Source organism: Phalangium opilio, unplaced genomic scaffold (assembly GCF_054372755.1).
Source record: "Phalangium opilio isolate 3A_F unplaced genomic scaffold, DU_Popi_V2 ptg000094l_1, whole genome shotgun sequence".
NCBI lineage: Eukaryota > Metazoa > Arthropoda > Arachnida > Opiliones > Phalangiidae > Phalangium > Phalangium opilio.
In genome coordinates, this window is record NW_028324199.1 from 2,969,886 (window position 1) to 3,041,974 (window position 72,089).

General features: G+C 35.9%; 2 long non-coding RNA genes across 2 annotated transcripts; one reads left to right on the forward strand and one right to left on the reverse strand.

Annotated features, from left to right (window-relative positions):
• Positions 1-21,735: 21,735 nt before the first annotated feature.
• On the reverse strand, positions 21,736-22,484 carry LOC149638274 (uncharacterized). Its single transcript, XR_016372320.1, has 3 exons — positions 22,140-22,484; positions 21,873-22,064; positions 21,736-21,803 (listed from the first exon to the last, which is right to left on the reverse strand). It is a non-coding gene; the product is annotated as an uncharacterized LOC149638274 (long non-coding RNA).
• Positions 22,485-47,811: 25,327 nt separating this feature from the next.
• LOC149638275 (uncharacterized) lies at positions 47,812-48,892 on the forward strand. The gene is made up of 3 exons (XR_016372302.1): positions 47,812-47,987; positions 48,543-48,640; positions 48,743-48,892. It is a non-coding gene; the product is annotated as an uncharacterized LOC149638275 (long non-coding RNA).
• The last annotated feature ends 23,197 nt before the right edge of the window (positions 48,893-72,089 follow it).

Here is a 72,089-nt window from a genome sequence, read left to right on the forward strand (position 1 = left end):
TGAGAATGGACAAAAATCAGGCCGTTTCATCCCCAATAATTTTATTAAACGACAAGTTGGAAAAACCAAAATTTTACCTCTTCGAGTCAAGAGGACTACTTACAAACTTATTTTTTAACTAGAAATGGAATTATTTCTCTTTTTTTTTAAATAAAAATTTACGAATTATTAAAGCAGTATTCCAAGCATAGAGAATATATAGGAAAGCAGATGACATTTTACATCCAATAAGAATGTGCCTTGGACACATGAAATCAGCCAATGGGGAAAAACAGGAAATGAAGTGTATAACTATGGGAGAAATATAACCTTTTCCTGTTTGAAAAGACCCAATTGTCTACGCTTCTACTGTTAACCCTATATTCTCATAGCTACATTCACAACTAGTTCTGCAGTATAAACACAGTTGTTTCGTTTCAAATCATATATATTCTTAGTTTGCTAACACGAGTGTTAACGTTAAACATCACCAAAGCTAATTTGTGGTTAGACGCAATGAAAGTCAATGTGCACCATAACAAGAATGAAAACTCCGAATCTACAATTAGCCCTTTCACTGATCTAATTGACACCATGGTGCTCACTTCTATTATAAAACCTAGACCACCTTATTTAAAAGTGTACTTAACTCACTCTGAACCGTTAATGTCTCTTCATTAACATTCCCGAAATAAAAACTAAGCAGACGAACAGAAAAGGCTCTTAACCAATCATAAGCCCCTAACCGTAGTTAACCTCTTTAATACCAGACCAATCGGCGACGGCTACAGTATTATTTTCTTGCATTGGACCTCGACTCGATCTCGCCGTTGACCTAACCGGAAAGCTCGGAAGGCAAATTTGCGGTATTGTACGGTAGTCTTTATAATATAGTCAACGTTTTAAAGCTCAAATTCCGAAAATTCAACTAAATATTATAAGAATGTTTTTTAATTTCAAGAGGAAAATAGCTCTGCGAATAATAGTAGACTCGAAAATTAAATTAAGCCTTGGCTAGGATCGGCGGTATCCCGATTCTGAGCCGCCGGCCGCAAGAACAGAAAACATTCCTCTTAAAAAAAAAAAGATACACGGCGCCTTAAATATTCCAAGCAAAAGCTAACCAGATTGATAAGATCTTCGTTCCTCACTGCCAAATAATCTTTAGTATTGTGAATAGTTTTAACTAAAGTATATTTTAGACACCCTACTCAGTCTTTATAGTAGTTTCCGAATTTATGTACCTGGTAAATCGGTTCTTGAGGAGGAAGGATGGCAAGGATCAGAAGGAGCCGCGCTACTAAACTATTTTCCTCCGCTTAAGGGGAGGTTCTTTCCTATGAGCTTAGAGAATATCGTGTAGCTCCCTCAGGCACATGTTACGTACTTCATGTGTGAAGCCTAATTGGCCTCTTGTAGTATAGCTTAAGTAATATATAAACAGCCATTTCAAATATAATATTAAAAAATATCCTTGAAATATCAAAGTGAAATAGAGCTTTAAAGAAACAAACCTACTAAAGGCATCGTAATAACGAAAAAAATTCACATATTCACTTTATATTATGAAAAAAAAGGAATTTTATGGTTCTGTAGGATTTCTTTACACATAAACGCAAGGCGAACTGCTAACGCGGCGCACTAGTGCAAAAAACGGACGGACACTCACAGCCAATCACATAGACTGCTTTTTAACCCTCTTCACGTTAATTTTGATTTGTGAAACAATATTATCTTATATACTAAACTAAATATAATTAATAGTATACATTTTCTTCGTTAGTTATTCGTCTTATTGAGCGTTAGATAGTTTTAAAAAAGAACAATTAAACATTATTAAAAGACTATACTAATATTGACGTTTGAAATGAAGCATACGCCTGCTGCTTCGCCTTACTCAAATAGGTAGTATATAAAGGTTTCGAATCGCAGCCATGGGTAAGAACAGCGCAATTGCGTGAACTTCTGGAGGACGACCCCGCCATTAGAAGGCTAGACGTTTCTCGTAACCTTAGCCGATCGTCGCGTATGTCTTAACTTTAACGATGATGATGGAGATAGAAGCCAGTATGTACAGACTGGTGTCCATGTGGGATGGACAAAAGACATTTTGGTGGTGTTTAGAAGCCAGTAAGAACAGACTGGTGTCCATGTGGGATGGACAAAAGACCAGAGGATGGTGGTGTTAGACAGACAATGGAGTAATAGCCATTATAAGTGGAATACAATTTTCCAAATTTCCATTTCGGAAATTGAGAACACATTTGCCCCGATTTGCCAACTGCGAACGCGGTCCTCTGGGGTGTAACAACAGACAGAGAGACAGATGCTTCGAAATTAGAACCTCTCCGTGACATACGTCACTCGGAGAGGTAAAAATGTGTATTAAACTTTCGACATACTCTGAACCGTTAAGACCTTTAGGACACAAAACAAGGCTCATTTGTTGGTATAGTCCCATTGGACCGAATCCCATTAGACCGGAACCGCTTTTTGGTTTTTTATGGAGAATATATTTAAATTTCCAGCCCAATGGCGGGTTTCTGCTGAATGGGAATCTATTTGAAAGAATTAGTTAATTAAATCTCTGTGAGGATTTTGAATTACCGCAGCAGCATGGTACAATATCAGGCTTTTAATTCAGAGGCTCGGGTTCAAACACAGAGAAGGAAATTGTAAGATTGGTTAGGTTAGGTTCGGTTAGGTTATTATCCTATTAATTAGCTGCCACCATTTCCAAAACATTCTTCTACTAATAAGCTGCCACCTTTTCCAAAATATTCTCCTAATAGTTAGCTGCCACCTTTTCCTAAACATTCTCCTACTAATTAGCTGCCACCTTTTCCAAAATATTCTCCAAATAGTTAGCTGCCACCTTTTTTTAAACATTCTCCTACTAATTAGCTGCTACCTTTTCCAAAATATTCTCCTAATAGTTAGCTGCCACCTTTTCCAAAACAATGGTTCCAATAATTCGTTGCCACCTTTTCCTAAATATTCTATTAATTAGCTGCCACCTGTTCCAAAATATTCTCCTATTAATTAGCTGCCACCTTTTCCAAAACATTCTCCTACTAATTAGTTGCCACCTTTTCCTAAATATTCTCCTATTAATTAGCTGCCACCTGTTCCAAAATATTCTCCTAATAATTAGTTGTCACCTTTTCCTAAATATTCTCCTATTAATTAGCTGCCACCTGTTCCAAAATATTCTCCTATTAATTAGCTGCCACCTTTTCCAAAACATTCTCCTAAATTAGTCAACTTGTTTTCCGAGATTTCGCTTTGGAATGTTTCTTTTAGTTTGTCGCATGAGTAAATATTGTACCCCGTTAAAACCCAGAAAGTCCTTAAGTTGTGTGCCTTATTAAAAATAAATTAGAGGAGGGATAATAGACCCGCTCGGGATCGATGACATGCGACTGTTGTGGGAACTCGTGTCTTTAGTTGCTAAGCAACCATTTTTATCTGCATTCGTTTTTGACACGTACTAATATACATTTTTAGACTAGTTTTGAGATTGCACTGATAAGAAGACCATTCAAATTGTCACGCTGTTCTTTTCAGAACGTAACACTAGATACTCGATCGAATTTTTCTACAAAATATAGGGGAAGTATAGTTCCTAATGCCTCTGTTGTCAAATAAATACCATTTGTATATTAGTTAATTTTTTTTTCATTCTTTTCAGTGAATGTAAGAATGAGTCCATTAGTTGAAAAACTTATGAAGTATTATATCAAAAACTGAGTTATTTGAGTTCGTTCTCAAGTTAGCGCGCACTAGTAATTATTAATGTTAAACTGCAGTATTTTAATGATTGTCAGTCAAAAATAACTTTAAGGGATCGATTAAAGAATTGAAAAACGTGTTTCATCTTATTTTCTGAGCACTCGAGAGTTACTTTTAGTTTGAGGAATGATTCTAACACCTTCCTTTGTGGACAACCCTCACTACTGCCAACGGATCAAGTGAGTATAATAAATTATACAGGTGTTGATAAATGTTTGGAATTCATTTTTTATTGTTTGCAAGTGACAACGAGTGTCACGTTACACAAAGAATACCGGAGAATTTACTTAAATGCTTCAAATTGTTTATAAGCGCAGTCCCACGATTAGTTTTTAAACTTGGGCTTCAAATTACCTCTAATCTGTTTGGTAAACACCTCAAAGTAAATATTCGATGTGTCTACCATTGAAGTGGACGGACTCTTCAAGACTACTGTCCATGTTTTCCTTTACATTAGCAAGCACTAAACTCATGACGCAGGAAGTCCAAGTAAATGTCTCCAGTGATGTTCTCATCGAAAATGAATGGTAGATAATTCAGTTTCCAAGATGTCCACTCAAACATTTACCTTCCATCACGTTTGTTGGTAATGATGTCGTAGCTAAGGATGCATTTTTGTAGTCCCGTATAAAACGTTATGTCACTTTACTGTGCCATCTCTGTAAAATTTAGGGATTCGCTACACCATAAGATCCTCTAAATGAAATTTCCGCCTCTAGAAGTTACGTCTGTTTTCGCGACAAGGGTGCACTCTTAAAACCAAAGGTGTGATTTAGCACCTTTTCTCCTAATTTTTATGGGTCCAAAAACAGCACCATTAATGTGGTTAAATAACACCTCTGAAAGCGTTAAATGGCCCATTTTCAACACTTTGCATCTTAACAATATTTTCTACCGACACATTTATTACACCTTATTGAGCTTTATCTTACACCTTTTAAGAACCATATTTTTAAAAGGTGTTCTTAAAGTGTCTGTATGTTATTCTAATATTCTTTAAATGGTGTGAATTTGGGCTATTGAAGTGTGAAATAGTGCAGAAAAGGAGTTTTATATTGTGACATTGTTGCAGTTCGACACCTTTAACACACCGTGCTACTCTCAAAAACGGTGTTATTTACACTTTTAATTGTATACAGTTAAAGCAAAAAGTGTGATTTAGCACCTTTTGTCCTAATTTTGACTGGTTTAAAACAACACCATTAATATGGTTAAATAACACCCCTGATAGTGTTAAAAGGCCCACTTTTAACACTTAAGTGTTAAGACCAAAGGTATTATTTAGCACCTTTAGTCTTAATTGAGACGGGTCCAAAAACAGCACCATTAATATGGTTAAAGAACACTTCTGAAAGCGTTAAATGGCCCTTTTTCTCAACACCTTGCATCTGAAATTATTTTCCACCAACACATTTATTAAACCTTATTGAGCCTTTTTACACCTTTTAATCACCATATTTATAAAAGGTGTTCTTAAACTCTCTGTATGTTCTTCTAATATTCTTCAAATGGCGTGAATTTGAGCTATTGAAGTATGAAATAGTGCAGAGAAGGTGTACTATATAGTGTGATTTTGTTACAGTTCAACACCTTTAACACACCATGCTACTCTCAAAAAAGGTGTAATTTACACTTTTAACTGTAGAATTAAAACATTCTGAGAGTTTATGAAAAATATCTTGTTTATTAATCATTGAATTTATCTAATGTTTTTTCACTGGATTACAAGGCTTTGTATCATTTAAATTTAAAAACAATTGTTCTATGAAGGTCAGGGTCTCGAACAAAGTTTTAATGTACGCCACATTAAAAATCCAATTGCTACACATGTAGCTAACAATGGCGGCAACTATGTCGTTGCACAAGTTTACAGCAAGACCATCAACGAACACGGTAAATTCTGATGACTCTAGAATTTTAACACCAATATAAACAATTATGGGCTCCACTTGAATATTTTTGACGTCCTATTGTTTGAAATTGATAATTAATGAATTCCCAAACATATCAGTAAATTCAAAGTCGGAAAAATCGTATTGGCTCTAATTTGGAGCAGGTTGGTATTAGATCGAAACTAACTTTCAATAAGGTTAGTAAGTTTATTTATTTGAATAAAACGAGTGCAATTATAATATATTAATTAATGAACCTGTTTCGTCCGTTTTTATCTATTTGGAGTATCAATTTGAAACTCTTTTTATGTTTGCGGCTTAATATATTTGGTTGACGCTTAACCCGATAGAGACCAAAATAAGGGGAAGAGTTACAAACGTACTTTTATCTGTTCCCAGACTACTCTCTTTGCTACCACTGTTTGTCACGAAAATCTATATCTTCATTACAAGTTTGGTCTACTACTTTGGCGATGGTAATGATTGCGTTAATTAACACTTTGGATGAGTTAAATACAAATAACGAAAAGGCCAATCGGTGTATTTGACACCGTTCCGAATTAGACGTCACCACCCTACGGTTTAAACTTGTTATTAACTTACTTTAAACGAGCAAAAGAAGTTTTGATAATTTTCTTTAAAAAGGGCTGGAATCATCAACAACGAAGCGCTATATTTAAGCCGTTTTTAGTTAGATAATATTAGAAAAACTCTTAAATTTTCGTTTTTTCTCGCGCTTGGAGTCTTCTAAGATTATTTTTCCCGAAATTTCAGCCTTTAGATCTTTAGTACTTTTTTTGAGTACTTTTTCCCAAACTGTATTGCTATGCGTTTTCAGTGATTTAATGATTTCCTCATCCGCATTTACATCCGTAATTCTTTGAAACTCCAAAGTTAGCCGTAATAAGAAAACCATTTGTGTAAAATAACCCGAAGTTGAAAACACTGAGGAAAATGCCTGTGAATAACATAATTTCAAATTCATTTCCTTAGAGAGATAGTGATAGCATAAGTGAATTTATGGCGGTAGTAATGTCATAATCTAGGACTAAATTGAATCTAATTACAGAAATATTCACTCTAACTCATTAGTTTCCTGTCTGACAAGTTATTATGGCTGAATGTCGTGTCATTTTAACGTTTTTTAGTTGCTTGTAATAAGATAGTAGTTTACTAATAATGCACAGCTTAACCGTTTCTAAACAATTCAGAGTGGATTTAAACCGCCGACCACAATCACCCCTTCTCTTTTCCCTTAGAACTGCTGTAATGGTTAGGCCTAATACGAATTTGAAAATAAAAAAATACTTGTCTATAGTCCTTAAAAGATGGATACTCTTCCATGATCTCCAATACGATTTTTTTTCTCGAATAGCTAATAACCTGGCCGAAAATATTCTTTCCATTCGGGAGTCCACCGCGGCTTTATCTACTGTCTTCTTTTTAAGTTCAGCTTCCATGAACTTAATATGGTTTCTAATACTAATTTCGTCCTCCATGCTTTCTTCTATGCAAATGGCATAATTGTAAAAAATGTTAATATAGGGGTAAATTTAGATTGCTAATTAAGTGAAATATATACTTCAAATCTGATCTTTTTTCCATCGTTTTGGAGTGGACTCATTTGTTTTTGATTTCAAAATTTTAGATGAATCCATTTCTTTTAAGGAATTTCCCTCATGATTCGTTTTGGACGTGGAATCGGTTTTTTCAGAACGAGCCCTTTCAAAAGAATCCATTTCATCTGAATAGTGCTCTGTTAGCGGCTCGTCCACTTCTAAGTGTGGAATTTCATCCCTGTTCATTTCTTGTGTTGCGTCACACTTTTTACGCGATGCCTTTCTTTTGGCATAAATTTGTCGTTTCTTTTCTACCGTCTTTGTATTTATGTTTCTTCTTAAATTCTTGAATTTATGGACTAACCTTTTGCTCCATTTTTCCTGAATCATGAAACGAATAAATTTAAACGTTTTCTCAAATTCGACAAATAGTATATAATAAAATAGTAGCTAATGAATAATAATCATTACATTTAATAACATTAAAAAAATTAAGCAACTTGCATATCCACATCCTGGCTCATCATCAAAATGAGGATAATTCCTAACTAGTAATTTTGATATCCACACTTCAGAAGGTGGATATCTATACAATGATTCTCAAATCGGTTAAGTATTTATAAAAAAAACTTAAATTTAACTATAGCTTATATGCCGTATTTTGACATCTGATCATTGAAAATTATTGAAGTAACTTCTTTACAAACTAGATTTTTGATTTTCGATTTTGGCGGAGAGTTCGTTATATATTTGGGTCTGAAATATGATTTGGAAATACAGGAAGGACGTATTCTTGCATAAAAGTAGATCTCGATGCATATTCTTTAACAGTTTTCCTTTGCATTCCAATGGACCTTAAAACAATAACAAATTTTTAAATTTTTCCTCTATATTAACTGATTTGATATTTCACTCCTCCTTTAAGTATGTTTCATTTAGAATGAAACTTCCTACCACGATTGTTCCGGATCCTCTTAAAAAAGCTAGGTGGTGATAATTCAGGAGAAATGAAGCTTAGGGATAATGAACCAGAATTAATCAATCCCGTTGTTGATGAACCAGATGAAATCAAGCAGGGTTGTGGTACAGCTTTATGAATGAATTCAGACGAAGACTGATGATTACTATGATATCGTTCATTTTCAGACAAACTCTTAAGCTAGTGTATATATATTTTTGAATATACCTCGTGAAATGATACCGTGCATGTAAAGAAATAAGGATACTAAACATGTTTTGTAGAAAAATAGTGTCACTAAAGAGGCTAGAAATAGTTCATTCCTATATCAGCTTTCATTCGGAGCAGTGTTGCCAGGCCCTTTGTGACCTAAGTACGTTAGTGAAGTCAAAGAGGTGAAGGGGGTGTTCACGCTTTGAACGTTTTCCTCTAAGTTTGCGCTGTGCGCGCACTTTTCTGTGCCCTCTTATCGCTTATACGAGCTCACTGACGTAAGTGTTTACCCGGGAGGGGACGATTTTTACTTTTTAGCGCCATCTATTGATGGGCTAAAAAGTTTTGCATTTATACGGAAAATTTACTACCCCCTGTAATTTAACAAAGATTAAAATAAATATACATATATTCACGAGTGAGATTAATGATAATTATAAATAATGATGTTTCAAGTGAGTTAATTGAGGAATTTTCTGTAGATTAATTAATATTATACTTTAATTTAAATAATATTATACTATGGTTTATGATAACTTTACAAATAATGATGTAGTTTAGTTAAGTTTAAAACTAAGCGATTGAGGAAGTTACTATAGGGTTGGTACTGGTAATTGTGAACACTTTTTGCAAATCTTTGAATAACTTCCGTGGACCTAACGTTAGACACCAGAAACTTTCAGGATATAAAATATGATTCTTTTTACACAATTCACTATGTTTTCAGCTTTTTAACTCTCTTAAATTTTGCACAATATCCTATTTCCCAATCCCCTCAGAGGACCCCAAATGTGAACAATCGCTGGTAAATGTAAACACCCTGACCCTAAATACTGAAGGAGGTAGTGACTGAACACTGGACCCAAATGTGAACAACAATGGTAATCAAATCGAAGGAATAAAAAAGGCCCTAGGAAAGGACAGGGTTGCCACAGTACCTGGAAATCATGGAAAATCTGGAAAAGTCAGGGAATTTAAAAATGGGCCGAAAAGTCAGGAAATTTTAAAAATTTCAGCAAAGTCAGGGAATTTGATTTTAGTGGGTAAAACTTCTGGGAATAAGTCTTTATTGAAGGGGTAATGAAAGTTTCTCCTCATGCTCACTCAACACAGGAAACTCTGGATTAATCCATGAAAATGTCTAGAATTGTTTTTGTAAAGTAAATGCTCTCTTAGACTGTTATTTATAGTTAAAATGTTTTTTATTTGTTTTGCTGCAACAAATACATGGGAAAACTTTATGTAGAGAGTTTATTTAATTATAAGCACTTAAAACGTGCTGTAAACATTCACACTTTCGGCCTAAAAGGCCAATGAAAATCTGAGAAAAAGTCAGGGAGCTACCATTACGTAGAGACTAAATTCATGCACCTAGATTAAAGTTTACGCAGATGTGATAAGTGATAATAGGATAATATATATTTAAAACAATAGCCGAGTCAAAATGTTCAATAATTTGTTGAGAAGTCCTATTTATTTCGATACCTCGCATAACAGCTGTCTCGTTTTCTCGCCTTCCCGCCCAATAAATAGGGGTAGCTACCGCCCTCTTACCGCTAAATTGGTAAACTTACTAATGGCGCAAAATTTGAGTCTTTTTTGGGTCAATGATGTATTTTAAAGTTAATATTATTCGATCGTAGATTCCTTACACCACTGTTACTTTTTATTTTTTAGTAAAATAGCTTAAAAAGGATTCTAATTAACCTTGAAACTTTTGCAATTTTTACTCGGTTTTTTCCAACTCTATTTATAAAATCGAATTCCGAATCGAAACCACAGATATTAATATCAATTTTATAGTGAAAAACGTGATCTATCTAACGATTAAAGGTTTGTTATCGTGGGATTATTTTAACTCTTGCTAAAGCTTATTCCCCGATAGTATTGTATTAAGCAACACCTAAAATTGGCATCAACTTAAGTTGATTAAAACGAGTTGGTGTGTATATAGGTTCGTATCTTTCATCCACGAATTCCTACAATATTTGGACCATTTCTATCGTAATTCTCGATATTCAATCTACAAATAGAGCCCTTTTAAAAGGAATTTAAGCCGCCCAAAAATTAGCTACAAAATGTTAAAGAAAAAATAGAATCGTTCACATTTACCAGTACCGACCCTAGTTTAATAAATATTATTCTGTAATTTAATTAAGATAAAGTTCTGTAGGCTAAGTTTAAAATGAACCTAATGAGTAAGTTACTGTAGTTTATTACTAGATTGATTTTATTCATAATAGGAATGCTATTTTATAAACAATGAAAAAAAACCCGAAATGCTAAATTAGCCGGGGTCATCTTATAATGTATATAGTAATACTAATTCTTGTCACTAGAAGCCGGTAAAAACTGTATGACTGGGTCATCTTGTCTATTTTACCAGACGCGTACACGACACGGAGAGAGAGAAGCTCGGAGAGAAACGAATTGAAAGCGCGACGTAGAAAGAGAACTGCCTGCCTGCCTGCCGTGCCTGGTATATAGTGAGAGGGGGAGGAGGGAGACGGGCGTCTCGCCCGGAGAGAAGAGAGATGTAGTTTAAATTTCGCGGGCTTTTTGAATGCAGAGCAGAGGCATAGTGAATTGATAGAACCTACTTTCCCTTTCCTCTCTCCCGAGCGAAGGGTCTTTGGGGAGGGAGGGAGGTTGGTAGGGGAAAAACATATTTATTGGGAGAGAGAGCTTTCAGCAAGGAGGATATAGAATAAGCCTTTTTAAAAAGTTCCCTGTACAAACGATGTAATGGGGGAGGAAAGGGGAGATGGATGGCATTTTTTCCCTCCCGCGTTTCTGCGCGCGCCCCATGTGAAACGTCATTTTTTAAATCGCCTATTATACAGGCTCCTTGGTCTCCGGCCTTCTATCACGGTCAGGGCCGGAAATAAGAAAAATTTCTTATAGGACATGTGTCCAGTGATCCCCTGTTTGACCGGAAAATTATAGGACATTGACCACTGATCCCCAGTTTGACTGGAAAATTTATAGGACATTGTCCACTGATCCCCTGTTTGACTGGAAAATTTATAGGACATTGTCCACTGATCCCCTGTTTGACTGGAAAATTTATAGGACATTGTCCACTGGAGTGTTCAAAAATAGTACCCATCTTCATAGTCAAGCTATCAAAACTTAGGAAAAATTTATTGGTCAAACAGTCCAGTGACCCCCTTAGTTTTAAACAAAATTATGGGACATTTTAAAATTTTATTGGACAATGTCCAGTGTCCTGTGTTTATTTCTGGCCCTGATTATTGACGGTAGTAATGGCATGCGCGTGAGGAAATTTGTTTTCACGCTATAGGATAGGCAACACCCTATCTCGGACGGCAGCTTATTCTGTATATACTTATACTCTGTTACAACATCGGTTGTCAGCACGCGCAAACCTAGGTCTCTATCAACCTTGGTTTATGCGTCCTGACAATAGACAAAAAACTTGAGGATCTTCAGGATTTAAAATAACCGCGAGTTTTTTTAGCTCGGGTGCACGGACCTCTAGGCCTTAGTTTCAAATATGTGTAATAGGCTGTAGGCAATTTCAGCACGTACAAAGCTACGTCACATACAGACGTGGGTTTGCGCGTGCTGAGAACCGATGTTGTAACAGAGTATACAGAATAAGCTGTCATCAGAGATAGGGAGTTGCCTATCCTGTAGAGTGAAAAGAATTTTCCTCACGCGCATAATTTAGCCATGGTAATAGTTTCAAAAACAGGGCTAAAAAAATTGGGAATTTAATTTTTGTTAAAAGGAGTCTTTTCATGAACTCCTTCAGCGGAAGGGTAAGAACACCCTTTATCTGTACCCCACCGCAAAATATTCTCTTCGCGGGAGGGACGATCACCCTTCGGCCACGCTTTCCTCCCCAGCAACATAGGGATTTTATGTAGAGGCCAATTTCAAAAAGTACCTGCAGACTAAGGCCCCCCCATCATTTTTTGACGGCCACGCTTTTGATGGAATCTGATGGGGTAGAACTACAATATTTTTGGTCTCAGGCCCTAAACGCAGTAACACACTGAGACATATCGCGAATTTCAAGGTCGTCCGCCAAACACCAATGTATCACTTGTGTCTAAAATGCATATGCTTTTTGGCTTGAAAAGGCCAAATTTTCAGTCTGCAAGTGGCTTTACGAATTTATAGCGTATATTTATTTAGAATATATATAATGTAGAAAAACACTATGTTCAAGATGCCTTCGCCTTTTACAAATGTAAAAGTGAAAAATAATTTTGAGATAACTTTAACATTATTGAAATTAATAATACTTTTATTTTAAATCGCTATATATGAAACATTTTTTTTTCAATATATTAAATTTTTTTATCAAAATATCAAACTTTTTTTCAGAATATCAAACTTCTTTTTAAAAATATCAAATTTTTTAAAAATATCAAACGTTTTTTCAAAATATCAATTTCTTTTCAAAATATGAAACCATTTTTTAAAATATGAAACATTTTTATCAAAATATGAAACCCTTTTTTTCAAAATATGAAACCCTTTTTTTCTTCAAAATATGAAACCCTTTTTTTTCAAAATATGAAACCCTTTTTTTTAAACTATGGAACGAGGGGCTTCTAACTCGTGAATTCGGTGTACATCACTGGCTGAATTCCATGTGAATTCCAAAAACAAACTTCTGAATTCCACGAAATATTCCATGTATTCAAGTGAATTCAAACGAATCAAGAACTGCCCTTTGAATTCAAATGAATTCCCAAAAAATTTCATGAATTCATGCGAAATTCCTGATCAAACTTTATGAATTCAAAAAAATGTTTCGCAAATTTACTGAATTCTCCGAAATAATTTTGTGAATTCTTATGAATTCCAGCGTATTCCCAACAGTGTCAATGAATTCAATTGTATTCGCGACAATTAGCATGAATTCATTTGAATTCAGAAAAATGAGCTCGAATTCTTTAAGAATGCGCACGAATTCACTCAATTCCGCAATGAATTCTTTGGTATTCATTATTTTTTTCGTGTTCATCTTTTCGATAATATATTTTTTCAAACGATAAAGTATAAATACCGCTGGGCCCAGTTTAAATCATTAAAAGTATTGTTCAGTGTTTTTGATTTGACAATAGCTCACTCGATCATGCACTCGACGACGCAAGCTGCTCACGCTATAGATGCCCGTTCAAAGATTCGATTTACAAGTATAAGCCCGACTTTTGAAAAAAATCAAGGAACCGAAAATTAAAGCAAATTTCTAAGGGAGGAGGTAGATTTTTGGTCAGATCCTTGGTCCTATTGATCCAAATGACCTGATATTTTAACGAGACGCGTGTTTCAGCGTGTTTTATTTAGTGCTGTGCGAGTACTCGATAAGACTCGAGTACTCCATAAGATATTTTCTGAGGCTCGAAGAAGTTTCGAGTATCAGATTTAGGCTCGATAAATACTGGAACCTACTTTTGGAAGACCTAATTTTCTAATATTTGTAAACGTGCAGATGTCTCGAAAACCCTTGGGGTGATGCCCAGCCATTCGCGATTTCTTAGCCACATCGTATGATATACATCTACGATGAGGCTCTTAGTTTGGCCTGCCCAGGCGGCATAGTAGTGTCCCACGGTAATTCCTTTGGTAGTATAAAATCTTTCGTTCGTCATTGAAGGGGGAGTGAATGGGAGAAAATTGTGGTGAGGTGATATTTTTCGTTAGTGTATTTTAAAAGGTAGGGAATTATAACAGCAAGTTTAAGAATTAGATTTATTTGTACTAGTAAAGTTAAACATTGAGAATTGTGTTTTACTCGAATTGTGTTTTTTTGCTCGATATATTTAAAGCGAGAGAGAGCTTTATGGTATTTCCTTAATTTAAATTGGAGGTTTAATACTCCCTTTAAAATTCCTGTCACCCGTCGACAAAAAGGGTTTCACGCTTTTTATCCCGCTCCTCTATTTCAAAATTCAAAGAAATCAAGGGAATATTTAAAAATCAAAAGGAAGCATATACCTACGTTATATTTAGAACGGTTTTAAGGTGGTGTTTACTATTAGAAGTTACGTGTATTTTCTATAAATCGAGAAGAGTTTTAAAAGAAGGTACTAGCTTAGGGCCCCAGATATTACAAGTATAACATGAGTAAATTTATTGAAGTAAGGATTAAGGGTTATGATTTTTTGTTCGGGAATCGAGGGGCTATTCACTCTGATCTTCAGTACTTCAGCCTTTTTTTGGGAAAATCGCTTTACCATTACTGTTAATGGATGCACATCGTGGGGGTACTCACTCAAGTTTTCCGTTCGTATCACACTATATTTATAACTGAAGTGAAAAAAAAATCAGTAATAATTTTCAAACAGTAGCTCATCGAGGGGCGAGTTACTCAAATTTTCTGTACGCCTGTTAAGTACGGTACGATGTGGCTACTATTTCGAGCCCTTGGGACTTGGGTCGTCTTGTTAGATGTTGTTCTTACTTGTTGTTCGCGACTTTTAATTTTTTTCGGTCTTCATTAACCAAACAGGTTAGTATTAAGGGATAGAACTAATTTTAAAAGCACTTTCTTTCAATTTAGTATTATGCCTATACCTTCTTGCTGTGTGTCTTATTGGTCATATGACACTTTCATCCAACCTTTTTCAGTTTGTTTCTTAATCATGATTTTTCTACGGGTTTTTTTTGAAATATGTGATAAATACAGTTTTGAACTAAAATTGCCTTAACACAATAAAGTTTACTTGGTGGAAACACCGCTCCTGGCCCATTGGGCCGAATCCCATTGGACCGAATACTGTTGAACAGAATATAGCCAAAATGTGGTGTTTTTATGATCTTTAAATTTTTATTGCTATTTAACGATATATTTTTAATGCCGTTTTTACAAGCGGAATTAAAGATTTTGTCTTTTGGTTTTTTAAACACCCTTGTTCTAATGCTTAAGTTTATCAATACACTTTCCAATATAAACATTGACACTGCGATTGTCAAATTACAAGTTTACTAGCAAGTCTCTATTCTAATCGAACCGAACAGAAGCTAAGCTAACCTAACCTGACCTGTAATAAAATCAATATATTAGAAAAGGACCTTGTTCCAGGGTCTTAATAAATATAACATATATTGTTCAAGGGTCTTAAAAATATAGCATTTATTGGTAAGCTTATAAATAAAACAGGTAGCAAAAACAAAAAAAAATAATCCTTGCTGTTAACATGGTTACCACTCCAGATTAAAATTTTTCAAACGGTCGCAATGTAGAAAGCTCACAAATAAGTACTATCAGGAGCCCTTCCTCATAAAAATATGTTTGTAATATTAACCAGACCTTACAGTAAAAGTATTCTTAAATAACTTATCGAGGGACTAGTCCCTGTACAGCGATGACTAGTAAAGTCATCATTTAATTAACCACTGCCATGAATTAATAATATGTTAGCTCAATAACATAATTTAGGGAGCTAACATATTATTAACTCATATCACTGCAAAGGGCAGGGATTTCACTTTTACGTTTTTTGCTTTTAGTACAGTCAAAGGCACAGCCGTGTACACACATTTCATTTCTAAAGGTTTTACCCGTAATTGGTATACAGGGACTCGTAACGTGACAAGTCCATCGCTTAATCATTTACCGAAAATTCTCTTAACCAATTTGAATACTGGAATGTCACAGAGAAATTCGTTGAATTCCGTGAACTCACTTCAAAATTAACTAATTTACTGATGAATTCCATGAATTCGCTTCAAAATCAACAAATTCACTGATGAATTCCGTGAATTCGCTTCAAAATCAACAAATTCACTGATGAATTCCGTGAATTCGCTTCAAAATTTACGAAATCGCAGATGAATTCAGTGAGATCTCTTTTTAATTAAGTGAATTCATCTAAAGCATTGATGAATTCAGTAAATTCCCGGAAATCACTTAAACATTTACGAATTCATACTCGAATTCCGTGAATTCACTGAAAAAATCTATAAGTTCGGATGTGAATTCATTTTTACTTGCGTGAAGTCATCTAAAACATTGAAAAATTTCTTGAATTCTTTCTAAGAATTCTGTATTCAGTAGAGAATCATGAATTCACAGGGTTGAAAATGAAGGAATTCATGAATCTGAAATCAGGTGTACATCTTCTAGAGAGAGATAGCAGCCCCTCGCTATGGAACCCCTTTTTTTCAAAATATGAAATTTTTTTTCATAATATGAAACATTTTTTCAAGAAAATTTTTTTCTAAATATGACGCACTTTTTAAATTTATTTTCTTATTAAAATTTATATTTTAATAAGAAAATAAATGCAAAGTGTTTCTAAATATGTTTTTTTCCAATATGAAACTGGTTTTTAATTTCCTTTCTCATTAAATGTAACCATGTTTTTGAATATGAAACATTTTTTAAATATGAAAAGAGTTAAATTTCACTTCTTACTCATTACGAAATGCAAAACGTCCTAAAAATAGTGTTTAGACAGGGATAAAGGAGATGAGATGGAATGGAAATGATGAAGGACGACATGAGGCACCGTATCTCTCCCAGTGTACCTCGCGCACGCCCCTACCCTTCGGTAGGGGATTGCCAAGTGCTGCCGCGTAGCGCCATTTTATATGTACGAGAACTAGCTTCTAATTTTTAGATAGAGGGAGCGTCCTTTACATTTTCGTCCGGTACGACCCTAACCGCTTAGGATGCTGGGAAGACAACGGTGCCGTAGGTGGGGCTACAGAGGCAACGCTATAGGTATGGGGGTTTCCACTCCCTTCCTCTCTCCTTCAAGGTTTAGAGACCTCTTTTACATCACCGTAATTAATACGTAATACTTGGCTTTAAATATTGCCTTTCAATTCCTCATTCTCATTGACATGTTTGAAAAACTTTTATAAATCACTTTCAATATTATAGAAAATCTGCGAGCCCTCGCTCTCAGATTTAGAAAAAAAAACACCAAAATTGTTAAATACGTTTTTGGGATCGAGTTTGCGATCTACGTTGTAAGTCATATCCAGTAGGTTTTTACTAAAGTTTGATTGGGAATCGCGCAACCTTTCGATAGCTTTATTTTTAACCAATCCCGAGATTATTATTTTGTAGATAACTTCGTCCACGAGAATTTAAACTTGAAGCTTTTCTTTCAAAAGGCGTAAATTTTTCTCATACTTTCCACAGACAAAGTAAAATGATTTGTTCGCGAGACTGTTTTTTTCCATAATTTGATCGGGTTCAATAGATTGTAGTTCTAGTTGTCTGGTAGGTTTACGCCTTCGGCCACCTTTTTAAAAAAATGTCGTAATTAGATTTGAAGACACGGAGCTAAGACTAAAGCTCTAATTGTTAATAATAATAATAATAATTAAAGCTTTTTCTAAAAAGGGATGTGCACACTAAGCCTAAGGCTTATTTACAGGTGGGTCCGTTTACAATGTATAGAGGGGTGCTGGCTACCCCTATGCCACAGCTAACTGACATCGCCCTACACTATTTATTAACATTAACATTGTCTTAAGTAAATATTCGAATTAATTCCCTCGAGGATGAGGTTGAGATCTGAGGAAATAAATTCGATTTTAAAACGTAGAAACTCACCTTTGTTCGATCGGTCAAAATTGTTGGAAAAGTTAAGGGTTTCAGCCTTAACAACTAAATTTAGTTGGGACTCGATAAACGTTTTAGCGACTTCAAACTCTTCGCCACCGCCAGTTAGCGTCACACCGTTCTTTTAAAGTAAATTTTACATTGTCGACATTGGAATTAAGGTCGTCTAGTGAGAGATAATTTTGCAAGGACTCTTCGATTTCGATAAACGCCTCTTGAAAGGTGGAGACCTAAAATAAAGCGTTTATTTAAGTGTTAAATTATAAATAAATGTTAAGGAAAAGCTTCAATACCAAGACGGAGAATTGTTTTGTGATTAAGTAAGCGTTGTATTTTAAAGCAACGAGGGTAGTAGAGAACAGTCGCTCTTTCTCTATCTCAACATAAACACCGTATTTCTTCCTTTTTGAAAGACAAAGTTCAGGGTTCCGGATGGAGCCATGATTTGAAGGATTTTCTCGCTAAGTGAATATGGAATAGTCGCTAAATGGCCAGGCTGAAAAAACATGATTCGAGGTTATGAGAAAGTTGCGAAAAAAAAGAAAAAATCAAACTTACGAAACCACAAAGCTGATTCCTTTCGTTACCATATCACTTTCTTCCTTAGGAACAACGTTGAATCGCGTGTAATAGCCTGAAATAATTTATCCAGCCGCGACCCTTGTGTATATTAATATATTAATTAAATTGACATAATGAAATTTTGCGCAATTTAACACTCATTTTTTTTTAAACTTAAACGCAATATATTCTACCTTTTCAATAATGGATTCCACGAAAGACTTTTCAGGGGACGCACTTTGGTATTGTTTAGTGTTATGTTCTTCGAGAAAAAGGTTGTATTCTAATAAATGGAAACGTTTCGAAGTTATAAACAAATTCATAGAGCTATAAAAGTTATACTTGCCCTAATTTGATCTATCCAAGTTTTCCGCAAACTTAAGGGTTTCATCCTTAACAATAATAACTTGAGATTCGATATACTTGGACGCGAAGTCGACTTATTCCGCGGGACCTTCCAGAACGACTCCGGTAGAATACTTGCAAATTTGATCTTTGACATTTTGAGTTTCAATTCATCCAAGCACAGATATTTTTGTAAAGATTCTTCGATTTCAACAAAGGACTCTTGGTACGTTGAAATCTAAATTAGAGAGAAAAAAAGGAAACAAAGTTGAGAATGAGTAAATTACAATCTGGAAAAGTTAAATAATAAGCCAGTTTACGAAAGTGGAAAGTTCAATTGATTGGAACTGGTTGTACTTTGATGCAAAAAGCTGCGTATTTTTCAACATTGATTCGTCAATTTTGACGTAAACGCCGTACTTTTTCCACATCTCCAAAACAAGGTCTAATGTAGATTTTTCAGTCAATACCTTAAGTGATTTTTCGTTTAGCGGAAATGGACGTTTTGCAAGATTACCATCCTGGAAAGATTAATCGAAATAGTGAAATTATAGGCAATACGTGACGGGGAAAAATTATTTACCACGGCCAGTTTTGTTTCACAATGACTAATTCGATCTCTCGTGCCACAAATGCGATTAATGGGACTGGTAATAACGACTACATTAGAATCATTAACGTAACTCCAAGATACAGACTCAGATGATGCCTTCCTCTTGAACTTCTCTTTCGACGAATGGTTGAATATGTTTGTCCATTCTTACCGTCATAGAATCGACACAATTAATGTGCGGTGTCTCAACCTCGGATACTTCTTTTTCTTTTATCAAGCGCCTCGTTTCTGTGAAGACTAAAATGAACATTTAAAAAATAGTTAACTTAAATTATTTGGGAGTTAATACCAAACAATTGAGAACCACTTTTCATGGCTATCGATAAAGGATATATTTGGGATGTATCGTAGCTAGGTTTTTCCAAAGTCTTGTCTGTATGAATGGATTTTATCAAATCTGAGCATTTTTGACGCATTTCGCGTAAATTTGAATAGGGCGGCATGTTCAAAGTAAGGTGTGGATCTTCGGTTCCGGTATATATAATTAAACGTTTAATCTCATGTTGTCTGATTGGTGTTAATGATTAAAAAGTACGTTAAAGTAAGGGTTTCCACTTGGACGCGAAGCAAATAAATGAATAATAGTATTTACATTAGTTTTGGCTTCGTCTCTGTCTCGACGTGCCCCTTTGAAGTAGATGGTTTACTAAACTTTCATTTTTTGTCCGTCTTTGTCCCTTCGTGCTCCTTTGAAGTAGATGGTTTAGAGACGTAATCTTCAATGTTGGTGTGTTTAGAAGTTGGAGCCTCACTTTCTGAAAATTAAATTTAATTGAAATCACTAATTCTCCAAAGAAACATAATTCCAAATAATAACAACCGTCTAAATTTATCAGAGTTAAATATAATAATTAAAGAACACTAGAGTACGTTCCTTTCCTGGATTTTTCTTTAAGACCCGCTAGTCCCTTTTCTTCTTGGCTCATTTTCCCTTCGGGTATTGCAGCGCTTTCTGCACCTTAAAAATTGAAATTAATGTGCGCAAAAGAAGCTTTCTTTTGAAACGTGAAAATAATATAAACACATACTATGGGGCATTCCTTTCGTGGATGTTCCTTCTTTGTCGTCTTTTGGTGCGCCTTCCGCTTCTTGTAAAGATAAAAAAAGAAATTTCTTAAATTATGGTAATAAAAAGACACACCCCTACCTTTCTGAAAAGAAACTGCTAAATCAAACTTAACGTAACGATACCAAAAACAACAACTAACGAAAAGCAATATAAATAAACCGTAACTGGCGCTAACGTAAAACGCGTTAATACAGTTGGGGGTCTTTCCCTGGTCTCAACCGAAAAAAATCAAAGGTAAATTCTAATTCATAAAAATGATAAGATAAAGAGACATACCTGCGGGGATTTGTTTTTCCAATTTTTCTATTGCTGCCAATATTTTTGGTTTAAACTGTTATGTTCCCCTCGTCCAAAGTGATAATTTCGTCCTATTACGAAAACACTTCTTAATACTGTCGTATACAGTTTGACCTAATAAAAAAAATTAAAATCCACAAATGTTTAAAACTATTACATTCTTTAGTAATTTTTCAATACACTTACCAAAAACGTAATCATTACCTTCCTGGTATTTTTCAACAAGCAATTTTATTAATAGATCATCTTCGTCTTTAGAGTAAGCTTTTTTCGTTTTCGTTCGGAAAAATCTTCATCGGAAGGAAACGTTTTTCGTTTTCGTTCGGGCAAATCTTCATCGGAAGGAAAAACGTTATTTCTACTTTTAGCAGAAATATATAACCTTACACGAAGTTCACTTCAATAATGGTTAGTACCGTGGACATCATCTATGAAGAGAAAACCCGAAAAAAAAACTTTGCAAGAGTGTAGAGGCGTGAATTTCTCACCGACGCGCGCTAGTCGCGAAGAGAAAACTTTTTCCTCTCGAGAAAGAACTATGATAAATGGCCACTGCCAAGATAATCTGACGTTTCCTAGAAACGGCGGGATTCAACTGTATTTCGCGCAAGTGAGAAGCCGCTGCATAAGATACAACCATGATACGATTGTAAGAAAAGCACATTTTTCTCACTACGCGACGCTAGTGTTTTTATTTTCACCTCTCTGCCTCGCTGTTCGGGAGGAACGGTACCGTTTCTAGCCTGTAAAAATACTTCATAGATGATGGCCGGCGCGAGGTAGGGAGAAGTGAACTTCGTGTAAAGTAATATATTTCTGCTTTTAGCAGATTCATCTTCGTCATTGGCGCCTGATTTTATCAGTTTCTCAAAATCTTCGATTGTCAATTTCATATGTTGCGCCGCTTTTCGTTTATCACCATCAAAAATTTCTAAGCGTTTGGCCTCTTCTTTATCCATATCGATCCTATTTCATAAAAACATTTAACTGAGTTCAGAACAATTAAAAAAGTTAAAATAAAAAATAAACACATACCCTTAAATAAATGAAGCCAAACACCTTTTTTCACAAACGTAACGTAACAAAAAATCTACCATCAAAATGCGTATGAAGGCTACAAATTCCAAGGAAGATCAAAGGGCTGACCACGTGACCACGCGCGCTGACTGTCTGGTGTCGCGTAGAAGCCCGTAATAATATTCGTGACGTCATATCCCGTGCGCCGTACTGATTGGTTGAAATAAAAAGGCGCGAAATATGAAATAACTTTTCAAAGACTTTTGCCACAAAAAGCTTACTTACGAAACTTCAAGCTATGTATATTTTGACGGGCCCACGGATTCTTTTGATATCGCAATTGGCCTTTGATTAGCAAAAGAGGAGTTTCGAATCCCTAAAGATTAGTATTATTTGAATTTTCTTAATAAAGTTACATATTCTATCAGTTTAAATTTGAATCAAAAGGTCCATTTAACAAATTAAAGTATATATATTATTTTGGACGTAAGTGGTAGTGTGATAAACTGCCGAAATGGGTGTATTTGCTTAATTCCGCCTAACTTTGATAAGCAATCAATTAATCGAATGCAAAATAGACGTCTATTTGCAAAGTCCAGTTAATGCAATGAGAAAATCTTTATCACTCGCGTTTCCTTCCACTTTTTTTGGTAATTTTTTTCTTATTTTCATTCAAACGAAATTATATAAATTCCGCAAAGGCTTACAAGGGGACGCAGTTTCTGATCGATATTTTTCCTTTTATGTTCACTTAGAAACGCAAATGAATTAAATAAAACCTTTAGTTTGATAGTGTTAAGCGTATTGCGTACGGCGATAGAAAATAGCGACCAAAAACCACTCGGAGTCTCTTGTTCCCTTTCCATAGCTTCATTATCGGTTAACTCAAGAACTTGCAGGACATTTTTTAAATGTCCATCAATCAATAAGTAAATGGGAAATAAATTGTCTCTGATGTGACTTTTAAAGGACAGACGTGGCGTTTGGAACAAAGCATAGTGGACCACTTGCACCTCTAAAAACAATTTAGTCGCGAAACTGTACGATTCAGCTAAGTTTAATTTTCTGTTTGAAGAAACTACCAATTCCAAACGCGGCACATTGGAGTAACTTTCACTCAAAGAAAGCAGGACGTTCCATATTAAACGGTTGGCGGCCAATAACTGATTCGTTTTAACTTTATTTTGGCATAGTTTCCTGGGGTTCCGGAAGCAATTAATTGCGTTGCGAAATTAATCAAATGAAAACTAATGTCAGGGTGTTTAAAAGTGGGGGATTTACTCGAATGTACGAATTTAGCAAAGTTCATGTACATTCTCGCCATAGTTAAGGAAACTGGTTGCTCCTCCTCACAGTCACCAAAAACGTAATAATAATTGCCAAAACCTTTGATAGCCCCAGTCCGGCCAGTCGAGTAACACGAGGTCGGATAATTTCCCATCGATTTTCTTAAGCTCTTGAAACTCCAAAGTAATTTTTGACCATCGGTGATGAAATCATACGCGTAATGGAGTAAACTTTCAATCACCAAATCTTCGTTAATTGGTAAATAGTTTTTTAAAGAGTACTGCACATCTCGCGACTGTCCCGCGCACATTGAAACGAAACAGAACTTTTTACTTCGCGAAATCAAACCACCTCGCCTGATTCGAGCACTTACGTTTTCATGAAATAAATCTCCAAAGTTGTGAAAGTCAGACAACGAAATAATTAAACGACTTTTTCTGGAATAGTCAGACCTATTGGAGCTGTGATTCTTACGGCAAAAGGTGGCCGTCGAGCGCAATGCTTGTACCGTAGAGCGAGTGACCTCGGAGATTAATGTTCGAAGGCTGTCAAAACTTCTTCTTGGCCATAAAAACAAAAGTAACAGTTAAAGTCCGCTGCTTCGAAAAGCCTCACGCTCCAAACAAGTTCGTGTTTATTTGTTTTGACATTAGTGACATTAGTCAGAGTTTAATTTTTACATACATTTAATACTCCTGTTATCGTTGAGTTGTTGATTTAATTTTGTAATTATCGTTGAGCAACTTGGAGCCTTAAATTTTTCATATTAAATTTACGTAAGGAGACCCAGCTTTAGACTCACCCAGTGAGTCAGACCTCCTTGTGTAAGAATTGAAGCCCAGGAATCACTGTGTAAATGCAATGAATCCTCTTAGTCTGTAAACTAGGTATTATCCCTAATTATCTTAATGTTCATTTTATGGAAAAGCTTAAGTTGTAGATTTTTTCTTTGATTTATTCATAGTAACGTTATTTTAACCTTCAATACCTTTTCAGTTATAGTTGAGTAGCATAGTTTTTAAAATGATAACTAAATTTAAGGATGATGTGAGTTTGTAAATCTCGTTAATTGAGTTCCTCATTAGAGAAGGTCTGAAATTTAAATCACTTGGTAGAGACTGGAGGTAGCAACGTTGATTGACGGACTCTCTATCGGTATTTAAGAAACTGGGATACATTTAAATTGAAATTCCAAATTAAAATTAAATTTTTTTTCTTTGATACCTTGATATTAATCAACCCAGGTAGCAAAAACCCGTGATTTACACGTCTAAAAGCGGTGTACGGTAAACCTAATTATGAACGTGTAAAAAACCCATATCATGTCACCTCTAAACACCGTCTTATTCACGTTAACAAATAGTGAAGATCACGTTTTTTTATTAAATATGTAAACAATATTTGCATTCAAAATTAACGTGAAAATAATGTAAGGTAATTTAGTGTTCGTAACGTGGATAGCAAGCGTACCCAACGATTCTCAGGTACCCAAAACCCGTGATTTACACGTCTAAAAGCGGTGTACGGTATTACCTTGTCCCCTCTAAGCACCGTCTTATTCACGTTTACCAACAGTGAAGATCACGTTGTTGTTACTAATAAATATCATAATATTATCTTTAAACGCGTGAAAATGAATGGCACATGATCATTTAACTTGATGTTATATGTTGAAATCCATAACACGTCCAGGTTAAATTAATAAAAACTGTCTTTGTACACAAAGACGCGAAAAAGTAAGAGATAAGTGTAGAAAATTAATTGTTTGAAGTAACAGATATTCAAATTTTCATTTTTGAAGACGTGATTATAAAACATCAATTATTTGAAAAAATTTCTTATCTTAGTTTTTTTCACCAAAATTCCTTAAGTAAAATATTTTATCCTTAAACATGTGCATCATTTTAAAAATAGAAAACGTATGCTTAACGTGTTCGTTTATTTTAAAGTTTTCAAGGTTTCAAAAATTGACTTCTTGTATATTTCTCAAAAGATCACGATCAAGCTACAGATCCTTAGATACAGTCAAAGGGCGAATGTAATTTTCGGTTCGCAATATTTTCAATTTTAAAATATAGAAATAAATACTTGTAGCTCTATTTTTCAGATATCCGAGTATTTGAACTTCCTCGAAGCAAATGTTTCTCGAAAATAAACAGAAGTATCAAAGTAGTTTCTCTGAAATTTTTGTGAAAAAAAACTAAGATAAGAAATTTTTTCAAATAATTGATGTTTTATAATCACGTCTTCAAAAATGAAAATTTGAATATCTGTTACTTCAAACAATAGGGGATTGTAAAAAAGAAAGAGGTCACGTGAAAGTGTTTTCAGTACTGCCAGATAACTTTAAAAACAAGGCTGGACATATTCAAAACGTCCTACTACACCCCGTCCCCCGCCCATAATCTTTTTTTTTTTTTTTTTTGGTGGGACAAGGCCTAACTTTTGTGTATTTGGATTTGGGCGCTGCAGATAATTAAACCTTTTAATTTAAAACTGAAGTTGAGTTTTTCTTTTCAATATGAAGTACGTTGCATTGCATTGATGTTCATTTTTTATAAATAAAGGCAAAAACGGATTTATGGGATAAGAACGTCAGATCGTAGCTTTAGCCTCTAGTACCATCCTCGCATACTTTATTGAGAAACTTCGTCTGCTTATATTTTGACTCGACCCACAAATTCGATCTCTAGAAGTAGCTATATACAGAATTTGTGGGTAGAGTCAAAATATAAGCAGACGAAGTTTCTCAATAAAGTATGCGAGGATGGGGAGTGAATTCGCTAACTCCGACGTTCTTATCCCATAAATCCGTTTTTGATAAAGGTCCAACTATAAGAATCCATAACGATATTTTTAATCCAGCCTTGGTTCTTAAAGTTGACCTAAAGGAGCGTCTGCTCAAAGGTTCAAAGCAGCTGCACCACGTGACGAAACACTTTTTAGTGCCTTCCCCCCTATTTGTTTCCCCTCCTAATCTTTTTTACAATCCCCTATTAATTTTCTACACTTATCTCTTACTTTTTCGCGTCTTTGTGTACAAAGACAGTTTTTATTAATATCTGTCACTTCAGTCTTAATATGAATTCAAACTGTTTAGAAACTAGTATTTTAAAACTTATACTGAAAAGCAGGCGCTTCATTTAAGTCTTGTGGTGTTTCGCGTTTATTAGTTACCGCGTTTGAACAAACAAGACCCTAACCATCCATTATAGAAGTATAAATCTTGATTGTTTCAACGCCCAGTCCAACTCAAATTGCCTTCCCGTCGTTTTCACGTGCAAAGCACAGTGGATGCAATAATACAAATAGATTTCGAAGATTTAGGCTAAAAAATTATGGTATGTTATCGATTGGGCGTGTTATCAAAACAGCATTGTCCAAAACGGCTTTTTCATAAACGCGTTTGCCATTATAGCCATTTCTCGTTTTAGCGCATTTTGATTACAGCGTTTATATCTTGAGCGTACGAAAGTACGCCTTTTCCAAAATATTGTTGTTTATCTTCATTAACTTCCCAAAATAATATGCCTTTTCCAAAAAATTATATTTTATATTTACTTCCGATATAACATTACTATTTTTTGCATAATATTGTTCTTTGTCCTATATACTTAATATAATAGATATTTCCCTCCCTATCAATCACAGTTTGGGCGGAAACAGCAACCGCTGTTTTGGGAAATAGCGCTGTATTGAGAAACGCGGAAACAGCAACCGCGGTTTTGCTTGTACGCGGTTTTGCAAACCGCTATTTTAGGAACCGCTTTATTCCAAAACGCTCTTTTGAAAACCGCTCAACTACCCGTGAACCAAAAATTATTACGTAGACCTGTGTATAAAAACAATCTATACACCTGTGCACAAACATATTCCATAGACCTGTGCTGGGTGACCATATTTCCTAAATTTTATAATTTTTCCTATTTTCGGATGTCTTCCAATTAGTTCCTATAATTTCGATAATTTTCCTATATTTTCCTATTTTTTGAAATTCTAGATATTTTGTTCGCTCTCACTTTTGGTTTTATTATATATCACCAATGCTATGGAAGCCTCTAAAAATTTGTCACGGAAGTCTGTGATGTTTTAAAGTTATAGCATATGTTTCTAAGATTACGTTCCATAAGTATGACACTTCCTATATTTCGAAATGCTAGAGACTTAATGAGAGCTAGTTCGAGAACGACGCGAGAATTGACTACACGCGATTTTCTACTCCATCTTCCTATTTAGTCTGTACTAAGCCTTTGACAGGGCCTCATCAGGCGTCGCTTTACGAGAATCTATGACGTTTCATTTACGTCACTTAGAGACAAGCTCTCAGTTTCCAGTGACAAATTTATGTAACATATCTTACGAACTTATTGTTATAATTAAACCAAAGCCCCTTTGTAAATCTTGTTTTATTACTTTCAAAGCATTTGCAACCTATATTTTGCTATTTTTTCAAGAGTAGTTCTCTTGTCTTTTCCTGTTTTTTTAATTATACATCTATATCTATATAAATCAAAGTCCTGACTGACTGACAGATTGACTGATAATCATCGCCCAGCCCAAACCGCTGGCCCCAGAAGGCTGACAATTTGGAGGAACGTTACTCGTAAGTAGTAGGCGCGTACTAGGAAAGATTTTTCCAATCCGCCGCCATCTTAATAAATGGCGCCCAGATGTGTAAAAAATCTTCTCTTTTGTAAGAAAGTCCGCGAGTTTCAACCGATTTCACAAATATTTAGTACACTGGTTTCCTTTAACCTATAGACGGGCTGAATGGTCTTTCGGGATCGATTTGTTGCCATCATTTTAAATGGCGGCCAAAAACTTAAAAACCCTTCTTTATGGAATAATGTCCGCGTGTAAAGTAATAAAAAATGTCCCGACGAGCTGATGGGCGACGCCGAGTGCCTTCGCTCCTAGGATGCTACAAAAATATTAGTCGAATCAGTAAAATGTACCCATACTTGATGGAAGTTCTTACTACACTCAAGCGATGCCGCGGGTAACAGCTTGTCTCCTATGATTTCTTGTAAATCAATTGTAAATTTCCTATTTTCCTATAACTATTACAAGGTTATTTGTGGTCACCCTGAGTGCACTATCATATTTCGTAGATAACATAGACTTGTGAAAACACATGTCATATAATTGTCTACAAACAGGTCCCGTAGACTTGCGCACAAACAGATCCCTTAGAATTGGGCACAAACAGATCCCTTAGAATTGAGCATAAACTGATGCCACAGACTTGCGCACAAAATGATGTCATAGACTTGCGCACACACTGATGTCATAGACTTACGCACAAACAGATGTCATAAACTTGTGCAAAAAGAGATGTTATATACCTGTACACAAAAAGATTCCATGAACCTGCACACAAAAAGATTCCATGGACCTCTGCACAAAAACATTCCATACCCCTATGCTCAAAAATATGCTCAAGAATATCTCGTACACCAGTGCATAAAAATACTGCATATCCATTTTCACAAAAATATCCCGAATCCATTTGCACAAAAATGTTCTTTAGACCTGTGCACAAACAGATGCAGTGGCCTTTGCAAAGACAGATTCCTTAGGCCTCTGCACAAACCGATTCAGTACGCCTGTGCACAAAAATATTCCGTAGACCTGTGCACAAAAATATTCCATAGACCTGTGCACAAACAGATACCGTAGACATGTGCTCAAACAGATTTCGGATACTTGGACACAAACGGAAGTCACAGGGTTGTGCACAAACAGATGTCATAGACTTGCTCAAAAGTACATCATAGACTTGCGCAATAAGAGATGTCATGGATATGTGCACATCAGATTCCATGGACTAGTGCACAAACAGAAGTCTTAGACTTGTTTACAAACAGCAGTCTTAGACCTGTTTCCATAAAGATTCCATACCCATTTGCACGAAACGATTCCATACCCATTTGCACAAAACGATTCTATAGACCTGTGAACAAAAATATTCCATAGACGTGTGCCCAAAGAGATTCCATAAAACTGTGCACAAAAGATTCCCTAGACCTGTGCTCAAAAAATATGCCGTAGGCCTATGCACAAACAGATGCCGTGAACCTGTAAAGAAACAGATTCCGTTAACCTGTGCACAAACAGATGCCGTAGGCCTGTGTACAAACAGATTCCGGAGATCTGGGCACAGATTCCGTAGCCATGTGCACAAACAAATTGCGTATATTTGTACACAAGTGGAAGTCACAGGCTTGTGCACAACAGATGTCATAGACATGTTCAAACCAGATTCCATAGTTTTGTGCACAAACAGAAGTCATAGACATGTGCACAAAAAACATTCTATAGACATGTGCACAAAAAACATTCTATAGACATGTGCACATCAAGTTTCCATAGACCTGTGCACAAAAGATTTCATGGAGATGTGCACAAAAGATTTCATGGAACTGTGCACAAAACATTATATATGCTTGTGCACATAAAGATTCCTTAGACCTGCGCGCTAAAGATTCCATAGACCTGTGTACATAAATATTTCATACCCATAGCACAAAACTATTCCAAAACCATTTGCACAGAAATATTCCCTAGACCTGCGCACAAAATATTTCATAAAACTGTGCTGTGCACAAAAAGATTCCATTGAGCTATGCACAAAATATTCTATTGGCTTTTGTATAAACATGTGACATAGAACTTTGTACAAAAATATTCCATGTACCTGTGCACAAAAACATGCCTTGGACCTGTTCAGAAACATTCCATACCCCTATATGCTCAAAAATATTCCACACCCATTTGCACAAACATTTTCCGTAGACGCGTGCACAAACAGATGCCGTATACTAGCGCATAAACAGATTCCATAGATTTGTGCACAAATATATTACGTAGACTCGTGCACAAATAGATTTCACAGACTTGTACACAAACAGAAGTCACACGGTTTTACACAATCCGATGTTATAGACTTGTGCACAAACATGTGTTTTAGACTTGTGTACAAACAGATGTTTTAGACTTGTGCATAAACAAATATTATTGACTGGCGCAAAAAGAGATGTCATAGAAATGAGCAAATCAGATTCCATAGACCTGTGCACAAACAGAAGTCGTAGACCTGTGATCAAACAGAAGTCGTAGACCTGTGCACAAACAGAAGTTGTAGACCTGTGCAAATAAAGATTTTTCACTTGGGCACATAAAGATTCTTCAGACTTGTGTGCACATAAAGATTCTTCAGACTTGTGTGCACATAAAGATTCTTCAGACTTGTGTGCACATAAAGATTCTTCAAACTTGTGCAAATAAAGATTCTTCAAACTTGTGCACATAAATATACCATAGACCCATGAACAAAAAATTCCATAGACCTGTGCACAGAAGATTCCATACTCCTATACTCAAAAGGATTCCATGCAGATTTGCACAAAAACATTCCGTAGACCTGTGTAAAACAATATTTCATAGTACTGTGCACGAAAAGATTGCATAGGCCTCTGCTCAAAGAGATTTTATACTCCTTTGCACAAAAATGTTCATATTCCGTAGACTTGTACACAAACAGATGTTAAGTTTAGACTCGTGTAAAAATTTAATTACCTATAATTGGTAATTATCTTTAATTGCTTATTTTGTTTAATTATCTTTAATTGCTTATTTTGTTTAATTATCTTTAATTGCTTATTTTGTTTAATTATCTTTAATTGCTTATTTTGTTTAATTATCTTTAATTGCTTATTTTGTTTAATTATCTTTAATTGCTTATTTTGTTTAATTATCTTTAATTGCTTATTTTGTTTAATTATCTTTAATTGCTTATTTTGTTTAATTATCTTTAATTGCTTATTTTGTTTAATTATCTTTAATTGCTTATTTTGTTTAATTATCTTTAATTGCTTATTTTGTTTAATTATCTTTAATTGCTTATTTTGTTTAATTATCTTTAATTGCTTATTTTGTTTAATTATCTTTAATTGCTTATTTTGTTTAATTATCTTTAATTGCTTATTTTGTTTAATTATCTTTAATTGCTTATTTTGTTTAATTATCTTTAATTGCTTATTTTGTTTAATTATCTTTAATTGCTTATTTTGTTTAATTATCTTTAATTGCTTATTTTGTTTAATTATCTTTAATTGCTTATTTTGTTTAATTAAGTTTAATCTGTACTTCGCAACTAAATTAGTTGGACGCGCAATAGTTATAATTACAATTAAGCTAGCTAATTGCCCTAACAATTTGATTATCCGCAGTAAAACGACGTAAGTCCTAGAATGACTTTCTTTATTACTTAATCCAAGCAAAAATGTCTTAAGTTCCACAGTTTAAAGGTAAACCACGTAATTCGGGGCAGGTACTTAAAACTATTAAAAACAATACTAAAACCTTGTTTTTCTTAATGAAACAAAAATTGGCGCCCACTTTAAAAATGGGGCTTTCATTTAAGACCGTTTTCAAATCTATCAAACGTATAGTTATTTTTGTAAGGGTAGTTACAAAATGGGTAAGTTTGGAAAATTTCCCATGTTATTTCTATGGAGATTATCTAGTTTTTCGCCAAAATCTGTGATTAATTTTATGTAAATGAAACCACCCTTAGCAACTTTATGCTTTATAAAATAAACTATTAGGTGGATCATCTTGAAATTTTTTACCACATATTAAGGGCCCGGATTTTAGTTCAGTAGAAAAATTTCGAAACAATAAACTTAATACGAAAAAAGTTAAAACCAATCCAAAAACCTTCCTTATACATTAGAGCCTTCATCAGGCCTTATCTAAGGGAGCTACCGCTCCCTTAGAATTTTAAACGCAAAGCTGGAAACTAACCTCCGACCGAAAAACAAAATGGTTAAAACATTGCGATAGATAAGGAGGTCTAATATTATTTAGACCTCGATTTAAAATGAAAGGTTTAAAAAAGCGAACGACCGAACACCCTACCTATTTTTAGGAGCACTATACTGAAGGAGACGTTGCTGTATTTTAAAGCACTTATAAGGCAACGTTAATTTTTAATCCTATAATATTACTCCAGAGAAAATGTCAATAGAAAACGGTACTAGATGGTAGGTGTCATTGCCATATTGGAGAAAGAAAATGTTGGCTTCAACAATTTTCTCTGAATGGCGGTCGATTTTAACAACAATGAATTCTATACATAATCACTTATTTATTTGTACCATACATATCACCTTTGCTTGCCTTTCTAAAAATTATAGGGCTGTAAATTTTCCGGAAAAATAAAACGCATAAATTTTTTTTTTCTAAACAAGACTTAATTTTGTCCCTCTCTTTACTTAAGAAGTGGGAAAGTAAGTCATCATCTTCAATCGAAAATACTTAAAAGTTGGAATTACGTAGGCTAGGCTTTTAATGGCATTGGCCAACGGTTCCAAGATCTTGTGGATTGCTTGAAATTTTGGCCAAAAGGTATCCTCATCCAAAATATGTCGTCGTAGATTGTTGTCAATAATTTGGGAAACTTGACGATCTACAGTGGCTGCTTGATGAAATTCTTTGTTTTTCAGCCAGTGTCTACCCTCTACTAGCGATGGCTAAGAACGACCCTCGTTCCTTCTCTACGGCGAGCTTTTATACTCTCCGGGTATGGCAGAGACACTAGCGCCTTCTAAAATGGCGAGGCTAGTGCCATCTAGACTACCCGGCCGTGACAATATCCAATTCTGCTTGATGTGTTAGGCTTAGGCAATCAAAATATTTGGCAGTGTACTTTCGGTTCTTTCTAACAACTGATGATGATGTTGATTGTTAGTTTTGTAACATAGTAATATCCGTGGCCACTGAAGTCGTTGACATATCGGATGAACAACGTGAATTTGAAGATATTTCGGTAGCTTATTCAGTTTTGTTGTCCTGAGTTCGAAATTAATTTAATAGATACATTTTGAAATAGAAACTGCAGCCTTTTCATATAATTGAATTAAGAATTTAACTAATTACACCTCGCTGACTTACCAAATTTAGTTGCATATCATGAGACGACTCATTTTTCGTGCAGTTAATTTTAAAACTTTTCAAAACAGATAGGGGACACCTTTTGCACATACCAGATGAAAAGTGGCGTTTCATCCGCGTTGCGTTATTTGCATAACATTGCTTACAATAGATATATTCTCCAGTTATTTTGCCATCTTTAGTTGAATTTCCCATCATTTGTGACATTAAACAGGGTTAACAAACTTAATAACATTAACAACATAACACCTCGTTTCCCTTACAATGACGCAGACGATCACTATCCTTTATGCCTGATAACTTTTAGTTTTACTTGGGTCTCTTAACGGTTAGGTCTCTGACTCTCTAACGCCTTCTGCTAGGACTGTTCACGAGCCGAGCTGAGCGAGCTTTTTTAAAGCTCGGCTCGGCTCGAGTGAAAAAAACGGTGGCTCGGCTCGGTTCGAAAATGATCGAGCCGAGCCGAGCTAGCTCGATAAATATATACATGTTTAAAAAAATTGCTACTGCCAACGTCAAACTTGAGAACGACTATAAATGCCATCCCTTGTTTAGGAGTGTAGTGGTTCAGTAAAACCCGCTCAGTAAAATATGTTCAAGGTTAGAAACGAGAGATTTTTCCCACGCTTTATTTCATGTAAAATATAACGGAACACTATTGGTGAAGAAAATGAAGACTAAACGGAAAGCACTATATCAGTGACTAAGCTCGCGACCGGCTCGCGAGTCGTAGTAGCTCGATACCTGTCGGCTCGAACATAAATAAGCTCGCTCGTTCGGCTCGCTCCTCACGAGCCCTAGCTGGCTCGAGCTCGTGAACAGTCCTACTTCTACCGTCATAAGAGCAAACAGTAACTCTATGCATGCCAGCGATAGCCAATGAATGAGCTTTTGCTTTAGAGAATATGGGTCACTAGACTCTGTGCTCTTTCCATCAAAATTTGCAGGGGTTAACGGTAATAGTTAGTAGAGGGCGCTGTAGGCTAGCTGTGGCATAGAGGCTAGCCAACACCCCTCTATGCAATGTTAAGGGATCCACCTGTATGCAAGCCACAGTGTGGAAATCCATTCATAGACAAAGCCTAGATTAGATAAGATTAATTTCGCAGAGCTTGGTTTCGATCCAAGGGCCTCTGGCTTATGGGTTTCTTCCCATTGCGCAGAATTTCATTAGACCGAATTCCCATTAGACCGGATCCCGCCAATGTTTTTAATAAATTTAGCCCAAAGGCGGGTTTGATATTTACAATTCAAACGACTCTATTTGTCGAAAACAGCGACCCCAAAAAATGCTATGTAGATTAATTTCTATTAATGTCGTTTTTTATGAAAGCGTTTTAAATACATTTTTACTGAAACGCCACTATTTGGTTAAGCTAGGTTAGTAATATTTTATAAATCACTTGACAATGTTACGCCTTTTCCAAAATATTGATATTTATCTTCATTGACTTCCCAAATAATATGCCTTTTCCAAAAAACTACTGTTAAGTTTGGTTTGGTTAGGAGGAGGTTATACACTTCAAGTATGTTAAAACGGCTGGCTTAAAGTATTTTCATGATGAATATAACATTAAAAAATAACTATATATTAGCAATTGGTTTTATTATGCCATATTTTGCTGATTTATTACTATTAGGTTCTTACAATCCTTAGTTTTAAAGTAATTATTTAGAAACTTTTTGGATCTAGTGTTCATTTTACGTAAGCCTTAAATTGTTTTCATTTAATTTAATTTTTCCCAGCAAAGATAAAATCTTTGAGTTCTCGGGATTTTATTTATTTAAATTCTATCGGGAAAAACCCGAAGTGCGGGTTTTTCGGTGCAATGGGGTTGTCCCATTGAGCAGAATCATAAATCCGCCAAAGTGCGGATTTTTCGGTCGAATGGGATTGAGTTCGGTTGATTGGGATTGGGCGCAAAGGAACTGAAGCTTAATAATGTCCGTTTTATGATCCGAAGAGAAATATCTACATAAGCGCCGTATATTAAGAATAAGGTATATTTGAAGAAATTTTATACCTTCCTAATGTCCAACGTTTCTTATCTAAACTATTTGATTAGTTAAGTTTCATTTCGTATTTACTGATGCATTTAAATATTATGAAAAAATTCGATTGACCTCTTCAGTATCTATTTGGAAGGGAATTTACATCTCGAGTAGATCAACACAAAATTAAGTGGACAAACAACAATGGTCAGATCAATTCGTTTCGCAGGCCTAAAGACCACAAAACAAAAACCAAAAAGAGCCAACCGAACCAATTGTTCATGTTTTTGACGTCCCACCAAACCTGAGCCTTTCCGCAGTTTGCGAGCCTATTTATCTCAGATTTCGCATCCTCCTCCCCTCATCATCCTTGCTAGCGCGAAAGTGGCTCTAGTATATATAAGGCTTGGGTTTGGCCTCAAGAAAGCATCTCTTTGATCTCGACTTTAAATAGTACAAATAATAGTTTCTTGATAATCTGACGTATACAGTTGTAGTGAAATACTTTATTCAAAATGTAAGTATTATTTCTTTTGATATAATAATATTCGTATGTATTTTGTTGCAAAATTTTGCGGTAAATAACTTAGGGCCTGTATCGTGAGTTTTCCGTCGAGCCTGAAGCAGCTCCATTGCCCTCACTGTGACGGTCCGCAAAAAGACGTACCTGCCCTTGGACAACTAAACTATTTATGTACTACTCGCAGCTGCGACCGTTTAAGGAGGTGCGTTTCAGTACAATCTAAAAACATTGTCGGATTGTCCACCCATAGGGAACGTCGGTATTTGCTTCCTTGTGTCCCATTCGACCGAACGCGTTTCCCATTCAACCGAAAACAGCCCAAATGTGCGGTTTTGGGAAAATATATATCAAAATTTAAAAAGAAAACGTTTTCACTTGTTTTAAGGAATTTTTTTTACCCTACAGTTTTCGTTCTATATATATTGATGTTTGAAATGCAAAATTTCATTTTAAGAGTAATAGGCTTTCCGAAAAAAACGAAAGGAATCCTGGGTAAAAGGTCCGACAGCAGTTCAATCGAGTCAGTTCAGTTCAAGTAGCAGCCGATCAAAACAAATTTTCTTGCGCAGTCGTTCTGAATCTCGTACTTATAATGGCCGCTTTCTGTTTAAGATTTAACGTCATAATAGTATTTTTGTTTGTAGTAACTAGTTCGATAGTTTCCAGTTTTTTTAGTTGTTATTTAGACTTAATTTCGTAAAATATAAATTAACATTATATACAGGTACTTTTCTTATAACTATTATAATCTATACCTTGCATACATTGTATTTTTAAAGTCGGTTTTAGCTAAGCCTTGGCTAGATGCGGAAAACTTGGACTTAGTCACTTAGGTTTAATAGTAGTACTATTAACATTGTGTTTAGTTGAAGAAGAATTGACAATATGACAGGGTTGGCAACTACCTATCCAGTCCAATTTAAACCACCTGGTTTAATCCGGATTAATCCACCTAAAATATCCGGCTTAATTATGAATGGGGAAAAATCAATTTTGTGCCATAAAAATTATTAAAATACAACCAGAAACAAGGCGAAAATATATGAAGCGATAACTAATGATTACTTATTATAAATGATAAAACTAATAGTTGTTAGCAGTTACTGTCCAGTTACAGCTTACAATATATTACCAATATTACCCGAACTTAAAGCATAGCGTGGTTCCAGTGGAGCCCCTACAAGTCGACTTTCCTTACGAACTCCAGTTTTGGCTTGGGAAAGCTAGAGGCATTTGTGGGCAGGATTTATACGTGCATGTATAAATCCCGCCCACTAGTCTTTGCCAAGCCAAACCCGGAGTTTAGAAGGAAAGTCCCTTTGTAAGGGATCCACTGGAGCCGCGCTAGTGTTAGGCTCGTGAACTCAGGAAAGAAATAGATTTCATGAAAACATTTTAGCAGTTAAACGATTTTATATTGGAACCGAGGCTAGGGGTCGGGTCGCGGAGTGCCCCAAAACTTAAATAAGAGCTAAACAGAAGTACTTTGCCTTCGAAAAAACCTAAAATGACTCATTTTTTAAAAAAATCCGGATAAATCCAATAAAATCCGGTTTAATCCAATAAAAACCACTGGTCTAGATTTTATTCAAATTATCCGGATTTTTGCCAACCCTGCCTCCACCTCTACCTGCTTCGCGCTCACGCCCCAACACTGTGCGGGTCACTACCAACATTTTTCAACGCTAGCTTCTCTCTAGTCAGAGTTCCGCAAGACTGGCATCTAGCCCGCGTTACTCCAATTTTTAAGAAGGGTGGTCGCTCCATGGCCACCAATTACCGTGAAATTAGCCTAACTATCGTGGCATGTAAGTTCTGTGAGCGTATTGCCAAAAACATTATAAATGCCCACCTTTCCGCAAAGGACTTCGTGCACCCCTTCCAACACAGTTTTCGTGCCCGTCGCTCTTGCTTAAGGCCTCTCACTTGTGGATCACATGGCTAGACTATGGTGGGCCATTAGATGTCATCTACCCAGATTTGTCCAAAAAGGTTTGATACCATCTCCACTCTGAGCATTTCCGAGGGTCTCGTAAGTGCTGGTATCTCCAGTTTGGCACTCGCTTGCCCGTCGTTTGTGACTGGCCGCTTGCAAAGTCTTGTCTTTAAGGGTCATATCTCCCCGCCTTCGCTCCTTCACATTGGGGTTCCCCAAGGCCTGTCTTGCGGCCGCTCCTCTTCGGAGTGTACCTTAACTCGCTTCCGGCTTTAGTCAAAGATTAGGGTTGACATGTATGCCAAAAGGGGGTTTGAGGCGAAGTTCTTTGGACCTAAGCCTGCAGTTCCCATCCCCCATGGCATCATTCATGAAAGGATTCACTGTCGGATGTCTGCACTCCAACTGCAGCTCTGGCTCGACATGGATGGCAGGGACAAACCAAGGAGTTTGCCCCAGGTTCATCCAACACTTGGGCAAGAGAATTGCTTGCCCTCACCAAAAACCAAATCAGATGGGCTACCACTTCCTTCACTGGACACCGTCGGCTTTATAAAAACCTGCATTTAATGGACATCGTTGATGACCCGTTCTGCAGGTTCTGCAGGGAGGCAGAGGAAACCTCCTCGCATATCCTCTGTACCTGTGACTACCTCGCAGCCTTGAGGTTTGAGCACTTTGATAGGCATTCCATGGAACCTGACAACTTCTCCTCTGTCTCGGCTAATCGGGTATTAAGACAGTGTGTAGGTTGCCGATGAACTAATACATCCTCTGGCGGTAGTGGCAAAACGATTTGGAGAGTGACGTATCGCTCTCTTGTTTTGCAGAAAAGCGCCTTAAGACCCTCAATAGTATTAGTTTTACCAATTTACTTTAAAAATTTGGTTTTGGGTTTAACCAAAGGGATTTTAGAAATTATAAATTTTGCTTCAGGCTTATAAAATATATAAAAATATATTTTGTATAACCATTCCTTTAATGAGAGATTGCACGTTGAGAAAGTATAAGCTCAGCCTCATTTTACGAAGCATGATATTTCGACTATTACTTTTAAATTTATAATATTTGATTTTTAAATCACGACGTTTATATTGATTACAGAATTTTGTGATATGTTGAAACAAGTCAACGCACAAGGAAGACAATCAAATCTAGATATCATATGAATAAGGTATTGATGAAGAGAAAGAACCAAGCAGTGTTTTCTACAATGCTTTTGGAAACACTTAAACCTATTTTCAAAATATACCTTTATGGCCATTTATTGGCAATTGGTGCACTGGTCATTGAACTTTCTTTCGGATTTTACTTTAGACTGTTCTAGTAAGTTTTAAAGTATAAACCTCCATTAACGCCATCGTGATTAGTTTGAAGGCTGGCTTTTATCATGTTCTCCTTATTTTTATGAACTTCGATTCCTTGGTAGAAAATATAAAATGATTATTGTCAAAAACGGATTTATGTCACAACAAGCATCTGTCCATACTTCATTGAGAAACTTCATCTTCTTATATTTTGGCTCCACCCACAAAATTTGTATATAGCGTTTTCTAGTGGTCCAAAGTTTTATTCTTATCCCTATTATCCAGGTTAAATAACTAGTTAGGAAATTGTGCCAGTTGTAAAAGATCAAAGCGGACAACAATGCGATATAACTACTGATTTAGTGGAATTAAGTGTGAAAGTTACGAATATATTTAATTGATGTTTACGATTGACATAACAGTATCTTTAAATTATTATAAAAATGGCACTTAGCTGAATGGGTTGTTTGGTATGTTAAAAATAACAATATAAGTAATTGAAGGCAAATTATTTATTTTCGTTACTATTTTTCCGTAGTACTACTTATTTAGAAGGATTTTTAATAATGGTTCTTCTTTACCTTAAGTATGTGCTTTTTCTTGCTTTGTACTAAATTAAAAAATAAGTAATAATTGTACTAAAATTATTATTGCACGACCTAATAAATTACTTTTTCTCCTTCAGATGATTTATTTAATATAACTCGTCTAACGATTAAAAGATTCAATGCCAAAAAAGAAATGGACCGCATATCTAATTTTCCGTGAAAAACAAAATCAAAATAGCAGTCATATCAAGAAGGAATTTACTTTAAGAAGACCTATGTAGGGAGATTTTACGCTTCTAGTCTTACGTTGGTGTTAGTGGACAAGCCCCACCCCTTCCATGTCCGTCATTGCTCTGCGCTTTCCTATTGGATCCCGTGGGGATAGGTCATACAGACGCGGATGACGTATTCCGACTAGAGAAAAAAACTCGAGCAAAGAAAACAGAAAATGGAGGCTGAAAGAGGTGTTGAAACTGTTCGCGAATGGTTTTTAATTGCCATTAACAAGTTAGTTAAAGGTTTTGAACCTAACTTGATGGATTTTGAATACGTGTCTCTACGTGAAAATCGTTCGTTCTATAATTGTTTCTAAATCGAATCAAGTGTACTACACATATGATTTTGTGATTTCCAAAAACCAAACCAAGGCTTAACGAAAAGGTAAAAGAGATAAATGGTGGAAAACATAGAGTAAGATAAAATATTAAGTCCCGCCTTGGTTTCCAGCCTCCCCCCACCCATGAGGGGGGATTTATCGTCTATCACGCGCTCACCGGACGCCTTTTTAGGTCTTCTTATAGTAAATTCCTTCTTGGTAATACAAGATATGACAGGGTATACATTATACTACTTCATATTACTTAAATACTAGAAATACTAGAAATACTATTTCGTACTACAATCTAAAGCGTACACCTAATACACGCAGTGGTTTCCCCCTCTCTTTTTTGAGCGAGTTATCGCAAGTGATATTTATCATCTAAAGGGTTGATAACTTGTTATTAACCTCGTGCGTTCTATGAGAGCGAGATGTCTAAATAGGTTATTAGTCTTAGGTGTCATCAAACCTTGAATGAAAATCGGCGAATGTCTCGCGAATTCCCCTCGTGCTAATAAAAAACAAGGTGGGAAAATTAAATTTTACCGTTTTTAATTTTAGCAAGAGCTATTACTTATCGAAAGGGTTAAGGTGTTTGATAAATTATTGCAGGCTTTATAATTAAAGACGGTAAAATTTTAACCGTGCCAATGAAGGGATATCCACACTAAGCCTGTGACTTGGTTCCAATTGGTTCCCTTTAAAATGCATATAGGGGTGTGGCTAGCCCCTATGCCTCAGCGAACCGACAGCGCCCTAGACTAACTATTACCGTTAACCTCTGCAAGTTTTGATGGAAAGGAGAAACCGGGTTAGACCGCGGAGGAAAACTCCTTTTAACAAGTGGGGAGAGAACTTTCAAACTCTACGCAGAAGGATTTGTTCCTAGATTTTCAACCGGTTCCCCAGCCCGGCATCAAACTCGGAATCCTCTTGCTGCGAGGCGAAAGCGCTAACCGCTACGCCTCCCCACTTACGTTTGTGCCCCTTAAATATGACTTTTATACTACACAGTGGCTAAGCTTGATATTGGCTAGTTTAGCCAAAGTCAGGAACCAATCAAACTTAACGCACTAGGTCTAATTGGTTCCTGCCTTTGGCAAATTAAAATTCGTGCGTAGAAAGTTAGCTAGAATGATGGGGGTAATAATGGATCCGCCTGTTGCATTAATACTGCTCAAATTACGCTAAGATGTAATAGCAAAAGTATATAAACTGCGATTCTGATAGGTATGTAATACACTAAATGGTGCGCTCTTCTGGTCTGACTGAGTGAAAAGTGTCAATAAACACGGGTCTAAATCACTTAGTCTTAGAGGTACGGGGAACTAAATCAAGGAAATTGGCACACGTGTGGTGAAAGACATACTATCTTATTTAGTCCAATCTTAGAACGTTAAAGAGCCTTTATCTTACAAAAAATGTACGTTTAAAGTGTGCTAAGGCTGGTTATGTGAAAATTATTCAAAGTGAATTACACGAAGGTAATTTACTGGTAATTTAGGCAGTATTGGTAAATTGCCGGCAATTTACGGACCTTAAATTATAGACACATCTCTAGGTCAATCTATCGAAATAACAACTAGGAGTGTTTTAATTAACGATTTTTTGAACACATCAATCTCAAAACTATGGTTGTCTTAATTCTAAAACAATATTAATTATACGATATTAGAATTTATATAATTTAAGTAACCAACATCAGTAGGGGTGTTTTGCCATTTCTGCGGCAGTGGAATCTATGGAATCAATGGAATCAATGAAGTCAACTTCATTCGCCATTTCTGCGGCAGTGGAATCGATGGAATCAATGAAGTCGACGGTATCACTCCTCCTTATCTATATCAGTGGAATCAATAGAGTCGACGGTATCACTCCTCCTTATCTACAGGGTGTTTCTGGAAAGTCTGGCACAAATTAACAGGCATGTTCCTTGGGTCAAAAGGAGACCGAAAGGTCCTATGACGTTTTGGGGTAAAGCGCTCCGTTGCGACGTTATGGGCTCTCAAAAGTAGGCCGAAAAACAAGGAGATTTTGCAGAATTATAGCACTAGTATTGTGGTTTTGACCAAATTGTTTTCGATTATTGAGCATAAGGCAATGATCGAAATAAGTTCAAACCTAGTGGAAGACCCTGAACGTGTTAAACGGCCAAAAGCGTTAATCCCTTTGTTTTCTTTTAATGATTGTAATTAAAGGTAAGGAAAGTAGCTCAGATATCGGTTACTTATTTGTTCAGATGTACTGGTATTTGACCAGTATTTATTCTTTATTTGAATTAGACACATTACTTTTACAATCATTCGAATGAACCCCATTACTCTTACAATAATTCGAATGAACCCCATTACTTTTACAATATTAATTCGAATGAACCCCTTAACCTTTACAATAATTCGAATGAACCCTATTACTTTTGCAATTTTAATTCGAATGAACCCTATTACTTTTGCAATTTTAATTCGAATGAACCCCTTAACCTTTACAATAATTCGAATGAACCCCTTAAATTTTACAATAATTCGAATGAACTCCTTAAATTTTACAATAAATCGAATCGAACCTATTAATTTTACAATAATTTGAATCGAACCCATTAATTTTACAATAATTCGAATCGAACCCATTAATTTTACAATAATTCGAATCGAACCCATTACATTTACAATAATTCGAATTGAACCCATTACATTTACAATAATTCAAATGAACCCTATTACATTTACAATAATTCGATTGAACCCCATTACATTTACAATAATTCGAATGAACCCCATTACTTTTACAATAATTCGAGTCGAACCCCATTACTTTTACAATAATTCGAATGAAACCCAATTACATTGTTCTACAAAAATTGTTCAAAATGGGCACCATCAACGTTTAAGCAAACTTTCGCGCGTACGTCATGAAGCACGTTAAAGTACAAACATTTAAGCCGTCTGTAAAAAACCTACAACTTCTGACGTTGAAAACTACCCTATTGTTTAGACCAACACAGCAGGGGGGAAATTCGAATTATTGTAAATGTAATGGGTTCGATTCGAATTATTGTAAATGTAATGGGTTCGATTCGAATTATTGTAAATGTAATGGATTCGATTCGAATTATTGTAAAATTAATGGGTTCGATTCAAATTATTGTAAAATTAATGGGTTCATTCGAATTATTGTAAAACTTAAGGGGTTCATTCGAATTATTGTAAAACTTAAAGGGGTTCATTCGAATTATTGTAAAATTAATGGGTTCGATTCAAATTATTGTAAAATTAATGGGTTCATTCGAATTATTGTAAAATTTAAGGGGTTCATTCGAATTATTGTAAAACTTAAGGGGTTCATTCGAATTATTGTAAAAGTAATGTGTCTAATTCAAATAAAGAATAAATACTGGTCAGTTACCAGTACATCTGAAGAAACAAGTAACCGATATCTGAGCTACTTTCCTTACCTTTAATTACGATCATTAATAAAAACAAAGGGATTTACGCTTTTGGCCGTTTAACACGTTCACGGTCTTCCACTAGGTTTGAACTTATTTCGATCATTGCCTTATGCTCAATAATCGAAAACAGTTTGGTCAAAACCACAATACTAGTGCTATAATTCTGCAAAATCTCCTTGTTTTTCGGCCTACTTTTGAGAGCCCATAACGTCGCAACGGAGCGCTTTACCCCAAAACGTCATAGGACCTTTCGGACTCGTTTTGACCCAAGGAACATGCCTGTTAATTTGTGCCAGACTTTCCAGAAACACCCTGTATATCAGTGGAATCAATTTAGTCGTTTTTATCAGTGTTAAACTCTTATCACTACGTCTCCTATCATATCCTCATTTTTTTGTTCTCGAGCTTATCGATTATTTTGGAGTGAAATGCCAGCATTATCCAAAACTTGTTGACAGCGTAGTGTTCAAATTCCCCGCCAAAGATCAGATGGTCTATGTCATATATACTTCTTTGTTCTGTAGCGAGTAAAAGCAAATATTACATTCTATTTATTCAGCAGTGGAATCAACGACCAACACGTTCAATTCGAGGATGATTCCATTATCACTTTCACCCATATCTTGTGTACATTATCTTACTCCAAACATAGGTCATTAACCTCTAGTCGAGGATGTTGAAGATTGTCCTATCAGATCGATATATCTCATTTATTTTTAATTTAATGATTAAGAAATACAAATTTATCAACACTGTAAATGTATCTAAAACCCACGATTCTGATATTAGATGTTCGTTATCGGATATGTTGAAAACCTATTGATTTTTTTAAGACTCTGAAATATTCAAACGCGAACTGCATTCCTCCATTCAAAATATCACTACCATACCACAAGTTTTCCATCAATTTAATTTGATTGAATGTAATCGAAATTATAAGCTTCCAATGAAAAACCGGAGAACCAATCAAAGTACACACATTCAGTGACGCGTGTGATCAATGAACCAATCAAAGTGCACATATTCAGTCGCGTGTTTAATTAATAAACAATGGAATCAAGTTTAGTAAGATAACGATTAGTATAACAGAGACTGACATGAGTTTCATCATTGCATTCTTCAATTTCTCTCGAATTGAACAGTACTGGAGCAATTTACTACCATCATTGTGCAGGTATAAAGCTTTATAATATAGAAAACAGCCTCTAACTAGTTACAATGTTTACGTGTGAGGTATGCAGTTCTGCATACACCAAGAAATATAACCTTCTAAGACGAGTTCGCTCCCAAATATTTTACGAGAACTGAATACAACAACTGTCTACTTCTCTATTGTATATATCCTCTATGTTTACATTAGCGTAAATTACATTACACAACTTACTGGATGTTTAGGTCTGAGACAGCCGCCATCGATTTCTCCCCAGCATCACTATAGAAAGGTTGGCAGGCCCCTAAAAATATAAAGAGGCGATTTGTAAAAAAATGGTTTAAGTTCAAGATAAAGGTTTTTCTTAGGCTTATGAATTTTTGGGAGACTGGACATAAATTCCTAGCAAATGACCTCTTTAACAAGAAAGCGTGTTCGAAATATCTGAATCAAAAACGACTGGTGGAATTTTCAAAGAGTTTGTTAAATGCTAAAAAACACAGCCTTATGCTAGGTTATTCTAGTTGTATAGGCGGAAGAATCAGAGTTTGTATTAGGTTTAGAACATTTAATGAGCACGAAAATCTGATTTTTCATAGAAATATTACTACCGTTTTTTTCATTCGAATACTACTAAAATACCCATGAATATTGATTAAAATACGAGCATTTACTTAATACTACCTAAAAAACACCAATTTCACCATGCACAAGTGCCTTATTATAAACTAATACTGAATTTCATACAAATAATACCAAACTACAAGGGATTTATATAAAATACATTGCAAAGTTATAGCTGAATACTGGCTAAAATACCCTTGAATATTGATTAAAATACTAGCATTTATATAATACTACCTAAAAATACACCCATTTTACCATGCACAAGTGGCTCATTAGAAACTAATACTGAATTTCATACGAATAATACCAAATTACACGTGATTTATATAAAATACATGCAAAAGTTATAGCTGACTACTACTACTAAAATACACATGAATATTGATTAAAATACTGGCCTTTATATAATACTACCTAAAAAACACCAATTTTACCCTGCACAAGTGCCTTATTACAAACTAAAACTGAATTTCATACGAATAATACTAAATTACACGTGATTTATATAAAATACATGCAAAAGTTATAGCTGACTACTACTACTAAAATACACATGAATATTGATTAAAAATACTGGCATTTATATAATACTATACCTAAAAAAACACCAGTTTTACCATGCACAAGTGGCTCATTAGAAACTAATACTGAATTTCATACGAATAATACCAAACTACAAGGGATTTATATAAAATACATGCAAAAGTTATAGCTGAATACTGGCTAAAATACCCTAAAATATTGATTAAAATACTAGCATTTATATAATACTACCTAAAAATACACCCATTTTACCATGCACAAGTGGCTTATTAGAAACTAATACTGAATTTCGGTAAAAAATTAGTGTCAGTGCTTAAGGAGAAAGAAACATTCAAACATGGGTGCGAATGAACTATAATCTCATTGTGAAATATTTATTCTTCGCGTTGTTTCGCTTAAAGCTAGATTCTCACTCGACCGAAAAAAACCGGTGGAAATCACACAGCCAAAGGAAGAAATTTTAACTTACGCCGGCGTCCGGCGGTAGACCGTTCACACTACGACTGAATTTTCAGTTTGGCGGTAGATTTTTTTGGATCACGTGACAGATATGAGTTGTTTCCACAACATCCATTTCACACTCTGAATTGGTATCTTTGTCCCCTTGTCGCTTAGATCGTAAAATAAGGGATATTTTCGAGCCTCCTCAGTAATGTCTTCCTTATAACATCAAATCTCATTTTTCCTTCCGTTAGTTTAATTTTGCTTTCTTGTTAGTATGTTTCCGATAAGCTTTGGTCAACCACAAAAAAATGGCGGCTATCAATCGATCTCGCGTGTGCGTGCGCTCTTGAAATTTATGACGTGGTCAGTGGGATAATTTCATTGGCTGAGACACCGGCGTAACGCCGAAGACGACCGAAAAAATAGAACACAACTTACGCCCGACTGAACGGAAATTCCGTCGGGCTCGGCGTAAAGATTTTTCGGTCGAACCCCTTTCTGCCGGGTTTCCGTCGTGTTTTCCGACGAGTGGGAATCTAGCTTAAATCATAATTGCAATTACTTTTAAAAATTCCAAGACGTCATATCACATTTAACATTTTATCGCAGATATTATATGTTCTGTCTTCTACTAAAAGTATATTTAGGGCCAGCTATTCCATATTTTTCCCCCATGAATTACATAGGGAGGGCCAAACCAACTGCAGAGAGGGCCTGGCCCACCTGTACCCCCTGATTATGCTACACTCTTAAAGGTGTTATGCTACACTCTGAAAGGTGCTATGTGACACTGAAAGGTGTTAAATAAATAGTTTTAGGTTTATTAATAGAGTCATGGGACGTTACCATAACTTGTTCGCTGTAGTGAAAGGTTTGATCAAGCAATACTTTCATTCTTTTATTCATATTCTCGTTTTTTGCGGCAAGAGATATTTCAGCTGAAGTATTTAGAAAAATTGGCAAATATTCTGTCTATTATTGAGATACAATGAGAGGAAAGTGTTTTCATAGCATCCGAGCATAGAACTTTTTATAACACTTGAATAACTTGTTTTTTTAGCTATAGCGCAGGCAAATGCTTATCAATATTTCAGTTGGGTTGATAAGTAAGAAGATAGTTCTCATTTTGACTCGGTGAGGTAAATGTTCGTTTCTCTAACTTGTTTTTCTTCTACTAGAAGGGTTTAGAAAATCGATCCAATTTGTTAAGTATTCGTTTCCTCTACTAGGTAATGTTTTGGAAATCGCTTGAGGATTCCGTGTTTTAAAATGATTATTAGCAAAGGTTTAGTTTAAAAGTAGAAAAACACGGGTTCAGATACGATTCATTTGTTGAGTAATGAATAAATTCATTTATATCATGAATATTGATTGTTCTGGTTTTCATCTTTCACCCCTGCACAAGTGAGAATACCAGAGAAGAAAAACACGAACCCAGAAAACATTCATGAGATGCGAACCAGCTTGAAAGGTGGCAATGTTAAATCGCGTGTTGTATAGCACTTAAAAGCTGATTGCTATCTTTCCGACACTTTATATTTTAACGCGTACGTGTAACTACGCATTTCGAGTTCAAGTCGCGAATAGGAATATTTTACAGTCGAGTATAAAAGTTCAGAGATTAAACATAGAAGTGAAAACTGATAAATTTTTATTTCGTCAATACATTATTGAACTAGAATTTCGATTATTAGTTTTAATCAATGCCAATTTTCTGTGAGAGATCTTGGTACCACTTTTTGACGACCAAATTGGACCACCAGGATTTTAGTAAGGGTAAATATCTTTCATTTAAAATTTCGATTTCCCAAGGTTGATAAATAGAACAGATTTTTGATGAAAATAACTCACATTTACCTAACAGAAGGGCAGGGTGTTACTGAGATGTTACCGATTATCTTAAAGAACTTTAGGCGAATGCTAAGGGAAAATTAACAAGTTTTCCGCGTTCAAATAGAATGTCCCTTCTTAGTAGGTTGTCTATTATTTCAAATAATGAAAACTTTTAAATATAAGAAAACGATTTATTTGCAAGAAAATCAGTAAAATAAAATAAAGAGTAAAGAGAATGCACGCAAAGGAGAAAAAAGGGTTGCTACCTTAGGTTTGCTTTACTGAGTGAGTTATTGTGTCGGTAATCCTCTAAGCAGGGACGGAAATAAGATAAATTTTAGAAACCTATGGGGGTCACTGCCTTTAAAATTATTAGTTGTGCAATAATGCTACGGTGTTCCTCGACCATCTTGTTCAGTGTCCCGAAGCTTTTAAAAATTGTCTTCGAAGCCTAAAAATAGTGTTTCCTTTCTTTTAATTTTCAATTTCCATATTTAGTGTGTCCGTCATACTTGCGTCTTTCGAAACATATATAATTATATATTATTGTCTACATCATGGTTCCTAGAACTCTAATGAAAGTCTTAGTGTTAGTGGTAAGTACTCTACTGAATTATTGAACTTATCGAGATTGACCAGAGTAAAGTTGCGCTATATTTTATTAAGAACGTAATTTCGTTCATTGTTTTTTCATATAGATCATAAATAGCCTATTTTGTATCTGTGAGTCAGATTCAATAGAGAATTAAAGATTCCAGAATATAGTTATTGACGAAAACGTGAAAAAAGAAGTGTGAATGAAGTAGACAAAAATAATAAAATACAGACATTAAAATTTGAAAAAGTTTCCAAATTACTAAATGTAACTCAAGAAGTCAAATGTTTCTGTATATAAGTGTTTATAGACAGATTTAGAGGTTGTGATTTGAGGCCTAAGTTCTAAGACTAATCGTAGGACTGAGCTTAAAAACATTTTTTTTGCATTCAGACATATTCTCCAGTATTCTTTTTGTACCTTGTCACTTGTTGTCACCTGCATACAATAAAACATGAATTCAAACATTTATTTACACCTTGTGCAATTTAGTATAGAGACGTAATCCGTTGGCAGTATTGAGGGTTGTCCACAAAGGAAGGTGTTGGTCTGATCTCGACCACACTGTATATATGGTATAAATTTAAATTTGACAACCGAGGCTTATAATTCGAAATCTTAATATTTGTAAATATCAAAAAATATACCTGAAAATAATGTAGCCCATGATTAGGCCACATTGTTTACGTACTCTCGCTATAATAAATTTACTTCTCGTGAAAAATCCCCCACTATACCAGTGAGAGGGGAATAATTTTTCTTTAGCAACGTGGCAACGTGAAGCACACGTCGCCGATTCCCTACTTACTTCCTAATTTCCGTTACTTTCTATTTGCCTTTGTTTATTTTTCTAATACTGCTACTAACGAAGAACTATTAGTTCCATCAGGAATAGATATCTTCTTCTTGGAATCTATAAGAGACCCCATACTAATAACTGAGTGAATGTAAGGGGAAGGGATTGAAAATTTGTTTAACAGCACGCGCCTCCTTCCTCGCCTTTCATTCGCTCTTCACATGTATAGGAGCAAAAAAAAATAATTTAAAAAACCCTAGTTCTACTAGAGCACACGCAAAGAGAATTTGTTTAAATTAGGGTTTGGTGCTCAGGGGTCACGCGAATCGCGGTGAGGGTCGCTAGCTATGTTAATACCACGTGGCGTTTTAGTTTCAAATACATGAAAAAATAACACGCACTTTCCAGCCCCCCCCCCCAAAATACGAATCACGTTGAAAAACTTGGAGTATTTATTAAATATGGCTAGTTAATGGTGTGTAAATAAGCTACTAGTTGTAAAGAGATCTATATATAACGCATGAATAATAATAACCACAGTTCCTTATTATTAAATAGCAGAAAGTGTTGCATATTCGGGTGAAATTATTGAGAAGCTAGTGTTTGACTCGGCTTGAAGAGGTTAAATTTTGGTTTCTGTTGTATTAGGGTGGAACTGAACTAAACCGAACTAGCTAGCAGTCGATAATAAATTAGGTGTGTGTAAGAGAAAAAGATTAAAAAGAATAATCATTGTTAAAGTGGCACCGATCGAGTTTAGTCAGATGTATAATGACATAAAGGAAGTCAAATAAAGCAATTAAGAGTTACTACAGAACTAGAATGATTTAGAGAAAACGTTAGAACAATACTTCAACATGGTGTCAGAAGTTTGATCGACCCATACCCCAAACCAACTATCAACAAACCTAAGCCTTGGACTCAACAGCATGGCAACTTTCAAAAGCCCAGATCCCTTCATACCTGGCTCAACGCCTGCCCAGTCATGGGAAACCTTCAAGGAACGGTTTAAACTGTATGCAGCGGCCTCAGAGTTCACAGAAGAGGACCAGGCTCATCAACGAAACGTATTTCTACACGTCATTGGTATGGAAGGCTACACGATAAATAAAACACTCCCCTTTCAAGTTAATGCAGAGAATAGAACATTGGCCATGATATATGATGCGTTCGACGCCTATTACAAACAGTACCAGAGCAAAAGCATGGCAAGATATGAACTATTCACAAGCCGACAAGCACCTCAGCAACCGTTTGACTCTTGTCTACTCCAATTACAAACGGCAGCAAACGCAGTCCTAAAGGACCTAAAAGACTCCCTCATCGCAACGCAAATATTAATCGGCTCAAACAATTCGGAAGTACAAAGAAATCTATTCAAGATTGACGAACCAACGCTAGCGGAGGCCATTGCCATAGCACAGGCTGAAGAGACATCCCTAATACAATCACAAGCAATCAATCCCACAAAATCAACGTACGCCAGTCACAATGATCACCATAACACACAACTTGACGCAATCTTCACAAAAACTACGATACCCATAGACAAAGGGGAAGACCACTACACAGACAAGGCCATTCCAGCTTTCGCAGATGATCACTCAGTGCAACCTATCAGGGGCGCCAACCACAACAAAGATCACGCACACGGGCAGAATCCCAGGACCCAAGGCCCAACCACAATGCAAGCTACCGATACAGGTGCACACGGTGCGGGTTGGAACATCAGCCAAGATCATGCCCTGCTCAAGGCACTACTTGCCGTACATGTGAGAAAGCAAGCCATTGGGCCACGGTGTGTCGCGCGGTAGATGCACTGGAAGTATATACGCCACAAGAACACAGAAGTACACCAACACACGAGGAATACCAGCAATTGCCAAATCAATGGGACAAACCACAAGAATATGACGAAGAACATCACCACCTAAACTCCCTCACACTATTCGCGACCATGCCGGAAATATCAGGTCGCCGGGAACAATCTGACACGTGGAAAACCGTTCTACAGATCGAAGAAATAACGGTAACCTTCAAAATTGACACGGGTTCTCAAGTCAATGTGCTGCCTAAGCAGATATACGAATCCTTAACACACCCACCACCTATACAACCGGCAATGCACATAATAAAGGCCTACTCAGGTCATAACGTGGAAGCATTCGGTACAACTGAACTTGCTTGCTCCTCCACCATACTGAAAACTACCTTCTATATTACCCCCACGTATCGCACACCAATCATAGGAGGTAACGATGCCCAGCAACTTGGTCTAATCGCACGACTAGGAAGCCATCTCCAACACTAGGTAAAGGAGATAAGAATGATAGACACAGAAGATATGCCACAACACCTTCGAAACCTAACACCTCAAGCGTTGATTGCACAATACCCGGATGTCTTCGATTCGATAGGGAAGTTACCAGGACAGTACCACATGGAACTGAAGCCGGGAGCAATTCCTACATCCGTGCTTGCACGTAAAATCCCGATTCACCTCAAACACCATGTACAGAAGAAACTAAACGAAATGGAAAAAGACGGAATCATCGTCCAAGTGAAAGAGCCAACTGAGTGGGCACACCCAATGGTAGTGGTCCTAAAACCCCAAAAAGAAGGGACAAAAAACCAGAACTCAGAATCTGCATTGATCCCCGCAATTTAAACAAAGAATTAACAACTATCCGATGCCAACAGCCGAGGAGATATTTGCGGAACTAGCAGACGCGAAATTATTCACAGTACTGGATGCAAAAAGCGCCTTCTGGCATATAGAACTCACAACGGCCAGCTCCTACCTATGCACATTCGCAACTCCGTTCGGAAAATACCGCTTTACTCGACTACCATTCGGAGTCGCAACGGCTTCCGAATACTGCCAGCGTGTGATGAATTGCAACGGATCACCAGAACTCGTTGCAGACGACGGTTGACTTCGCGAGATCCTTATGTTCAGCCGCCGTCTTCGGAGATTCCTCCTTACCCCTCCCCTTTTCTTTAGACCGAGGCGTAAAGTAACGTCGATTACAAAACAAGAGTCAGTTTTCACTTTTGGTTTCGAAGAGTAAGCTCTCTCGAACTTTACCGTGGACCAAGCTCGGGTCGTTTTGTTTATTCGAAATCAGTTTTGTTTATTCGGAATAAAACGTGTAAAGACAAGATCGCGACATCCAATCGGAAATTATAAAGTGTTTAAGTGTTTCAAATAACCTCTTTTGTTCAAGATGCATAGAAGGTATGTGTTTTCTTAACTTTTATTATCTTCCGTACGGAACGAGATAGGCGCCGCCTATTTCTATATTTCCACGGCTTGTAGCGATTCCCCTTTCGCGACCGGCCACTAGCTTTTCCCGGGGCAATACGTTGTAAATGGTGCCCGTGCCCATGATTTTCGAACCCTCGGTTATTGCCTTTCCCGTTTCGCCGTCGCCATTTTCTTCCGTCGGGGTGGTCGGGCCCGCTTCGGCTTCGTTATCGTTTCAGTTTTGGTTTGAGCGCGAACGCCGCCATCTTGGACCTTCCCGTTCTCGAATATTCTGAGACGTAGTTTAGATATTTGATTGTTTATCACATTTATCCACACTAGTGGAATAGATTAAGCTGGGCAATAATTTATTTTGATATCTATATTTGGATACGCTTTTTTTGAATGAGCGAACCCGAACCGTGCCCAATTCTTACTAGTAATAAATTATATCGTGAAAGAAAGAAATCAGAATCCTCCTCGTCTTCCTCCAAAACATCGGAATCTTCGGAATCCAAACTTCATGTAGCTTAGCCTAATCTAGTGGTTGGCAGCCTTTTACGCCCCCCTCGTTTAACCGCAACAAATGTGGCTTATGCATATGATTCAAATGAGGAGCCCCCGTGGGATGAGAACCTCGATTCAGGTCCTTATAGAACAACACAGTCTGAACGGGAAGACATATCACCCCATAACCTCTCTCTCTTTGAGGCAGAAAGACGTAGGCGCGAAGACAATTTAGCCCTTTTCAATCAAAGAAGCCAAAGTCATGCCCCTTGAGGAAATTTAACAAGTCAAACCAGATACGGGAGCATATCAGATCTCCCTACGGTACTAGTAACTATTCGCAGTAGCCCAATTAGACCTAGGCCTAAACCAACAACCGAATTAAGTGCTTACGCAGGGGCCAAACAATTTATGCAAAATTGGACTTCTTCGGCTCGAACAAATCCTCCGATCACGTGCACTGCTACAATACCCTTAGTAACTACAACGACCAATTCCAATCGAGGAACCATTCCAAGGTGTAGTTCAGTTAGTTATACGAGTGCCCCGATACGATTTAATAGAGCAAATCCAGTAGGACAATCGCAGAGGACAAATAGTCAGCCCTCAGTTGCCCCCCGAGCCAATCCTCCGCCTCCCCTTAGCTCTCAGCCCCAACGAACACAGGGTACTAGTCAGGCCCAAGGGACATCCAATCCCCAACCTCAAGGTAGTCCGAATACCGGAGGTGCCCAGCAGGCTGCATTCTTAGCATCAGTCCTGCAATCTTTTTCAAACCTGGCGGCATCTAACCAGGGCAGTGTGAAGGGTTTAGAGCCCCGGAACGATTAGCGTTTTACGGACGAAAAAATGAAAGCGTCCCTGAATTCATTAGAAAATTTGAGGAATACGTAAGCTTCCATAAAATTAGCGAGGATGATAAAATGCTTTTTATGCCCCTCCTGTTAAGGGATTATGCCCTTTATTGGTTTCGATCCCTCCCCCCGGGAGTAGATTGGGCAGAATTTAAGGGACGATTAAAAAGACATTATAGAATAAAGGACGAAGGAGCTAAGGCCAGGATAGACTTACAGACGAGAAAACAAAAACAAAATGAATCCATCGATGAGTTCTTCGGTCATTTCGTTAGGGTAAATCAGAGTTTGCATCCCCCAATACCGGAAGATAAGTTACTCCTTATTATTAAACGCAATTTAAGGATGGAATATAAGGGGTTACTCATGGTTCTCCCAGCGAATACAATTGCGGACTTGCATGACATTTGCTTAAATATAGAACAAACCTTCGACTTAAATCCACCAAGCCCATCCAAAATTGAGACTATCCCACCTAATAAGGCAACTCAAGACCCTATAGTTGTTAGAGAACAGGTAGCTCCCCCGATAACGCATTACTCACAGACGGGAACGGGCCTAAGGTGTACCCAATGTATGGGACATGTTACTAATAGGGACATCCCTTACCGAAATACTAACACCCCACTTCCGGACGGATCCCAAGCTCCTACCTGCCCACGTTGTTCCACACAGTCCTCCAGCTCAAAATTATCGAGCTCCTTTCCCGAGGCCAAACCCCCAATCTAGGCAACCCCACCGGGACTAAAGAAGACGTTCTCTACAAGACGAATTCCCTCGTCAAACTGGAGTTTTCGAAAGGAGAAACCTTGTCTATGAACCACGAGAACAACCACCTCGACAACGAGCCCTTCCACCTATTCCAAGACGCTACTCGAACCCGGAGAATCAAATTCCTCAGACTTTCCATCAGGAAGCTCGACCAATACCCTGCTTTAACTGCGGAGGTTTAAGTCATTATGCGAGTGAGTGTCCATCACCACGGGTTGACAGACAGAGAGGTCAGAATCCGGGAAACGCCAACCCAGGGGGGAGTCACAGAGGACGTCTACCTCCCGCGTCTCGATAGTCCCTAACGAAGACAATGTAATTGTGGCAAGACCGCCCCTTCGGCTTGCCACAGTTCAACAAAGAAGAGGTCTTCCGAAAAGGAGTCCTCACTTAATAAAAATAAAATTTGAACACACAAGCCTACCTACTAGAATTGACAATGGGGCAGAAGTTTCAATGATCAGCCTAGACCAATAAAGGGCCATACAAAGGTTTAGAGGGGACATTCGATTAGAGCCCAACTCAGAAAGATCCGAGTGTATTGTTATGGGAAACGGACAATATTCATTCACAAAAGGCTCTACGTTGTTAGATTTTGAAATAATATTTGACCAGAATATTACTGGGCGATTTAGTCAAGAATTTAACATCGTCCCCTCCTTACTTTGTGACGCAATCCTAGGCCAAGACTTCCTTGAGGACTGATTTTGGGAACCTAACTTGGACCATAGATGGACTAACCCTAAACTTAGTTGAAGTAACCGAAGATCAATTGCCACCGTCGCCCCAAATGATCTCAAATAAGCAGAAGAGAGAGTTGAAAGAACTCCTTCTTAGATTCCCCGAACTGTTTAGCGATAAGTTAGGGCGAACTAGTTTGGTCGTACATGAAATACATACCGGTAGTGCTAAGCCTATCCAGAAAAGACCTTACCGTGTGAGCGAAGATAAGAAAAAATTATCGAGCGAAACATCTATGAGAAGCTGAAGGACGGTATCATTAAGCCATCGACTTCACCATGGGCTTCTCCTGTAGTAATTATTGAACAAGACGATGGATCTGGAACTGGGAAAAAGAAGTATAGATTTTGTATAGATGTTCGAGAACTCAATTCCATCACAGCCAAAGACCCCTATCCGATTCCTCGAATCGATGAAACGCTAAGCAAGCTGGGAAAACCCAAGTACATAACAGCCTTGGACTTGAAATCTGGCTATTGGCAAGTCGATATGGAACCCGGAAGTGCTCCCAAGACTGCCTTCATAACTCATGCCGGCAAGTATGAGTTCAATGTTCTCCCATTTGGACTCTGCAACGCACCGAGTACCTCTCAGCGTTTGATGGATGAAGTCTTCCGGGATGGAGAAAAATTCTCTATCGTCGTGTATCTGGACGATATCCCCATCCGAAACATGGAAAGAGCAGAAGAACGCTCTCGAATACGTCATGAATAAAGGAAGCTATTTGCAACTCTCCGCCTCTAGCCGCGTACAAGCCTGATGCGCCCAGTATCCTAACAACAGATGCCTCAGACGCAGGTTTAGGAGCAATGCTATCCCAGATCCAAGACGGAGTAGAAGTTCCGATTGCCTACGCCAGCAGAAATCTTAGAAATGCTGAAGCGAGTTACAGTACCTCCGAGAAGGAACGTCTCGCGATTCACTGGGCTATTGGACATTCCCGACCCTTATTTGGAAAGTAACCACTTAAAGGACATGTCTCATTAAAATCGAATAATTTTAGTTGGCTTTTATAAAGGGCCCAGTGTATAAACAATCTCTTATATAGGGGAGTGTAATGATCTATATTTTTAAGTATTTTTTTTAATATTTAGTGGAGTAGTTAAATGCTTGACTAGAATCTAATTTAAAATTTTATTTTAATATATTTTTCATGTTAAAGCCTGTTGAAAGAATTTCACCACGTGACTGATGTCGTAATTGATTGAGTCTCACCCAATCGTACCCAGAGATTATACGGCTCTTATTGATATATATTCATTTATAAAACGACATCAATCACCAGGTGAAATCTCATTCCCTAAGCTTGAAGATGAAGCACACATGCTGACTTTTTAGAGCCATGGCTTGCGATAGCTCAGCCACTCTCGAGAATTTGAGTGCCTTAGTACACCCCAATATTAACCAAGAAAATCCGAAAGTGTTTAGTGTTGAATCACGTCAATAAATGGTTATATAATTGTAAAATTATTTTGGGTTTCTTCCAACTTCTCTCTTCTTATCGACCCTAATTTTGTTGCTCTGTCCATCCGTTAATCTCTGGACTCCTTTTCGCAATGAGAAAGCCAATAGTTTGAGACCCGGTTATTCAAACTAATTTTCTAGGCCGTGCTGTTTATTGGTGAAGTAATGGGTTTTTGGTCTTTTAGGCTCGCTAAGATAAAAGTTGAGTTATTACATATTATCCTTTAAAAGTAGCACAATAGTTTAAAATAACATTTTTCTTATCGAATAGGTGGAGAGGTAATTCAACGACGATAAAGTTCGTGACATTGAATTTTAAGGCTTTTATCATTTTGGTTTAGTCCCATTGGACCGAAACCGCTTTTTGGTTTTTATGGAGAATAAATTTAAATTTCCAGCCCAATGGCGGGTTTCTGCTGAATGGGAATTAATTTGAAAGAACTAGTTAATTAAATGTCTGTGAGGATTTCGAATCACCGCAGCAGAATGGTAGAATATCAGGCTTTTAATTCAGAGGCTCGGGTTCAAACCCAGAGAAGGAAATTGCTGGTTAGGTGTGGTCAGGTTCGGTTAGGTTAGGTTATTATCCTATTAATTGGCTGCCACCTTTTCCAAAACATTCTCTTATTAATTAGTTGCCACCCTTTCCTAAATATTCTCCTATTAATTAGCTGCGACCTTTTCCAAAACATTTTCCTACTAATTAGCTGCCACCTTTTCCAAAATATTCTCCTAATAGTTAGCTGCCACCTTTTCCAAAATATTCTCCTAATAGTTAGCTGCCACCTTTTCCAAAATATTCTCCTAATAGTTAGCTGCCACCTTTTCCAAAACAATGGTTCCAATAATTCGTTGCCACCTTTTCCAAAATATTCTCCTATTAATTGGTTGCCACCTTTTCCAAAATATTCTCCTATTAATTAGTTGCCACCTTTTTCAAAATATTCTCCTAATAATTACCCAGGTAGCAAATTCACGTTGACTCAACGTTTGAACGTAGCATTGAATAAACGTGTGCATTAACGTTTTTAAAACGGTGATCATGTCACCTTGAAACACGGTGTTTACACACGTGTTTATTTTGTCGCAAATACATGAGAAATCTCGTTTATTTCTCGTTTTAAAAACGTGTATTATAAAGTAGGTTAACGTGGATAAATCGTGCGTTAAACGGTTTTAATTTGGTTTATTTTTAGGGTTATTTGAACGTGTGTAATAAGTTTATCTAACGTGTCTCAAAAGTTAATTGAACGAGTGTAACAACTTGATCGAACGTGCACAAAAATTAGTTTAATGTGTTTTATAAGTTAGTTGAACCTGTGTATAACGTTGGTATAACGTGTTTAATAAGTAAATTACACGTGTTTCATAAGTAAATTACACGTGTTTGATAAGAAAATTACACGTGTTTATTAAGTAAATTACACGTGTTTAATAAGTTAATTGAACCTGTGTTTTAAATAAATTGAATGCGTTTAATAAGCCATTTAATTAAAAATGTTAAAGACAATAATTGAACATGTGAAATAAGTTAATTGAACGTGTAAATTTGCTTAATTAAACGTTTATAATAAGTTAATTGAACGTGTTTGTTTAATTAAACGTTTATAATAAGTTAAATGAACGTGTTAATTTATTCAATTAGACGCTTGTAATAAGTTTATTGAAGGTGTGCAATAAGTTAGTTGAACGTGTTTAATAGGTTAGTTGAACGTGTGTAATAGGTTAGTTGAACGTGGGTAATTAGTTAATAGCACGTGTGTAATTATTTAACTCGTGTTCTCAAATTGGAACCGAAACATTGCCAGTATTAGCTTCGGCATTTTCATTTATAGATGCAATCCGAACCAATATCACAGCAATGACAGGACTAATACAAAGCCTAGTTTTCAGTTGTTATGTATAAATGTAGTATAGCTAAATCAAAAGATAACAAGACTTTTGAAATATTAAAATTAAACGATTTTCTTGGAGTTTTGAAACGAAACATAGCTTTATAGCTATACTACTACTAAAAGAATCGTAATTCCGAAACATATTTACCATATTTTCATTTTATATTTAGCAAAAACGAATAAATACAATTTTGTAAGAGTTCCATTCACGCCAATACAAGGGAAAAAAGCAATAAGGGAGTATTAACCGAGGAGAAGAAACTGAAAACTTCTTATAATTATAAAATTTTATAGCTCAGGCCTATGCATTACATGTCAACAGTTTTTTAAATAACCTCTAATTCCTACTAGGGCTTTCGTTGTTGATTGTGAAAAAAACCAACCGTCTCTATCCTAAATCGACTTCTCAACAATGTCATAAGTCCCTTACTAACTTTGAATAGAGTTCCCATGATTAGTATTTCAATGGGAAAACGTCTTAATTACTCGCTTCATATTAACTATGAAATGCGTAGAGTTCCAACTTCATTACTCGTTCTATATATATTTGACGGATGTCTTTCCGATGAAAGAGGTTTTCCTTAAATAATTAGGGTTGTATGAATGATATAAATTATTTTAATCGTCACTATTTTACATTAATTATAGTTAAGTCGATTTAAGCAACTTTATTCCTAAAATCATTTTAAACCTAGCTATTTTTAATGTTTGACTTCTAGTGAAAACCTTTTTAAGATTTCTTTGTAAATTTAGGGTATATAAGGAGATTGATTCCTAAATAGACGGATAAGAAAAAATGCAATTGCGTGAACCTTTGGTGAAAGCCCTGCCATCGGGGGCTAGACGTTTCGCGTAACCATAGACGCTCGCCTCGTACATTTTAACCCTAACGACAAGCTAATGTTGCAGATTGGTGTCTATGCGGTATAGACGAAAGACCAGCTCAAGGTGGTGTTTGAAGCCAATAAGAACTGATTGGTGTGTATGTGGTATTTTTAACCTGCGAACGCGAGGACAGAGACACGTCAAGTAAAATACTTCCGTGACGTCATCGAAACTCGGAGAGGTGATAACGATTGATTATAGCTTTTTATGACGCAAGACATGTACGAAATATCAACGCTTCCGAAACGTACAGTAATATTGCAAAACTAAGGGTCATTTAAAACCATTTTCACACGTGTTGTGAACGAACTTCTTATAAAGACTTGAAAATAAAGCTTTTGTAGAATGTGCTTAAAAGTTTCTCGAAACTTACATCAAAAACGCAAAACTAACAGTCCACTTAACACCATTTCGAAACGTGATTTTAACCTAAAATAAACGTATTAGTTATCACTTTGTATAATCGTTTTAACAACGTTGCCCAAATATACAGTAATAACGCTAAACCAAGGAAGATGGAGATAGGGAAGTTTCGTTTAACGCTATAACTCCGGTCGCCCAAAAATCCCGTTTTCGGCGTGGATGTGCATGTGCGCATGCGCCACACTTTTCTCGCGTATCGTGCTGAGGATAGTCGGAACTACCGGGTTCCTGCGCAGTTCTAACTAACGCCGAATATAAGTCATGTGACCTGCTACATTTCGTGAAGAGAGATTCCTATACTGACCAAACTTCCCTATCTCCATGTTCCTTGGCTAAACTAACGGTCAATTGAACACTATTCTCAAACGTGTTACGAACGTAACATATAGTCCTGGAATAAACGCTCTTGCATAAACGTTTTAACAACGTTGCCAAAACATACAGTAATAACGCTAACTAACGGTCAATCGAACACCATTGCCAAACGTGTTACGAACGTAACATATAGTCCTGAAATAAACGCTCTTGTATAAACGTTTTAACACCGTTGCCAAAACATACAGTAATAACGCTAAACAAACGGCCAATTGAAAACCATTCCCAAACGTTTTGCAAACGTAACATGTAGATCTGAAATAAACGCTTTAGTTATCACTTTCTATGAACGTGATAACAACGTTTCCGAAACATACAGTAATAACGCTAAACTAACGGCCAATTGAACACCATTCCCAAACGTGTTGCGAACGTAACATGCAGACCTGAAATAAACGCTTTAGTTATCACTTTCTATGAACGTGATAACAACGTTTCCGAAACATACAGTAATAACGCTAAACTAACGGCCAATTGAACACCATTCCCAAACGAGTTGCAAACGTAACATGTAGACCTGAATTAAACGCTTTAATTATCACTTTGTAAAAACGTGTTATTGACGTTAAGAAAATCCTAATAATCTTGAGGTAACTTATGTACCAAAAATAAACGTTTTTCTTACGTGTGAAGTACACGTGAAACGTTTTTAAAACATTGGCACCAAAAATCTACTTTAAATCAACGTTAATTTGCTACCTGGGTTTGTATCGACATCACTCGTCGCTTGTTTCAGTTTCTCTTTCAAACCCTTAATCTCAACTTCCTTCTTTTCCAAATTACTTTTCAACTCGTTCATTTCAGCTTCGACACTTTTTTGATGGTTTTCCTTCTATTTCTCGAAGTTTTCTTGAACCCGAACTACTTTCTCTTGGAAGTTCAGCATTGCGTTTTACCAAATCGAATCGGGCTTGCTCTAATTGCTTCATAGATTCCACAGCTTGATTAAGTTTGTTATCTTTCTCATTTAGCTCCATTGTGAATTTTTCCTTATCAGTGGTTATGATTTCCTTATACTCGGTTTTCACTGGGCGAATTTCTTTCCGGAAAAAAGTTCGCAGAAAAAGCAAAAAAGGTAAAAACCGCCACGGAAATTTTTATCCAGTGTGGTCGGTTTCCACTGGACGAAACCGTGGCGGAAATAAATATCTGCATAAGTTTATAAAATATGTTCCATAAGTATGACACTTCCTATACTTCGTAATGCTAGAGACTTACTGAGAGCTAGTTCGAGAACTACGCGAGAATTGACTACACTCGGTTTTGCAGTCCATCTTCCTATTTAGTCTGTCCTTAGCCTTTGACAGCGCCTCACTAGGCGTCGCTTTACGAGAATCTATGACGTTTCGCCTACGTCACTTCATGACAAGCTCTCATTAACCAGTGACACACTTATGAACATATCTTATAAACTTATGATATCTGATAAGCCCGTGTCCGAATTGAGCGATTGAGCTCATTCGATTTCCTTCATATTAACATATCTTCGTAACTTAAATTTCTTCCATCCCAAAGATAAAGGATACTTCCTTTCTCTTCCACCAAAATTTTCGAATCTATTCATTTTAATATTTAAACAACATCACAGTTCTCTAATCAAATGATGGTAAACAGGTTAAGCCTTGGTTAAACACCGCAAATTTCAAAATGGCGGCTCCCTAGTAAACAAGCGCTCAGTGTTAACCACGTGACTAGCATACTCCCTATGATTGGTTTGTGCCTACGGGAAAAAAAACGCGGCTCGGGAAAATTCGCAAAAATAGAAATAGGACCTGCAACGCAAAATCGCGAAATTCGCCAAAAAAAGAGGAAAAAAATTTCCTTTTCCGCAAAATTTTGCAAAAAACGCACGAAAAACGCCCAGTGAAAACCGAGTGTAAAGCGCAATTTTTTTCCTGATTCCATCGAGCCTCGGCTTCGGAGAATATCTCTTGCATTTGCCGCTTTTCCGTACGCGTTTCGTCTAGGTTGTCTACAGCCACGTTGCCCTTTTTACTAAGTTCTTCCGACATGAGCTTATTTTAAGTGAAATAACGCGGTATTTAATTACAATTAACTGCTGTTAATCGTAAAATTGGGTTATTTTTCGTTTTTAATTATTAATAAAGTGGATGCAAAGCGATTTGGCATATTTGCCGCAATTCCGTGCGCATTTCATATCTACAGCCACTTTGCCCTTTTTTACTAAGATTTTCCAACATCAGCTAATATTAAGTGAAATAATTCAGGATTTTTTTGCAATTAACTGCTGTTAATCGTAAAATGGGCTTATTTTTCGATTTAGATTATTAATTAAGCGGGTGCAAAGTGATTGGTGCTTGATACATAAAACTTTCAATATTAGTTTTATACTGAAAATAAGTGTGCATTTAATTAAAATGAAGGGTTACGCAACATTTAATTTCTTTATTTAAGTTAATACCTGTTTGGTAATTGTGATGCAATGCGACTGGGATTTGACGAGGTGCAAATTTCATAATCAAAAATTTCTTTTGTAGTCTGCTATAGCCCAATGCAGCAGATGCAAAGCGATGGGGGTTGGATACATAAAACTTTCCAATATTAGATTTACATTAAAAATAAGTGAACATTTAATTACAATGAAGGGTTACGCAACATTTAATTACTATATTTAAGTTCATAACTGTTTGATAATAGTGATTCCAAGCGATTGGGATTGAACGAGGTGCAAAATTCATAATCAAAACAATCATCTCTGTCTCTGCTATAGCCTAATACAGCCGAGATACAAAGTGATGGGCGTTTGATACATAAAACTTTCAATATTAGTTTTATATTAAAAATAACTGTACATTTCATTACAATGAACGCTTACGCAACAATTAATTACTATATTTAAGTTAATAACTATTTAATAACAGCGATGCAAAAGGATTATTGAGATTCAACGAGGCACAAACTTCTAAACAACCACAAAATTCGTTTTTCGTCTGCTACAGCCAAGGCTTACCTATTAAAAACGTACTTAGCAGTCACTACACTTACTTGAATAGCTTTATTTCTAGCACTTAGAACTTCATCTTTTTCCTTCAAATTTTCTTGCAAATCCATAATCCTGCGTTCAGATTCCAATATTTTATCATTTAAATCCATAATTTTCTTATCTTTATAAACAATTTGGGCATACAATTCGGAAACATCCTTAAAAGAATAAGAATTACTGCAATTAATTGACGAAATCCTAAGTTCCTAACTTTCAAAACTACACTGCAAATCTTACTTTATTAGCAGTATATTCTTCTTCCTGCTGTTTATACTCGTTCGCTGCTTTCTCTCCACTTTTTAGACTCTCAATAACTTTGTTACGTTCATTTAACTCCAATTGAAGTTTTTCGACAACTGATTCCAATGTAATCTTACTTTGTTGAATTTCTTTCTCTCTTTGTTCAAACTTTAATTTGCTTTCTTGCAATTGCTTTTTTAACAGAAGGGCTTTACCCCTTGACCCTTGTTCTGAAGGTGGTGGTGTTGATGTTACTGGTGATCCTTGAGAGCTACCGTTGTTAGAGTCATCTGTGTCTTCGACTGACTGAATTAAGGTTTTAAAATATTGTAGGCCTATTAATACTATTGTATTTAATGAGTTGGGAATGTATGCTAAATTAAAATTGATGCAGCAATGCCTTATAATTAATTTCAATTTGCAATTAAAATAATACAATTCTTACTTTTTCAGTTTTGAGCTTATTGAACTGTGCACTTTTAGCTTTAGATTGTAGCTTGAATTTTGTAAGTTTCACATTGGATTCCTAAGTTAATTACATGCGATAATGTTTAACGAAAATTATTACATTTATTGCTTAGTTTTAATTATTTAAAGTGAAGCCTTTCTTTGTTTTATTTAGTGTTTAATTCTTAAATAATATTATAAAGAACTTATAAGCAAGTGCACAAACGATGTGCCAACATTCATCTTTCAAACTTCGATGTTTAGGTAATGTCACATGCGATAATGTTTAACGAAAATGATTAAATTTGTTGCTTAATTTTATTAATTTAAAGTGAAGCCTTTCTTAGGCTTTATTTAGTGTTTAATTCTCACATAATATTATAAAAAACTTATAAGCAAGTGCACAAACGATGTGCCAACATTCATCTTTCAAACTTCGATGTTTAGGTAATATTTAACAAAACTCAAGACTTTAAAATTTAACTTAATTTATCATGCAACGTCAGCAGTTTAAAAGGCCTACATTATTATATAATCACTCTTGAAATTTATTATTAGTAAATAAACAATGAAACTGTAGCATCTTATGCACAGGCACTACGTACAATTATATAAAAACGTCTTGGTTTGGACCAAGGCCGAAAAAACAAACGATATGTGTGAGGTTTATCAATTGACTGAAGTTTCAGATATTCAAATTGTTTTCTAGTTATTTTTATCCACTCAATCCTTAATCAATATTTAATTCAATCAACTGATTTTACTGTTAATCGATCTAGTCTCTCTAAATTAATTGAAAAAATTACATATCTACGCTTTTTCAATAATAATTAATTTCATGATAAAATGTTTTCGGAAAATGTAATTGTTCTTGAAAAAGCGTAGATAATTTTTTCAATTAATTTAGAGGGTATGGATCGATTAACAGTAAAATCAGTTGATTGAATTTAATATTTTTTAAGGATTGAGTGGATAAAAATAACTAGAAAACAATTTCAATATATGAAACTTCAGTCAATTGATAAACCTCACACATATCGTTTGTTTTTTCGGCCTTGGTCCAAACCAAGACGTTTTTATATAATACATAAATGTAATAAAGCTAAATTAAAGTGCCAAACTCATCTGAAATATCAATGTCAAATGTTCTTTTTTTGGAACATCGAAATAAAACCGAGCTTCATGGCTACAAAACTACTAAAGGCATCGAAATGGCCAATGACATTTCCCATATTTTATTATTTTCATTTGATTTTGTAAAATGGGAATATTAACGTTTGTAAGATTACCTAACATATAACCATAAAGTAAAAATTAGTATGTAGTATGAACAAGGCGTAGAATCTGAAGCCTTATTGGGAAATATGAAATTTTATGTTTTATTTTTTACATCTAAACAGTTTGATAAATAACGTTAAGTGTGTCGCTACAATCGACTTCTCTACTCCGTTTTTTAAACATTTCGTGGCAACGATATCTTTACTCGTGTTATGTAAACTTTGACTATAGCAGTATTGGTTAACGATGATTTTCATAGCTAATTTAAAAATATAACTGATATAAATTATTTTCATTATCAGCTACATTACCAAATTCCAGTTAAAACGTTTTAAGAAGCCTGATTCCTACTATCATTTGACATGTAGTATATGCCTCTTTCGTGATTTTTGGAAAATGATGCGGTATATTCCCAGTAAGTGATAAGAAAAACACATTCGAATGAAATCGTACTATTGCATGGATAGACGTTTTTCGAAACCCTAATCAATCGCCACCTAAATCTTAACCATAAAGATGACACTGGAGTAGAAGTTATTGTTTCAGATTGGTGTCTACGTTTGATAGTCAAAACCAAAGACCAGAAGATGCTGCTATTAAAAGCCAATAAGTACTGGTAGGTGTCTATGTTTTATTGACAAAGACCAGAAGAAGGTGGTGTTAGAAGCCTTTAAGTTAAGATTCTTCAAAATTAAAGGCATATCAATAAGTGATATAGAAGGAAACAATCCATTGGGTATACTCCCATTGGATAGAAACCCGTTGGACCAAATTCAGATTTGCACAATTGTAGCCAAATTTAAAACAATTTATAGCCCGAACAGCGATTTTCTGCTGAATAGGAGTATTTATATGGAAGAGCTTTCGACTGAATGGGATGGGTTTATAAAAAAATCGTAGTGTTTTTCTTGAGTTGCCGAGCTCCAGAAGCGCAATGGATAGAGTGTGTTGGATGATCGAGGAAGTTAAACAGCATCGAGCGCCGTCAGTACTTGGAGACCTCTTAAAGGTTAGGTTAGATTTGACAATTTCCAACAATAAAATTATTAAATCATTAAAAAAAATACTAATATAAAAAAAGACCACTTCGAAAAAAACAATTGAAGCAAAATTCATGATTGCAAAACCGCCCAAATTACGGTATGTGGTCCAATGGGATTCGATCGAAGAAGTCATTCGGTCCAATGGGACTCGACCCAATGGTACACAATCAGACCATAGTGGTGTTGTTAGAAACCAATAAGTTCAGAGTGGTGTCTCTGTGGTATGGATTGAAGACTAGTACATAATGGTGGTATTAAAAGTCTTTAAGTACAGTTTGGTGTCCATGTATAATCTATATAATTTCCTTGGCAAAATATGAGTTTTCTACTTCCCTTTTATATATGATGTCTGTGTTGACCAACGCTCATTAAATTGGGAGAGCTGAGCTTATTTCGGCAGTAAGTGCTAACTCAAAACCGACTGAAAAATCTTGAGTTAGTATAGTATTAAATATTTTAAAGTTCGTTCCTTGACTTGCCTAAATTTTATTAAAGGAAGTCGGCAATCCTTTAATAAAGGGTAAAAAATTTTAGTTTATTTTTACAAGAAATTTGGTTCCTTCCGAGTCGTGTTTCGGATTGCAAGTGGTGGTTATTCGAGGGTTTTGGCCCTCGAAAAACGTTTTATTGCCCCCTATTGGGCTAACATTTGTATTGAGTTTATTCAACTTGTAGGCCTAACTGGCAGGTATAAAGGAATGGAAACGTGCTGGGTTTATCCAAATACTGGTCATCACGTCGCTCCACTCCCCTGCCCCCTAAGTAATCCATTGATGAACACGTGGATGATAGAGAGATAGGAACGAGTCAAGGTAAATTCTATACGGAACCCTTGACCTCGTACCACCCCTAGCATCTCCACGTGCATCTTTCTTTAGAAATATATATACTGAAAGAAGTAGGGTTTTACAATCAGAAGTATAAAAAGTAAAATAAGTATGTTTTCAGAACTATTTTTAACAGTCCGAGGAAAAAAGGTGGTAATTCTAATCCGTTTCTGATTGGGCACCCCAAGTCAAGATTATGACATAGAGATTTACAAGAAAACATTATTCGCGACAATAAAGCGAAATAAACGTTACATTCTCTTCCATTAATTTTTGTTATAAAGTTGAATTTTATATCTTACTGGTGAGAGTAGAATCCTGAATTCCATGTCCCCTGTAAAGAATTAAGTAAATTAATAAAATCACGCTAGAAGTTTTAATAATTTGATATATTTATTTTTAAACCAACATTGTCAAAATGGATCAAACAGACTTTTAGAACGACAAGTCTAGATATTATTTTAATTATCCTAACTTAGAACTGGCTTTAAACAATAACAGCTCAAAATATTGTATTCGTCCTATTTTATTCAATATTAAGAGATTTCTTTTTCTTATGACTTGATTTAAAATATTGAGATTTGGAATAAAGAAATTGTTTTTATGAAAATAAAATATGGCCTATATTATTCAGAGTAGCGTTTTATTGGTAAATGCATTATTTCCACGTATATTCAACCATTTGCGGAGGGAACGCAGCTCTTTTACTACGGAGTTGATAAAGAAATATTGAGATTTATATTTGAAAGTAAAGTATTGCCTAAATTAGTCGGGGATAGTGCAGCTAGTGAAATTGGTTGTCGAGGTTATGACAGTTGATAAAATTGAATGTCGAAATTACAAGGTTTGATTTTAAGGTAATTATGGGGAATGAGCAGTGCCCATAGTGTCTAGATTCTAGAAGGATTTCGGCAACATGATAAGAAATATATATTAATAAATAAAAACCTAATTTTATCAAAATAAAATATAGCCCATAATACTCCGACTTTTAGAATCAGTTCATTAATCATTGGTTCTAGATATCGCCTAATAAATATAAACAAGCAAATTTTTACCTCTTTATATTAGTATAGATAAAGACAAACTTGGTCTCAGTGTGTGTAGCTCGACAGTCGACAAACAAATGTTCCGAAGACTAGTTTCGTCTTAATACATATATATAAATTGGACATTCGCTTTAGTCATTACTCAAACTCTTTCAGCTCTAAATTATAAATAAACAAATGAACTCAATTTTCCGAATAACCATTATTCAATCGTTAAAACGTTTAACCTGAAAGGAAAAAAGTAAAGGAAAACTTCAAAGTTCGTGCTTTAAACGAATATCTTGTATTAGAAAATATTAGACTCACTGCTTTCAAATTTAAAAAAAAGTTACTTTAATTAAGATTAATGTGGAATATAATATTCAGAATTCAAAAGAAAAATCGTCAAATCCCACGAAATCTCGGAAAATACTCAAACCACAAAAAATCACTGGAAAATATCAAAAAAATATCACGGGGAAAAACCTCAAATTCTGACGAATTCCTTTCATTTTTATAGATTTCGCAATAAAATGAAATTCGACTAAATCAAATGATATCCGGTCAAAAATGTCCGGCCCATCGGGTAAAGTGAAACTTCCGATGTGTGGGTGTATAGTTGCTTCAAACTCGCCAGTTCACCAAAGTCTTTTTGCTTGAAGGCATATCTAACCGTGCCATTTATGGGTCTATTGAACGAATCCGCGTTATCCATGGGTCGGATAAAAAAAACGCGTCATCTTCCGACCCTGTCGTCTAAAAAAGAGAGGGGTGGGTAACTCCAGCGTTTAGAACCGGCATTTTATATCAAAAATATTAAAATTGTAATTCATTTTTTTAGAAGGAATTTCGACAGTACCAAAACGAGAGCTAGCTTTCATCTAAAATATTATCTTAGATTCTCTGAATTTTTCCTTTAAATATTATTAAAAGTACCTTTCGTCCGGAAACAACTTAAAGCCTTGTTTACATTAACCGATTTTGCGGTCCGTTAAGGTTGAATTTACAGGGTGTTGCACACATTAGTGCATACACATTTTAACAAGCGTTCGCTTTACCATTTAAAGTGAGGCTTTCTGTAAAAAACTCGAAGTTTGTTTTAAAATTGTTAAAGGCCAATGGCTACACTGTAAACCTTCAAAATATTAAAAGGTACTCCTCATTACAGAAGGGGGTACCTGTTAACACTCAAAAAGGTTCGAAAATATACTTTTAAAGCTATGAAAAGCATTTTAGGCTACCGAATTAGGTATAATTTAAAACCGTAAAATGTCGGAATTATATTTTCCAGCTTTGAGAGACAGACAACACTGCCTGAACAACAGTGTTTCTTTCTTCTTCTTCTTTTTTTTTCTTTAGCAGGAACTGGTGAGAGATACATGTACAACCTGGTATATTGTTCAACAACCTGCTTAAATCAGAACTTAATTTAAAAGTGAAAAGTTAACGATGTTTCACAGAATGGCTTGTTTCGATAATTTAAAAGCTATTTGTAGTGTTTACTTTCTGGCTTGCCTTGTAAAATGGCTTTATTTTCCCGAGTGTTTATCTTAATTATTTGTGTTTTCCTAAAATTCAAATTTCATTTTTTTGCTAATTCGAAATCTGATTTTCGTATTTTGAATTAAACAAGATTCAAATTATATTTACATAATAATAAAAGTACTCAAGAGAAATTTTCGCTGCAAACCCTAAACAAGTTGGGAAACCAAAGTATGTCTCTCCGAGTCATGACGTTTTTCTTAAATATCTGAATAAGTATATAATTGATATTAATTATTTTTATCGTCAGTAATTCAGGTCGTTTTGAGAGACGTGTTTCCTAAAATCATTTTAAACATAGTTATTGTTGACGTTTTGATCCTCTTTAATAACTTTTCGAAATTTAGGGTTTATAAAACGATTGATTCACATTTAAGTATAAGAAAACTCGCAATTGTGTGTACCTTTGGTGGAAGATCAGACCACCTACCCATGGACAGGCATGAGGATAGGGAGCTAGGCTAGCAAAGTGTAACGCCTGACGAAAGCGCCGCGGTGGCGGCTACTGCAAATTCATCTCCACAAACAGACTCACGTGAAAAATATTAATTCTCGCTCCCTCGAGAACAGTAGCCTAATAGTTGTCAATAGATGCCTAAAATCTTATAAATGTGACAAAGTGAGAAAACCTTTATCATTCGTATAATTTTATTTCATCTCATTAAAGATTTTTAAACGTTATATTTATAATAGGTTAGTTAATATAACTCTGGGATACTTTATAAGACGAATATAATACTAAACCTTGGCCAAAAAAAAAGGAATTTTGTCTCTTTAAATGATCACGTGTCACTTGTGGAGATATATTACGGCCCGCCGACACATGAGGGCGCGTGCAACCCGTTTCAATATGAAAACTGCGGTTAAACACGGGGATGCCTGTCCATGGGTAGGTGGTCTGAGGTGGAAGGCCTGCCATTGGGAGGCTAGACGTTTCTCATAACCTTTGCCAATCTCCGCGTACATCTTAACCCTAACAACGATAATGGAACTGCGTACGCGTTTCGGATATAACATATAAGTTTGCTTCGATTTGCCAACTGTGAACGCAGTGACAGACAGACACATCCAGTGTAATACCTCTCCGTGACGTCATCGTCACTCGGAGAGGTGAAAAAGGCGGAGAATACATACACTGATGCTACATTTATCGACCACCTGTATCCTTTTTGCTTTTGCGGTTTAAGACATCAAAAGCATTGGTCTGACTCTTGCTGGCTGGCTAGCAGGGCTCCTTTTAACCTTACGTCTTTATTTCCCCTTTTTCTGTCGCGTGTGGAATAAATAGTACTCATAACGACGCTTAGGTGGCTCTGCAACGTCAACGTATTTTATTTGTTTAAGAAACTATTTTCCTCCTCGATCGGGTATCGATTCTGGACCTCGCGGAGCGATTACAGATAAATTTAGATCAGCCTAAATTTTAAACTGTATTAGAAATGAACTAATGACTAAATGAAATCTTTGTACTGATTATTTACGCGATTGCAAATTAATTTAACGTATTCATTAAGTTACGCGATTGGAATTCAAGTTAATGTACTCAATGAGTTACGTGATTGCAGATTAATTCACATCAGTCTAAAATTAAACTGTATTGAAAATTAACTAATACCAATTTTAATGAAACCTTTCTACAGATGATTATAAATATTGACTGTTTTGAGTAATAAATAAGTTTCATATTAAACAACGTTTGATAATAAATTCCAACAAAATAAATCAGTTTTTAATTACTTAACGAAAACTGATTATGAATGAATAAAGTTTTTATGTGCATAAAAATCAAAGGATCGCTCACGAGATTATACACTGGTGAAATCATAGTACAACATGGAAATTTCACAGTTGATGATCAACAGATAAATAAATTAAATACCCTGCTTAGCGCCATGGTGGAAAAGTCTTTATTAGAAGCATTGCCATAATAAGTAGGTTTTTTTGTATTTTACCTTAATGAATTAAGATTTGTACTAAATATACCCAAGTTTTATTAAAATTATTGCATATAAGTTGCATTGGATCCATTGGATTTAACCCAAATTTCTTTATGTAAAAAGTATCATGGTGTTTGTAGGTCTTC